The 72,089-nt window shown below is 38.2% G+C and overlaps 1 protein-coding gene, 1 long non-coding RNA gene and 1 pseudogene across 3 annotated transcripts in view; 1 reads left to right on the top strand and 2 right to left on the bottom strand.

Moving 5' to 3' along the window:
- LOC116259357 (uncharacterized) overlaps positions 1–7,222 on the bottom strand; it is a 9,921-nt gene extending 2,699 nt beyond the window's left edge. The window contains exons 1-3 of one of the 2 annotated variants that reach the window (XR_004173904.2): positions 7,160–7,222; positions 6,026–6,108; positions 5,595–5,721 (exon numbers count right to left, since the gene is read on the bottom strand). This is a non-coding gene — a long non-coding RNA (uncharacterized LOC116259357). Of the gene's footprint in view, positions 1–5,594; positions 5,722–6,025; positions 6,109–6,395 lie in introns of both variants that reach the window. The other variant, XR_004173905.2, reaches the window with a different exon arrangement.
- A 12,803-nt stretch (positions 7,223–20,025) lies between these two features.
- Positions 20,026–21,595, bottom strand: LOC116259643 (tRNA-splicing endonuclease subunit Sen2-1-like; annotated as a pseudogene).
- A 28,397-nt stretch (positions 21,596–49,992) lies between these two features.
- On the top strand, positions 49,993–51,253 carry LOC126410325 (uncharacterized). The gene is made up of 2 exons (XM_050079302.1): positions 49,993–50,608; positions 51,132–51,253. Exons 1-2 carry the CDS (start codon positions 50,009–50,011, stop codon positions 51,144–51,146), a joined length of 615 nt encoding a protein of 204 aa, XP_049935259.1. The 5' UTR covers positions 49,993–50,008; the 3' UTR covers positions 51,147–51,253.
- The last annotated feature ends 20,836 nt before the right edge of the window (positions 51,254–72,089 follow it).

The following is a 72,089-nucleotide window of genomic DNA, read 5'->3' as shown; positions in this document are numbered from 1 at the left end:
CATTCATCATGTTGGATCAAATGATTCTAACTAAACAATCATGGCCACCTCATGCTGAAACACACCACAGAATGCATAATATCACGGAATGCATAATATCTAGTAATGTATTATGAAAAGCTAGGGATTTTCTTTATCTGTCTAGCATCAACACATTTATATATACACACAGTGAGTGAATAATGACTTTAGTTATCCAGAGTTACAAAGTTATTTAATTATGTATGTTCATCTGATGTGGATGGATTATTGAAAGAAAAACAAGAAAAAAAAATCTGAACTAATATTAGATGACAAAAAGACCATCACCATTTTTTCCTTGTTTTGTTCTTACCCCTCCATCATGTTAAATACTATGACCCTGATTAGATGGTCGGGTGACTCCTAAAAACCAAAGTCACAATTAGATTTTCCTAATATATATATATATATATATATATATATATATATAACTGAAAGTTTGTCTGGTATCTGCAAATTCACTTTCCAATTAATCTACAGGCAGATCTACGACTTTGCTTTCCATTTCATAAAAATTCCTCAATTAATCTATAGGCAGATCTGCGACTTTGCAGCATCAGCTAGAAAAACAGATAGCTACTAGATCTACTAGAATGATAACAAAAAGCTAATAGTGAACTTCATTATATATAGTAGTGACAGAGCCGAACTAGTGATTTTTTTTTTTCGTTGCTTATAAGATCCTAACATGCAATTTTGTTCCAATTCGCACCCTTAAAATCTTTTTCATTCAACAACCACTTCAATGCCGCCAACTTCATTGGGTGGTCCCGTAAATTTTCTTTAGCTTTCACCCATACCTCACTAAAGCAAAGAACAGACTCAGGTTTCAATTTATAATAACCTAATTAACAATAGATATTCTAAACTTGTCGTTCAATTTTTTTTTTACAATAAGTATTACCTTGTTGTGTTAAAAAGTACAAAAACTAGTATTGCCTTTAAAAACCTAGATTTGCTTTATATGTTTTTTGTCTTCACATTCTAGCTATGCGCTGTCCACATAACTGCTGTGTCGGTGTACAAAAGAAAATTTGTTTTTTTTAAATTTTATTTTCACTAGAAGGGCAAAATTAATGTTTTAAAATTTCATATAAAAGTTGATTTTTTTTTTAAATGTCATGTTAAGAAAAGTCTGGACATGGTCAAGTCCAATGAAGTACATTTCAGAAACATTGGAAGAATATTAATAGGGAAACGTTCTAGAATATAAAACATAAAAATAATTTAGTATGTAAAATGAAATTTATGACAAAATTGGGCAAAAAAAAGGATATTAATTCCATGCAAAAATTTGGGTGAAATAGACGCATCTTTTCAAAAATGTATGGAAAGATGAAATTAAGTGAGGAGGGACGAAGATTAGACTCATTTACCTTGTGACAGTTGAAGGGACGAAGATTAGACTCATTTACCTTGTGACAGTTGAAGGATAATTAGATGAGTCACGCACGTTCCAACGACAATCATCAAAGAGAGCTGCATAAGGACTACATAAATCTTCATAATATGGTTTCGACTGTCCTCATTGGTTCCAAGTCCCAGAATAGGAAGAGATATTGGGAGAACATACGTCGAAAGCAAAAATGAAAGTGTCAGCATGCAAAGCACCAAAATCAAAGGGAAGACGAGCCAATCTGCTGGTAGCTTCTCCACGAAGCAAATCTGTATAAGGGAAAGAATACCAGAGAACTGTATGGGCATATAAATTTTTGCTGCAAACCTAAGTGTCTCGCGAGTGATCTCTATGTTGATTGCTGTGCCTTGATGTAAAATGCCAGGCATAATTTCTTGCCGCTGCGGTGTTGTGGAGGGTAAAGGCATAGGTGTTTCGCTATTAAGTCGCGATATAATTGTCATGGTGGCTTGAAACCATAATCCTTTTAGAAGAAAAGCAATTCTAAACATTTTACTGTGGTTGGGTGGGGCAAAAGAAGGTTGGAAGCTTCAATCAATTGGGCGTGACGTGAAGAGGAGGCTGAGTACGGCAATTAGTCAAAATCGTTGTCTTGAGGAACACATACAAACAAAGGGGGAGAGAAAGAGAGATGGAAGTACGGGGGAGGGGGTCGGGGAGAGAGAGATCGAAGTACGGGGGAGGTGGGGGAAGAGAGAAATAGAAGTACGGGGGAGCCTCTCTTGAGAGAGGCAGGTGAGACAGCCACACCCCAGTCATGTAGAGAGGCAGCAGGACAGGTGAGGTCACCCCCAGAGAGGCAGCAGGACAGGTGAGAGTCTCTGACATACGCCTTGCGTCTGCTTAGTGACGACCATCGTATTTCATATATTTCAGGTTTCACTTCTACCCTTTTAGGGAACGGGTCTTGCATTTTCTAACCTTAATGCTACAACGCACGGTCTCCTCTATTTACAGTTCTTTTTATGAAAAAGAAAGACTCAACCTAATAGTTATTTTTCGGTATATCTGCACTCTAGCAACCCTTTTGCAATTAGGCAATCCTTTTACTTGGAGCATTTACCTTACAAAAGTAAAATGAGGGTTACACTATGATACTGTTTTGCTTCGTTTTTGTCATCAATAATCCATCAGTCTTTTAAAATCATGGATTACAGGAGGAGTGTTAGCCATTTGACAAATCATAACTCATGATTATCTTCCAATAAATCATCAGCGAACCGTGTATTATCACCATAATTTTTTTTTCAAAAGATTGTATTTTATTTTTAAACCCTAAGCCAAATCCTAAACCCAAAACAAGTTCGCGATTAAGGGTGGGTATCTGGCCGGGCCGGCCCGGCCCGGCCTGGCCCATTTAAATTAAAAAAATATTTTTAATTATAAAATAATATTTTTTCAATATAAATATATTTATTAAGAATAAAAACATATTATCAAAACAAAAAAATTGAAAAAATATATATATATTTTTTTACTTACCGGGCCTAACGGGCCGGGCCGACCCGGGCATGGCTGTAGGGCCCGGGCCCGACCCGATGCCCAACCTTATTCGCGACTATTCAATCCAAAATGAATTCTTGTCTGTGCCCAAACACGAAATTTAAATCCAAAATCCAATTATCGAATCCAAATTAGACCCAAAACCAAAATCTAGATCCAAATTAAGCATTTGAAACTTAAAATCTAAGACTGAGATCAAAACCACAAAATTTGATGTTATGAGCGTCGCACATGCATGCGTGAACTTTCCTTTTGTTTTATGTTTTTCATGCGAAGAGGTGCTTTTAAACCTAAACCACCCATTATATCCGTATCTAAAACTAGTCTGAAGTCACTCAAAACGGAGTCGTCCCCCATTTGTAACAAAAAGCATTTCTTTTACACTTATGTTTTTTTATATGAACAACAGCTTTTTATTTGTTTATTTGTTTATCCATTTTATCTTACTTTACTTTATTTCATTATATTTCAAATTATATTTGTTTCGTATTTAAAAAAATTATTAAAAAAATAATCACGCATTGCGACTGCGCTGCTATTAAACTATCTATACTCAATCTGTTGGGATTGTTGGGATGGTCTAAAGATGTATCTCCCATTGGCCTATCTAGTTCTGCCTCTTTTGTGGGGACGCTCAACATGTTCCACTACGAGGAGTTAGTAAATAATGAAGCAGCTACTTGACTGGCTGGATGGGAAGGTCATTTGCTGTCTAGCTTGGAGAGAATATGTTTAGGCAAGCATGTGATAAACCAACTAACTAGTCATTGGATGATTGCATTTAGGTTGCCTAGTGAACATTAAACCTATGAAGATACACAAATTAGCCATTCCATTGAAATTTGTAAAGACAAAAGATAACGTTATTAGCGATCCAAGTGGTTTGGAAACTATTTTTATCAAAATAATGGGATTCTATGCAGATACAATCATGCCCCTAGACGTTGTATTCACCTGCTAAACTATAACTTTTTCTTTTAGACAAGGAGTATTCTATTACTTCCAAGTATACTAAGGCTTGATGCATGACTTTAGGAGAACATTGGATCCCAAGTTCCTAAGTATATTAAGGGCTTGTTTGACAAATGAAACTGTCTATAACCATTTCATGCATTTGTGTGAGAAATTGAGGTAGATCCATCAAACACTTTTCAAGTTGTTCCATGAATTTGCCAATTTCTGGGTCATATTTATGGAACATTTACATAGTGTTGGGTTTGTCAAATAGACCCTTCCCATAATAGGTTGTTACCATCCAGTAATTCTTTTTCAAGTAGAATAATGAAACACTATGTTACATAGTTTCATGAATCTGAATATGTTTTGGGGGCAGTTTCAGTGAACATTGCAATTCATAACTGGTGCCAAACAGCCTCTGAATTATACATAGATGGAAAACAATTGATCTCCCATGGATTTGATTGGTACCAAAATCAGGGAAAGGAAAACAATATAAATCATGAGCTCACGTGATGCGAAAGTACGCACCACCAAAACCAAGAGGTGGATGCTTAACTTGGAAAGCTAACTACGAGCGAACCACCGTAGATGCCCATGCCTACCCTTGTAGTATGCTATGCATCGTATCGGACTCTTGACGATATATCAATTTGGAGCAGATGCAGCTTTATATTCATTTTTAATTTTGCACTCTAATTGATTTTTAAATATATTAAATTATTCTCCTATTTTAAAGTATGAAATAATCACATGTTGCATATTGACTAACAAACCGTGAGGGTCGTCATGTTTTTATTTATGTAATAATTTTAATAAAGGTAGAAAGCCATATCTCCCGGAAGTTTATCTAATAATTATTTGTACTGTAGGATAGTTTTGACGAGGACAGTACTCATTATATTCCGAGAAAATTGTGGCGGTGAGATTTTTCCTGAGGGTGGATATCACAATATCAGTCTTCCAGTGCTTCTAAATATTCAGTCATACGATAATATTGCCACTAGCTTTTTCTAAAAAATAGATCCAAAATAATTTCCTTGAAACCAAAAAATATTTTACGAACAGAAGATAATCAAATAGAAGCGGATCTGGTGGGACTTTTAAATCTTCCAATGGGTTGAGTGATTTTCTTAAAGCTAATGCTCCTATGAAATTAACTCCCTATTCAAAATTATTTAAAATGAGTCCATGGGAGTGCAAAAAACTAGGAAGAACAATTGGGAACAAGCTAGTAAAAAGTATTGTGCGCAGAACTAATAATAGACCTCTGCCCTTCTATAAAACAATAAACTTTCAGGTATAGGAGGAGGATCTGACTGCTAAGGTGAGTGAAGCCCACCAACGGAAGAGAGCAGGTTAAGTGCAAGTTGGTTTAGAATGATACACCTAATGGTCGAGAACTTGATCATACATTCAACACTCCTTTCTTGTTGACAAGCCAGAAAATATAACAATGACTGTACATGCAGGTAAAATTTTTGAGAATAAATTCCCACTTTGTCTTTAGACTTTTTCCTTTTCATGTATACTTTTCTTTGTTAAATGTAATCGACAATGTTTATCATTATTTTTAATTAGTTTTCATCTGCCGCAGGCCAAGCTTTAGCTTATAGAACAAACTATTTGCGCGGTTGTAGAATTGGATTTCAATGGTAAGAAGATAAGCAAGTATTGAACTCTTCTAATTAATTACCTGTGCCACAAGATCGTTATGGTCAAGTACCGGTTGCTTTGGCCTGCTGATGGCAACTAAGACGCCTCCCTTCCATCCGTAAGCTGGATCTCCAAACTTTCTGCTGCTTTATTTTTTCCTTCTCCCTCTGCAAAACCAGACCAACATTATCACACATTTGTAAACTAAGATTTAAAAGAAATCTGCTATATCGGGCTTTTCAGTCCATGAAACTGAAAAACTTGGGGCCTGATTGGGATAGATCTTACTTTTTGGTGCCCAACTTCTGTCCTAAGAGCAAATCCATGAGAAATAAGTCCCAAGGTCGGTGGATTTATCATACCGATTATTCCAATTTGGAGATGCGGGAAAGGTTGAGTTTCAAAAAAGTGTTCCATGCATATTAAAAACGTTGAACTATATACAGATTGGACACTTCAATTGAAACTTACCCGAGTCTCACACTTAACCTTCAGATCTCTGAGATGAACCAGACCTAGTCAACTGCATGACTCTTCTTTCCCTTCTGACAATTCTGATAAGGTACGGACTCCTTTGTTAAAAACTGTTAAAAACATGAAAACTAGAATGGAAGAGCAAAGAAACACTCAAGCATATAAGTGGTTAGGCATTTTGATGCCTACTTCCACGAGAGTAAGGGAGCTCTCACTTTATTTTCTGTGATGATTTTGAGAGAAGGTATGAGTACAGGCCAGACCATTTTAAGTAAGAAGATCACACAAGAATCCCACGCGATAAACAAGGTAAAAAAATGTTGATTATGAAATAAGGAAACTATGATAAGGGCAGCTGTAGATCGACCTTTCCAACAGAGAAAAGGAGGCTATCCCTGTGATTTTGCTAACATCCTCCATTGATGAACGATTCGACCCTCCTCCGCTTGAGAGTTTCTCAACTCTAATCTCCAAGCCATGGGGCTGAAGCTCTATCCTGTTGGCAATTTATGAAGCGATGCCTTTCCAATCATGTCGATGAATTGAAGTAGGGAGCAAATTAACCAGACATGGTTAAGGCAGACAGTGAGTGACAATGGCAGAGCCATATCTGGCCAAAAAAAGTATTTTAGACTTCCTTCACTCTTCCAATAACCTCCTTGCGCTTGCTCTTTATCCTTCACTTGACCTCTCTCTTCAAAAGCCGTTCTTTCCGTCCAGCAACGAGAGGAAATGCTACCTGGAGCCATTCGGGATTTAAGTGCACAAAATTCACCTGCCTACACCCCCCGCTTCCGTCTTTTGCATTCTTTTGTGTTGTTTCTTCTCGTGAAATCTGTGGCTTGTTCGACCCACTCTAAGCATTTGCAATCGATGGTAGAGATTGCAACAGATTGGGAAAGCTCCTAGACTGTAGAAGCTTGACAAAGTTTCATGAGAGGTTGCGATTGGTTAGGGAGAGGGGATACCTTGGTCGACAACGGAGAGAGGGACAGACAACCAGAGAGAAGAGAGAGCATACCTGGCCATGGAGTTAGTCGCCGAGTAGGTGAAAGCACGATGGAAAACACCTACTTTAACCTGTCTTAGCAAAAGGAAAAAGACAAAAAAAGCAAGGGTCGACGAACCAACCTCCCTTCTCCTCGTTCCACTCTTCCGTCCCCCCGACATATCAAATACCACGATCTCTCCCCCTCTCTCTCTTCCTGTTAGTTTTGATGGAGAAGGTCGTCGGAATCCGGCGGTAAACGTGAAAAAGAAGATCACGGCAGCCAGTTGTCAACCCAAAAAGTCATGATATTTTAAGGTTTAAAATGACGATGTGGTGCACTGATTTAATGGCTAAACGTGGATAGATGGGAACCCAAGCATTTTAAAAGAGCAAAATCACATCCAGACACGTCTTTGATGCCAAAAAATCATTTTTTTATTGTTTTCATAGTATTCTGCTGTATTCATGAAAACCGAATGATTTCTACGAGATATTCTTATGATTCTTGGGGGATTATGTGCTTTCACTAGGTTTTTTAGGTTCTCATCATTCAATCAAACCAAAAACTGGCTGAAATCGTCTACTTTTTGCAGGAAAAATAAATCTAAACCCTTGAAACTACCGGCGGCGTCAGTGGATTTTCAAGGAATTTGGACACCCAATATCTCTTATGTGTTTTGGCAGATTTGTAGGTTTTTTTGGTCGATCTTGCATAGTGCTATTACATCAATAGTTCTCCTTAAATATTTTGCACGAAAGTCCAGTTTAATGGTATCGATTAAGGGGCAAAAATCGGTTCCTTGATGACCAACTGTTATTAAAAGAAAGTGAACACACCAGCATCCAGGGCGGTCGACCACGCATTTTAAAGAAATGCCCCCAAAGGATCCCATTCTTATCCTCTTCTACTCAACCACTTCCACTCTCCCTCAGAATCAATCCTACTCCCGGCATTGACACTTCGATGGGTGGGTCTAGCCATTTGTCTGGTGAGAACACCAAAGCAATAAGATTTAAAATAATGCCAACCACATTTGAGTATGACCGAACTCCCCAATTCATCAAAAGACAAAATGGGGCTCTAGTATGTAACAGGCAATTGAAAACTAGTAAATAGAATTTACAGGTGCGTGTGCTCACATATCAGTGCCGACTGACTATCGAGCATCTGCATTGCATCTCGATGCAAAATGAGCAACCAATTGTTACGATTGAAATGTGGAAACCGGCATATGTGGACTATAGGCATTGCTCGAGGTACCGTGGACTGGAGCCGATTGTCGATCAAAGTGTCTTTTTTTCTGTATTTCTTTAATTTTAAGGGTGGTTTGGCAGGGAAACACACTGTGTGTGAGAGTCTCATCAATCTGTTTTAAAAATAAAACAAGTTTAAGTAACACTAAAACTACAACAGTTTTATAAAATTTTAAAGCAGATTTATGAAGTACTCACAAAATATATTTGGTATCAAATTACACTAAAAGTGGCAGTTGTAACCTTCCGCTGCCAATTACCGACGATCACCAAGGGCCCGTTTGATGGGCTGGAAATGCACTATTCAAGAAGAAAAACAATTCAAATTCTTAAAAGTTTTCCTTTCAATCAAACAAAAAAAAAATTCTTTTGCCCGTTGGATGGATTTTAGAAAAAAATATTCCAGAAATATGTTTCCACCCTCGAGAGGAAGAAAGATGGGGAAAGAGGGGACGCCATCGCAGCAGCTGCCTCTCGAAAGGGAGAGGGCTCTTCACGTCGGGCTCCCCTCGTCTTCCTCTTCTCATCTCCGTCCTTCACCTCAGGCTGCTGCTGCCTCCGCCGCTGCCTCACGGTGCCGCTGCCTTGTCTTCCTCTTCTCATCTTCGTCCTCCGCCACTGGCTCACGGTGCTGCATCGCCTCCCTCCTGCCGCATCGCCTCCGTTCGTCGCCTCCCTCCTGCCTCCCTCATCGTCTTTCGACCACTGTGAGCTTTTTATTCTTTCGCTGCCTTTTTCTTCTCCAATCCCTCACCTATTTGTTTTCTGCGATCAAGATTAGGAGTTTTGCTTGCAGAATTCAGGGCGACAGATTCCCATAGCCCCTCCACTTTGAAGGAATAAGTTGGGTCTTTGTTATTAATAAAAGGGAGAATGAAAACCTGGAGCATTAATGATTGAATTCCTTTGTATTAAAGTTTGGTGAAAGGAGATAATTAGAAAGAGAGGAAAACGAAAGAAGAGAAGAGAGTGAGTTTATTGATTGTCCACTATAAAATTTATTGCCTCTTTTACATTAGCGATAAGCATAGAAACCTCAAACCTTGCCTAAGATCAAGGATTAGCTAATCTTGCCTAAGATCAAGGGTTAGATCTAGATAAAATTGATTTGCCTTATCAAGATAAGGCATGTCTTTTCAACACTCCCCTTCAAGTTGACGCTCCTGGATTGCCAAGTGTCAACTTGCTCCTTAAGTTGTGGAATGCTTCTCATTCCAAGGGCTTGGTAAACATGTCCGCAACTTGTCTAGTTGTGGGAAAAAATTGAGTTTGGATGTCTCCATTCTGAATCTTATCTCTTACTACATGACAATCAATTTCGATGTGTTTTGTTCTTTCATAGAATATTGAATTGGCTACAATATGCATTGCAGCTTGGTTGTCACAGAATAACGTCATAGGCTCTTTGTGGATGATCCCGAGATCTTTGAGTAATGCCTTCAGCCAAATAAGCTCACATGTGACGAGAGCCATAGACCTGTATTCTGCTTCTGCAGATGATCTAGAGACTATTGTTTGTTTTTTGGTTTTCCAAGTGATAGGACTATTCCTATTCATGGTGCAGTATCCACTTGTAGATCTTCGTGTCATTGGACATGAAGCCCAATCTGAATCACAATATGCTTTGAGCTGAATTGGCCTCTTTGATGACATCATAATTCCATATCCAGCAGTTCCCTTTAGATATTTCAATAAATGGTTCATGGCTTCTTTATGTGGCACTCGTGGTTGACTCATAAATTGGCTCAAAATGTGAACTGTGTGAACAATGTGTGGCCTTGTTATGGCCAGATATATTAGTTTTCCAATCACCTTTCTATAATGATTTGGATCTTTGAGGATGCCTTCCTTTTTGTTGTCAAGCTTTATGTGTTATTCGATAGGTGTCTCACATGGTTTTGCTCTCATGTGCCTTGTCTCATGAAGTATGTTGAGAAGATATTTCTTTTGAGATAAGAAGATACCATTTTTTAAAGTAGCTAATTCTATGCCAAGAATATATCGGAGTCTGCCTAAATCCTTCAACTTGAATCTTTTATTCATCATGTACTTTAGAGAATTGATTGAATTCAAATCATCTCCTGCAATGATGATGTCATCCACATACACTATTACAAATCGTCCTCTAGTGTTGATCTTGGAAAATAATGAGTAATCTGCTTTGGATTGAATATAACCCATGTCTTTGAGGAAGCTGGCAAGTTTGGAAAACCAATTTCGAGAAGACTACTTAAGCCCATATATAGATTTGTTTAGGCGACATGTCATTCCTTCCTCCCCTTGCGGCTAGAACCAGGAGGTAACTACATATAAACTTCTTCCTCCAGATCACCATGTAAGAATGTGTTATTAACATCTACTTGGAAAAGGTACCACTTTTGAATAGCCGCAATAGTCAGAAGACATCGAATAGTAGAGACCTTGGCGACAGGAGCAAAAGTCTCATTGTAATCAACTCCTTCTGTTTAAGTGTACCCCTTTGCAACTAATCAGACCTTGTATCATTCGACAAGGCCATCTGAATACCCATTTGCAGCCTATGGGAACTTTGCCAGAAGGAAGTTTTGTGACAGTCCAGGTATGGTTGGCTTCTAATGCATCAATTTCAGCCTTCATATCATCACGTCATCTAGGGTCCTGCATGGCTTAAGCAAAAGATGAAGGTTCACATTGCTCAAAGAGGGAAGACATGAAACACTTGTAGTTGAAATTGAAGTTAGCGACATCAAGACATTGTGCAATCGGGTAACGAGTACCTTTTGTGTGGTTTGTCCCCTCACTCTTCAACAAATGGCTGAAACTCGGCAAGATTGAGAAGCATTTGTAGTCCTTAAGATGAGTCGGTATATGTTTAGATCGCGTAGATCTCCGAAGCTAGTCTGAATCACCATGAATAGGCTCGATTGACTGAGGAACAGGATCAAGGTTGGTCTCATCATTTAGAGTGGACGGGATATGGTGCAGAAGTTCGCTTGGGTTTGAAAGAAACTCATGCTCACCTGAGACATAATTATTGAATGGTAAAGGAAGAACCAATTTGTTCATTGTCCCTAGTGTGTATTTCATTTTCATATGAAAAATTATTTTCACAAAATCTGATGTCTCCAAACAACGACCCACTTTCAAGATCATAAACCTTGTAAGCTGATTGACCACATGGATATCCAAGGAATATGCATCGCCTCCCCCTTAAATCAAACTTATGATTTTTATGAATATTGTAGGCATAACATAGACATCCAAAAACGCGCATATGTTTGTAATTTGGTGTGCGTTTGTTTAAAACTTCATATGGAGTTTTATTCTTTAATGCACTTTATGGTAATTTATTGATAATGTAAGCAGCAGTGGTGACACATTCTCCCGAAAATTTTATGGGTAATTTAGCTTGAAAAATAATGCTCATGCCATGTTTAGGAGGTCTCTATGCTTGCGTTCGACCACACCATTTTGTTGTGGTGTTCAACACAACTATGTTGACGATCAATTCCTTTTTCATGGAGAAAGTTATTCATTTCTTGTGAAAAAAATTCAGTCCCATTGTCACTTCTAAGAATTTTAATCCTTGTTTGAAATTGATTTTCAATAAGTGCGACAAAATTTTTAATGACTCCAAAAACTTCAGATTTATATCTCATAAGATTAATCCATATAGATCTGGAAAAGTCATCAACTATGGTCAGAAAATAAAGGTGTTTGATAACTTCCCCACACATCACAATGAATTAAGTCAAAAGGAGCATATGTTGAAATAGTACTGTTGGGAAAAGGAAGTCTAGTGTTTCTAGCAACAATACAAACATCACATGCATCAACAAATTTAGAAATGTCAATGAGACTCAAACGAGATAAAATCAAAAGTTTGGAATCAGAAGCATAACCGAGACGAAGATGCCATGAAACAGATTTGGTGGTAGCTAGGTTTATGTGGAGATTTGTCTCATCTAGGACATACAATCCGTTTTGTAATCTACCCGTTCCAATCATAATCGTCAAGTGACGGTCCTGCAACACACAAGAGTTCTCATTAAATTTTGCTTCACATCTTGAATCACGACAAAGTTTAGGAATAGATATCAAGTTGAATGCAAAGGTATGAACATAAAGGACATTTTTTAGTGTTATGTTGGGGTGCAAATCTATGTCACCTATATGGGTGACGTTGGCTTTGCATCCATTTGCCAGACTGATTGGAGGGTGGCTGGTGGAGATGGGATCACGAAGGTTGGAGATAAGGTTAGTGATATGGTGGGTTGCACCAGTGTCAAGGATCCATGATTGTTTAGGAATAAGACATGAAGTGGATGAAGAGCATTTACCTGAGAGGTTGACTCTAGGTTCATTGGTACCTTGATTAGAGTTAACCATGAAGTCAAGAAATTTTTTGAATAGTTGCTCATTGGGTTGATGAGTGGATGTAGTTCCTAGGGCAGCGTTAGCCTTTGGCTTTGTCAATGCATTAGAAGAACCAGACCTATTAGGAAAGCCAACAAGAAAATAACACTTAGCTTTGATGTGTCCAATTTTGCCACAATGCTCGCACTTCATATGTGGTCTTCCTCTCTCTTTGGTCTGATTGTTTTTGTTTCTTTCATCCATCTATGGTAGAGGCTGCGTTGCAAGAATAGACCTTTTCTTGAACATGTACCATATTAACATCCCTTTGTTTCTCTTCCTGAATAAATAGAGAATAAGCTTTGGCTATAGTACGTAGCGGGTCCATCAACAAGAGTTGGCTTCTAATGGCAGCATAACTATCATTAAGGCCCATCAAGAACTGCATAAGTTGGTCTTGTTGGTGAAGATTCTCAATAGCGTTCATGGTACCACACGAACAATCAGGGATGTTAGCATACATAGCTAATTCATCCCATAATCCCTTCATTCTTGTGTAATGAGCAGCAATAGAGGACTGATTTTGTTTGCAGTTCATTATCTGAAATTGTATTTGGTAAATGCGTGGGCCATTGGCTTGAGAAAATAGAGCCTCAAGATCTCTCCAAATTTGGGCAGCAGTTTTGGCATGAATTACACTAGCCAAGAGATCTTTGTGGATGGAGTTTAAAATCTAAGACTGAACCAAGTTGTTGCATCTTTCCCATGTAATTTTGAGGGAGATGTGGCTGTCAGGCTTGGTAATGGATCTGTCGACGAACCCCAACTTGTTTTTGACAGAAAGGGCCATCGTCATGGCCTTTCTCTACATCATATATTTGTCTCCTATCAAGATATTAGAGACCAAAGGGGTACCTGGTCCATCAGAACATAATACGGGTTTCCTGTGCTAATATCGTCTTCATTGGGTTCTTTTAGAATGGTCTCTCTTCTTTCTGCCATCTTCCTCAAGGGCAGACGGTTGGAGTCTCCTACTTCAGCCGCAGCAGGTTGTTCTTGCAATTCTGCTGTCACCTCTCAGTTCTTCTTGAAATCTCTGGCGCAAATTTGAAGTCTCAGCACAGTGAAGCTATTCGCCCGACACCTTCAGACTTACTCCTTAATTCACACAGCAATATTACAGATGTTGTTAGTTATGCAATTCATCATTCAGATAACATTAAAGTGGAATGTTGGATTGCGTCACCGGATAATGTGGAAAAACCCTATCTTTGTGTTGAATTGGGGATGCAATTGGTGGATATGCGCTGGCGGGCAGTATTTTTCCATAAACAGTCTTTGTTTTGGTTCGTGCTTGACAGCTGCAGTGGCTGGTCTTAACAACGTCTCCAATTTTGCTGCTGTGGACAGACGTGGTCGTCGATCACCTCTTCTTTCCCGCGCTCGCATGCACTCCCCTTGGCGCGTGGCAGAAGATCGGGAGAAGGCTCTGCCGTTGAAGAAACTGGAAGCCCTTCTAGAGGATGGCTTCACCTCGCTGAATCCGCCAAAGTTCGCTAAATCTCAAGACGAAGTTCCCATTTCAAAACTCGACCGCCGCAATTGGGTTCGCATTCTGGTGGCGAAGGGCAGGAGGCGAAGAAGAATGAGGCTTTGGATCCACAGGGACAGGCTCGTCTGCTAACGGGAAGGACAAGGAGATAGTGAAGGATAAGGGAAAAGGGGAACGATGACAACGAGGAGGAGGACGACGGTGGATATCCGTGAGTTTTACATCAAAGATAGAAAGCAATGCCTGGGAAGAAAGATGAACGAGCTCCAGTTGCACAAGGCCAGACTTCTTGACGCCGCTTCTTGGATGAACACTGCTCTGATACCATATTAAAGTATGGTGAAAGGAGATAATCAGAGAGAGGAAAACAAGAGAAGAAAAGAGAGTGAGTTCATTGATTGTCCACTATACAATTTATAGACTCTTTGACATTAGCGATAAGCATAGAAACCTCAAACCTTGCCTAAGATCAAGGATTAGCTAATCTTACCTAAGATCAAGGGTTAGCTCTAGATAAAATTGATTTGCCTTATCAAGATAAGGCACGACTTTTCAACACTTTGAGTGAATACAAAAGCGTGAAGATCCCCTTGAAGGAATAAATTGGGGATTTTATAGCTTGGTTCCAACGGATTCGCCTTCTGAATGCTGGGGTTTTAATTGTGTGGTTGGTCTCGATTGCATACTAGACATAATCAAGGCCCTCAGGATGGGGTCCTGTTTATCTGCGGAGGGGAGCAGCACTCGTTCCCCATATTCACCAACTGCTTCTAGTTCAAAGAGTAGGAAAAGAGGTGTGAAGAAGAAGAATGGGACGAAGAACCCTGCCTTCGATCCCAAGAGAGAGGACCAGCTGCAGAAGATACCAGGGAAAGGAGGATAATGTCAGTCATTTGAACTGTCATGTGTAGGAAACTCTATTGTCTTTTTCTTTCTTCCACGACATTTTTGTTGCTTGAGCCGTGGTTAACGTCTGAATTATGAAACCATATTTTGGGTTTATTTGTTGCTATCTCTTAAGTAGCTAGCTTACTATTTGTCTCATCTTCAACTTTGGGTTCTTCCTTGATGATGGTCTTAATTGCTTCAAGGAGCATAAAATTGATTGCTTTTTGATATCCTTACCTGAAATTTATGAATTACTGTGACTGAAAGCTTTGGAAGGTAAGATCATTCATTTTTTTAATTCTTCTGACTGGAGTTACATTGCTGATTAATCCTCGGTATGTTGTATAGGTTTTCTGTCTGAATTAAGAAAGTACCTGCATGTACAATCAAGTAGAATAGGAGCTGCATAAACTTAAAGCGTGGTGCATTTTTGGAATTCAATAGGATGATCGGTGCAATTATTGTTTTGTTGTGCTGGGTACAGTTAGTTTTGCTGTCCTTGCAATTTCTTATTGCCAGAATACAGTTTCTGTTCTAATAACACATTAATTCATTATGGTGGCAGTTATTTTCTTGGTTTGTATGGATAAATCTTTTCTGCATGGTCATGCAATTTCTTTAGGTGCAGTCCTGTGCTGCGTTCTCTCTCTTGGTAGTACAATTTATCTGTCCAACTTTTTCACTTTAAATTGTAGACTGATCCTGTTTGATTTCTTCTACAATCAACAATATTAGAATCTCGTTCTAATTGTCTAATATTCTATTTTTTTTTCTTTTCAGAATTTTGGTTCAAGAACGGATACTATTTTCTGTGGGGTTTTTGATGGTCATGGTCCGTTTGGTGATCTTGTTGCCAGAAGAGTGAGGGACATCCATCCACTCAAGCTGAGTGCACATTGGGACTTCAATAGGGACAATTATGATGGTCTGCCTGACATCAGCGCAGCAGGTAGCGTAACACCTGAGGAAGGCTCAACAACATGCACGGATGAGGAACCAAGGTCATCCATGGAGCTGGATGAGAAGGAAAAGCAGCCAGGAAACTTTTTGTTGCTTAAAGACTCATTTCTCAAGGCCTTCAAACTTCAAAGTGATGGATAAAGAGTTGAAACTGCACCATCATATAGTTGGTTATGTATCTATTTGGTGTGGTTATTTATCTAATTTTTGTAAATCTAAAAAAAATGTTTTTATCAAACTAAGAATTAACTTTTTGAAAATATATTTCTTTTTCATCAAACATAAAAATATATTTCTGGAAACATATTTCTATGAGTGATATATTTCCAATTTCACATTTCCAGACCATCAAACGGCCCCCAAAAAAAATTAGGGGGCAGTAAGGAGCGGCTGATCATGACAGCAACCCCATACAAATTACAATTAATGTCTACAGTTGGCCTTGGCTGGCCAGTTTAGTTGCGCCTCTCCAAATCCTTTTTTAACACCCAACTCCCAACTAATACCCAACTCACGATTCATGTGTATCTCTGCGGTCCTTCTATGAATGACAAATTTATCTATTTTTTAATTCTGACTTGCGAGATTAGTTTTTGACCTTAAATTTATTAATTAAGCGAAAATATGACCGCCGTGAACGTGAACACACTTGAGTGGACAAAATAAACAAATAAATTTATAGAGGTGAACAATTGATTATTCCTTGATTTGGTCAATGCAGTCCATTGTTATTTCTCATTGAGATTTTTTGTAGGTCGAGCATGAAAGGCTTTTTTCGTCATTTCAAACCCCAAGTACCCACTTTCTGCCCTACTATGATCAAGCCAAGTTGATTGTAAGTTCGGTTCCCAAGATGTGTTCAAATGTCCATTCCTATGTCACCTGAGTGCGGGGTGCGGGTGCTGGTGCTGGTGTCGGCGCGACACATTTCAAAAAATTTAGGTACGACGGTGCGGCGAGAGTATTTTATTATTATTAATATTATTATTAAATTCTAATAATAACAATAATATGTATATAATGCATATGACAAAAAATTGTCTATAAACCATAAAATTATTAAATAACAAGATCAAAATTGCAATTTGTCGATATCAAAATTGCAATTTATCAAATGAAGGTCACCTTGCAGGGCAGACTGCAATCGACTACTTCGCCAGCTCCACCGACCACCAAATGCGACGTATAGAAGAGGGATTCAGATTAAGAAGGGATGATGGTTGAGGAAGAGGGAAGAAGAAGAAGAAGGGATGAAGAGGGATGAATGTCGAGGAAGAGGGAAGAAGAAGAAGAATGAACAAAGAGGGATGAAGCTTGAAGGTTGAGGAAGAGGCAAGAAGAAGAAGGAGAAGGGAGGAAGAGGGATGAAGCTGAAGGTCGAGGAAGAGGGAGGAAGAAAAGAGAAGAAGAAGAAGAAGAAGAAGGGAGGAAGAGGAAAAGGTCGAAGAAGAGGGAAGAGTTAAAAACTAAAAATAAAACCTAAAAATTGGACCAAATTAGACTTTCTCGCCTTTGACCGCACCCGACTAGAGTCAAACGCAAGTCGAGTGCGAGTCTGAAAAATATGATTTTAGTCGGGTGTGGCTGACCGCACCCGACTCTTGTTTGACCAATTGGGTGCGCCACCGGGGCACACCCGCACCCGCATCCTGTCGATGCGGTGTCGATGCGAGTGCTTGGCCAAAACTGGTGCACCGAAGTTACATAGGTCTATTACTACAAATGTACTTTTAAAAAGACAAAGGACAATATGGGGGAAAAGAACGCTTGCTATGTCACCGGGTCCGTCTTGATGACCGGCGTACTGGTACCGGTACGGCGGTACGGGGTGGTATATTTGGATTTGGTTTTAGGTTAAAATCATATTAGAAAAATAAAAGTAAAACCAAACGTGACGCCCGGCCGACGCTCGGTTCTCCTTCTTCGCCTCTCACTTCTGTTTCTTCCTCTTGATTACGAAAGGCAACGGACGACCGGTGGACGGCAACTGGCGACGGATGACCGGTCGGCGGTGATGAAAAATGAGTAGGCCTGCCTCTGTTTCTTCATATCCCTCTAGTGTACAGCCCTACGGTGAAGGAAGTAGGAGGGTGGATGGGAAGACGAGGAAACAGAGGCCTTCTCTATACAGCGTTCAAATTTCGTGCACAGAGAGAGAGACTATGTAGGAGGAGGGTGGATGATGTTGTTGACATGACGGCATGAGTCGATTTCATGTCCTCCGATCAGAAAAGGAGGAAACATAAAGCAACTCGATTTGTGACAAACCACTCTTTATTTATGAGATTGTACGTTTATGTTTCCTCAAAATTTATAATTTTTTATTTAAAAAATTAGCGTTATTGCATAAAAAAAAAACCAGAAAACGTGTACCAGTTTTTTGATACCCGTACTAGCACCTGCTCCGGTGGCATAGGTTTCCTCGAAGCAACTACAAAATGGCGTGTTCATGAACACACGTCACGGAGTACTTCTTTTCGTGGTATTATATAATCCAGAGTGATGCATGTGTTTCCTTGGACAAAGTGACAGTAATGCCCTTAAAAAGATAAAACACAAATTAACGACAGTAAAATGGAAAAACAAGACCATTAAAAGTCATTCTCTGCTTTTAATTTCCTTGTAAGCAACAGCGCAACCTGGTGGCGACTAAGGATGTCAATAAATATGATTAGATATAATATGTGACCTAACCATTTTAACAAAATTACATATGAAAAGAATTTGATATTTGATTTACAAATCAATTGGATTCAGTCTTTAAATATAATATCTGATCTGATTCCAATTTATATTTAACTTAATACGTGATCAGATCTAAATTTGGATCAGGCCAACCTTGGTTTGCAGGGGTGGAACCAAGGTAAGGCCGCATGGACCCTAGCTCCACCTTAAAAAAAATTTCTTTTAAAAATTTACATGTAAATTTTAAAAAATTTCATTTGTTCTATATAAAAATTTTGAAAAGATAGACTTGCCATATACAATATAAAACAGTAAATGGAGGATGTTCATGTAACTGCAGATTTAGTATCCCTGTGATTGCGCATTGGAGAAGCTGGCTGTTGAACGTAAGCTGGCGTCTCATCTATAACGATTGAAGGATAATTCTTAGCACAATTATCCTTAACACCCATTATATTTTGGATTCCACTTTTACCCTTTAAAAGAAATGATCTTGCATTTTCTGCCCCTAACGCATGGTATGGTCTTACTTTAGGGCTCATTTGACTGTCAGGTGAAATTTAACGTGGTAAATTTACTATGATAAATTTTTCTGGAAAAATTTACAGGATGAAATTTCTACTTCTTCGTATCTGAGGCCCTGTTTGATGCACATATAGAATTTAACGTGGTAAATTTAACTCTTTGATGCACAAGAAGAATTTAACGTGGTAAATTTAACCATGTTTGATACATAAGAAGAATTTAACGTGATAAATTTAACCTTGTTTGATGCACAGGAAGAATTTAACGTGGTAAATGTTTTTTTCTTCTCGTCTCCAATGATTTTACTGCAACCACTAAGGCAGCTGCAGAGCTCCATTTGATCCAACCCAACAAAGATTCTTTAAAACATAAATTAAGATTTCATTTCCTTGTCTTCACATCGCAGAACAGTGAAGATCTTTCTTGAAGAGGGGGGGGGGGGGGTACATTCTTCCCAAGTATTGATGAAAAGAGGGTTAGCGTATGGAGTACAAAATCAATGACGAAATGATATTTCTGACTACGTATTGAATGAAATTGTTCTGTAACACATCTTAGAGATAACAAAACAAATTATGCTGAACTGAATTGACCACCATGTTGTGGAATCAACTAACCATATTCTCTAAGGACTGCAGAAGGAAGAGAGGGCTGATTTTGTACAGTTGATTGTATTTTTAATTGTCAATTTGTCATAGTTGGAGAACAAATGGGAATTGTGTTTTACTTAACCTAAAATCACAAAATTTTCATAAGTGTCGCCAAGACACTGAAAAGAACCTTCTTTTTTGGATATGTCAGCAAATTTCAAAATAAACAGACATGAAAATGCAGTACAAACTGGTGATAAACCAAATTTGAAATGAATTCCACGGTATGATTTTCAATTAGATGAAACTCATTGGAACTATTCACACCAGATCTGCTAAGCACCAACAGTGACTTAGCAACACTGCCACAAAGTCTAAGCATACAATGCCAGTCAGACCACACTCTCATCCTAGCTTTGCCGAATTCATCGTCACCATCCCAGACAACCAGAGACGCATACTCAGAATGAACAAGAGCAGGGTGGTGACGATATACAACAAAGTCAACACCATATTGTGACCCCGGGCGCACGACCCACGACCCAGTTCTTCATCCTGAGATGTGAATATGCCTTGTACATCATTGAAAACATGCTCTGCCTATCTTTCATACATTTTCCAAGACTTTTAGGATTTTTAGGACTTCCATCTTCTCCGACAACTGTAAGACAGTTGAGTGCATTACTCAGATAGAAAGCCTCTTCTAGTTCCAACTGAAACCACTGCCTGCCTTTTGCAACTGTTGCCACTGGACGGCCAAGCATGCCTGGTTCAGCAGTTCTGCCTGTTCTGGTTCGGCTTCACAAAGAACAACTTCATTGCTCAGTGACCACAGCTTTTGGATTCTGTCAAGCAGCTTTGCAACTTTGAAACAATTTTGGACATGGGATCAGCAAGGGCAAGTTGTGCCGAACCTTTTCCTTTCCATCTTGGTCTCATGGTCAACAACCTGCACTTACCCCAAATTCACATTGTAACAAGCCACGAACTAGTTTCATGAAGTATCTTAATAGATATGGAATATATCTCAACAAGCTAAGTGTCGTTTATAGATTCCATAGTGGGTTCAAGCTTCAGCTAATCCTGTTGCACAGCTAAGCAAAGATCAAGTCGATCATGAGAAGGACTGTACTGAGTTTTCTTGTGTGGGAAAAACAGAAAGTGAAGAGAGAAAAGTCTGGATAGACCGCAAATTTCTCAAAATTAAATATTTGAGATCCTCCCAGTGATTGCTTAATCTCCAAGCATAAATTGGCCCCTGAAGATTCCAATATGAGGCATCAAAAGGTACATTGTTACACCCTCGAGAGAGATGTTTGTTTTTTGGTAGAAACTAGTGTCATCTTGGTGATTGCCCACCAAATTCATCGCCGAATTGTTGCAAGGGAAGAGACGCACCATTTGATAAGCTTTTGTCAGCTTCTCACGATTTTCCTTTGCTATCTGTCTAACTCGTACTATTTATATCAACATGATATTTACTACTGCAAATACCGAAATCGAAACTCCAAAATCAACAAGGATAACTGCATGCAGATCGATTACTTCCAAAACCCCCAAATCAGAACTCCAAAATGCAAATCCCCAAATCCGCAATGAAGAAGAGCAAATCAAACGCCTAAATCAAAAGAAGAACAAAAGAAGAGGAAGGGAGAAAGCGAACCGGCGGAGGAGCGGAGCGGCGACGCCTCGGTGCGATGGTGAGAAGGTAGGAATGCAAGGGAGGAGGAGCTGCGAAGGGAAGTCGAGCGGGGTGAAATGAGGCTTCGAAACAACAAAGTCGAGCGGGTGAAATTTCACCCGCTCCCTTTTACGTTAAATGGGTGAAATTTCACCCCGTTGTTGTGTTTTCAGTCGGGCCGTCCGTACAAATTTCAACCTCTCCTTGTGATTTCACCCGACAATCAAACGGGCCCTTATAGTTAGTTTATAAAAGAAACACACACACAATCTAAATAGTTCTTTTTCTTAAATTGTATATCTGCACTCCTGCAGTCGTTTTAGTTCGAGCATTTACCTTTCAAAAGTAAAAAGCCGGCCATTCTGTGAGATACCCAATAATTAGTTGGGTGGAAAATCGGGGGATTGGAGTTCAATTGCTCAATTTTTCACTAAGATCGGGGCAATTCCTAAATAATAGCCTGACTTTTATGATCCACGAAGGGAGCAAATATGTAAGTGATTGGACAAAGACAGATTCAATCTGAATCGGCCTATTCATCACACTGACCGTGATAACACTGGTTGTTCTCAAATCACCTCAATATTGTTTACTTTTTCAATATATGTTGTGCTTTTAAATAATACCTAAGACACGACTCCTTTTTATGTATGCGTACCTGTAATTGTCCATGTAATCTTCACTTTCATGTTTATTTATTGATTTATATTTTTATGTTATTATTTTATCTAATACTTTTTGGTTGAATATATACATGTTTTAAGTGCATATTTTAATTGCTTTGGAATGGGGATCTTAGATAAAAAAAACGGGCAAGCATGTTTTTGGATTAAGAAAAAGTAAACAAGAACTTAAACTTAAAAGGAAGCGCGTAGAAATTTCCTCAAAAATAGTTACTGCATCATGTTCGAGTTCGACGAATAATGAATCAGCAAAGAAATGATGAAAAATCAATGCCCACGCATGATCTACTCAATCCTTATTCTTTGGTAATAAAATGGATCTCCCAGCCGATTAGTCGCCAATATGGTTTGCAGAAATTGTCATCAAACATCGAAAACTAAGTTTCGTATATGCGTGGTTAGATCCTATGCGGTTGATTTTCTCCTCGGTATGGCTTCTTCATCAAAGAAGATTATTGTTTCTCAGAGCCCTCTGACCAGATAGAGAAGCTATCTGAAAATAGTCTATGGATTCATAAAGGAAACGAAATGGGTTCTCTCTCCTCAATAACAGCGCTAGGTTTCCCCAATGGCCTCGCAATCCAGCTGCAGGAACGGGCACGGATGGTCTTTCGTTTTTGAAATGCCGTTGGATTTGGATTGTCTGCATGTTGTGGGGAGACCTCTGTCTTAGTCTTGTGGCTATCTTGTACACCTCACTTTCGTTCTTTGTTCTTAATTAGCCCCTCTCCCCCATATATGTTTGCTGCCGCAGGAATCACAGGTGAATTCTCCCTTTGGGCCTTAAAATTTAACCGTCTATTTTTTATACTCATGGGGTCTATTTTTGATACTTGGGGTTATTTGGCAGTAACGTAACCGTAACTATGTGGGTAGTGAACTATGTGGCACTCAGGTTAATGTTCCATGAACATCTCACATATTGTCCTTGCTGCCAAATGCGAGGACCTGATTTATATATATGCTGCTGGTTATATGGAAACTTCCGTGCAAATGAAATGATTATATCTTATTTATTATGGAGGAATTAAGAACGTAATGGGTTTTTTTCCTTATTGAAAAGTATTTACTTGGGAAAGTTAAAGAAGGAGTTATAAATTTGGATAAACTAATTCGGTAACATTGAGAATACTCGCCATGTAAACTATAAAAAAATTGAAAAACCATTTGACATTTAAACAACATATTTAGATTAATTACCACCATAACTTTATTATTTGTTCTAGGTTTGTATTTCTTCATGATATTTTTTAATTTTAAAGTTATAAAAAGAAAAAGATTATTCTAGAACACTTTGAGTGCCTAAAAGAGGATTGAATAGGTCATCCCTCACTTATTCCATCAATAGCTTGAAAAGTGTGTTAAAAACATGCTTCATAGCGGAAGAAACAACATATACTAAAGAACAAGAACAAAGACTTAGCACCAAATATACTAAAAAACATATAAAATCAGGTTTGCAAGCAGTTCATGCCTATTAGTAAATAACATTTTAAATATCCATGCACTGCCATTAAAAAGTTAGAGGAGATTTTTGTGAAATTTTTATGGAGTGAATCGATAGATCTTGTAAGGGTCATTTTGTAGCTTGGAAGGTGTTGTTTCTCCCCACTAAAGAGGGAGAAGGACAGCTGAGAAAATGTCATGAAATTTAATAATGTTTGTGTATGTTCTCTTAGATATGGTGATCACAAACAATAACTCTTGGGCTTGCTTTTGCAGAGATAAATATTTGCATATATATAACATTTGCATATGTAAATTGAAAATATAGGTTGTCCCCACCCTATGGAGAGATATTGTGAGGGTACAAAGAAGAATGAATGAAAATGTTTGTTGGAAGGTTAAGGATGGTTCTTCAACCAAGTTTTGGCCTTATCATTGGAATGATGGATACTTAGTAGAATATAGTTTTATGACTATGGCCAAATAGGGATGTCAACGGATCGGACTGAAATCAGATATACTTTTAATCATATACATTTTTTCGGATATTCATATGTTCGGGTTCCAATTCGGATTCAAATACAAATTTAAAAAAAAAAGTCACATCCGAATCCGCATTTTGATACAAATTTTGACCATTTTCAAAATGTAAGAGCATTAGATATAGGATATTTGTCTAAAAATAGATGTGACCAGAATCTGTATCTGAATCCGATCATATGTCATTTCTCAAATCTGAATTCAATCTCATTTTTTAATTGGATATTAAATTTGTTTCCATATCCAACTTTTTTGGATCGTTTTGGTCAGATATCCTATTCTGGATAAATTGACATCCCTAAGACCAAATTGTAGTGGTCTTTGTTTGAATGCCAAAAAGGCACTACTCCATTACTAGGTGAGGTCAGAGAGTTGGTATTTGGTTGTCTTGTTGGTGACAGTTTAAATGTCATGCTTTCAATGGGAGAGGGTATGCTTCTAATTAGCTAACGGTCACCAGATTTATGCCAGATGCTAAATATGTGGGAAAATAACAAAATCAAAGGTTCAATGAGATGGTGAGAAAAGATTTGGATTTCTAGCTCTATTTCAAAAGCATGTTGGTTCTTCAATGTTTGGAGTTCTGCTAGACTCATAATTGAAGTTAGTTATGGGGTGGCCTTAAGGCTGATAAATTTGAATGGGTTCTTTGTAAAGCGGTTGATGGGAGAAGGACGAGGACTTGCGATGGAGGAAGAAATCAATGATGAAGTGGTTGAATAAAGGTGACAAAAATACATCATTCTTCCATACGTAAAGAACAATTATAAAAAGCAGTCCACGGATGTTTAGATATAGGCGGTATTGCATTGTAGGGCCCCGAACAAGTGCATACAACTTGTAAATATTATTTTAAAGAGTTATTTTGAGACAACCATTGGAGTAATTATGTACTAAATATTTTGAGAATTAGGCCCCTAGTTGTGCAAGAAGAAAACATCAATTTTCATAAACTACAAAATATAGAGGGAGTAAAAATGGCAAGTTTCAGTATGAAGAGTAACAAAGCACTTGGTCTAGTTGAATTTCTAGCTTAATTCTACAAAAAGTGTTGGCATATAGTGGGAAAAATATCAGTGAAGTTGTTTTAAACCACTTTGTAAGAGTAGCAAGTTGGTGAAAATGGTGAACTACACATATCTTATTCTTATTCTAGAGATGCAATGTGGAATAAACATAAAAGATTTCTGCCTTATTTCTTTGCATAATTGTATATAAAGTGATTGTCGTAGGATGACATAGGTCATGGCAATAGCTATAAGCTTGGACCATGGAGTTTTCATCCTTGACAAGGTCATTCAAGAATAGATTTTCCTGTTTCATAAATTAGTTACTGCTTCGAGAATAGTTCTAGTCAATTGATTTACTAAAATTAGACATCACTAAAGCTTATAATAAAGTGAAATGGATATTTTGAAACTTGTTCTAAATCATTCGAAATTTTACAATGATTTAACAGAGAAAACAGTATGTATATCATAGGCTATATTTGCAGGGGTGATATATAGATGGTAGAGATAGAAAGTTTTTTAGAGATAAAGTAGGAGAAGGGGGACACAATGTCCCCAGTGCTTTTTATTCTCTTCATTGAAATTTTCTCTATGAGATTGAGGCAGGAAAGTGAGAAAACATCTATATGGATGCCGAACTTTGTGGGATTAGACTATTAGACCTGGGTCTTTATTAGGCTGATAACATGATAATTTGTTGGAGGGGAGAGTTAGAGTCAATTGTCCATATTTAAGATTTGTATCTATAGGAATTTATGGAGAAACCAGGGCTTTGGTTTAACCCTAAAAAATCTATTTTTATTTCTTTTCATGTGTAGAAACACATATTGAAAATATATTCAATTTGTTGGGATGTCCGAAGATGTGTCTCCCATTGTCCTATCTAGTCTTGCCTCTTTTGTGGGGACGCTCAACATGTTCCAATATGAGGAATTGCTAAATAATGCAGCAGATACTTGATTGGTTGGTTGGGAAGGTCATTTATTGTCTAGTTTGGAGAGAATATGCTTAGGCAAGCACGTGATAAACCAAGTAACTAGTCATTGGATGATGGCATTCAGGTTGCCTAGTGAACATTACACCTATGAAGATAGACAAATTAGCCATTTCATGAAATTTGTATGGACAAAAGATCATGTTATTAGCCATGCAAGTGGTTTGAAACCTATTTTGTCAAATTAATGGGATTCTATTCAGATACAATCATGCCCCTAGATGTTGTATTCAATACGGGTCCCACTTGTCTCTGAGGTGGCCAATTTTCATATTTCCCTAAAAATCAAATTTTATATAAGATTTTCCTGAGAAATTCAATTAGTTTTTTCAAAAACATAAATTGTAATATACAATTTTTTTTAAAAAAAATTGCCCCATGATCCCCTCAAATATGTCAAAAAAACAAACGTTTCCTAACAGGAAATTTAAATTCTAGTATGTAGCCAGCCACCTAAACAGAGACGGTGGTGGCGGTACATTATAAATAAGAAGGTAGGGAACCATTTATGTGAGAGTTTAATAAGACCGTGGTGGCACGGCCGGTTGGCAATTCATGTGAGAGTTGATGAGCAATTGAATTAGGGAACAAACCCAATTAATGGAATAGAGCAACCATAATATGCATACGGAAATTAAGCTTAAGGTTTTACCTAGAAAATTGAGCTCCATACGTGCTCGGTGACCATCTGGCCTCAGATTTCTGGAGGTGGAAGGCGAAGCTGCTCTCACTGCGGAGACATGCAGGCTGAGTGCAATACGGTCCTTAACTATTTCTAGCTCACACCTTCAATGACACCATCAACATCACCCCCTTCCCACTTAGCTCAGTAGATACAGTTGACCTTAAGTTTTCAGGCTTCATCTTTAGCCCTTCCCTTTAGCAGCTTGTGCGGCCACTGCTGCACCACGAGGCAAATTTACAACCAAACTTTAGGGCAGATGCATGCCCGTACAGTCACTGATATATTTTCTGGCTAGTCAACAAGAAAGGAGTGTTGATCGTCAAAGTGAGTGTGAAATGATGAAAAGCTCCCCACCATTTTATTAATAAAGAATGAAAATAATTGAACAAACCAGCAACCGTATAGTCAGATTTAACTTTGGTTTTGTACGCTACTCACACTCAGCAGCCGTGTAGTCTCTTGTCTAATAATTAATTAATGTTCTGGCAAGCTACCAAAGTGCCGTTGAAATCCACCTGCTATACTATATTTTAATAAAGGTAGAGAACCACATCTCCCAACGGGGTTGCATCGAAAGTTTATATAAGTCATTTGTATTGTAGGCTAGTTTTGACGAGGACAGTACTCATTATATTCAAGAAAATTGTGGGGGTGAGTTTTTTTTTTTCATGAGGGTTGATATCACAATATCAGTCATCCAATATTGTGCTTCTAAATATTCCGCAGTACGATAATATTGTCACTAGTTTTTTCTAAAAAATAGATCCAAATAATTTTCTTGAAACCAAAAAATATTTTACGAACAGGAAATAGTCAAACAGAAGCTGATCTGGTCGGACTTCTAAATATTCCAATGGGTTAATTGATTTTCTTATAGCTAATGCTCTTATGAAATTAACTTCCTATTAAAATTATTTAAAATGAGTCCACGGGAGTGCAAAAAATTAGGAGGAATGGCATGGCCAGTGATCGACTCACGCAAAGTGCGACAACTCAGGATGAGGGAACTGTGATATTCTGCGCCGACGGTAGAACAATTAGGAGCAAGCTAGTAAAAAGTATTGTGCGCAGAACTAATAATAAACCTCTCCACTTCTACAAAATATTAAACTTTCAAGTTGTTCTGCATTCTACACAGGACTAGTAATACACCTCTGCAATTCTCTTAAACGTTCGATCTTTCACTTAAATGTTGAAACTTTCAACTTGTTCTCCCTTTAGTAAGGCCACATGGTCGCTTTTGATGAAAGTCGTTGGAAAGATTATTTCTGTTTTTCCTCATAAATTATAATTGCAAGTCATGTGTACCCGTCAGGTTCTGTCGTGTTTGGGTGGTTGATATAACTACAACAAAGAAAAAAAAGTATTGATAGAACTACAACAAAAAAAAAGTGAGGAAAGGAAAAAAATTGTCTTTAAAAAGAAAATAGAAAGATATTGGCCTGCTTCACACCATTTGGGTAGGTAAGAGCCGAAGTTTTGGTCATTCCTTTGACCCTTTGAATCCAAAGTTGCATCAGCATAGATGGTCAGATCTTGGCCTGCTTCAACCTGTATGTAGTACCCATTCTTCTTATGGTACAAGAGTATAACCTCCTACAGATTTTGAGCTAAGTCCAGCCATCTGAGTTATGCCTCCAAGCAAAAATGAAAAGAATATGGGAAATAAGTCTTTGCACAAAATTTGAAGATGCCTTCACTCAATCATGTATTCTTTGTGACAAGTCAAACACATGAATTCTATCAATCACAAAGTTAGATTCTTACCTAATGACCCACATGTAAATTCATTTTTTATGAAGTTGAACTCACGATTGACCATAAAATGGGAAATGCTTGCTGCCAATCCGGAATTTATTATATTTTTAAACAGTGAATCATGTAGATTTATTTCCATACGAAGTTTGACCAAAGCATGGGAAAGAATGGAGTGTTGTTTAGAATATCGAAGGTGATCGGGTTTACATCACTATATTCCCAAAAACAGGCAGAAGAAAACAATGACATAGTAGCGGAGGTACGTGTAGACTGCCCACGCCAGCGCATCAAAGCTCCCTTTAAGCTTTCCTTGAACTTGGTCATTCAAGTCGAATATTATGCGTTATCCACGCCAAACTTGAGTCGAGCCCCACTACACTACAAGTCTCGGCCCCACGACAAGTCTCGAGCCCCACAACAGAACAGCAGCCGTAGTCAGCCAATGAGGTGGAAAATATTTTGTTTTCCCACCCAACCATTCACCAAATTAGAAAAGGGGAAGGGGACGAAATGGCATCCTGTCTCTCTCTGCCGTCTCCTTCCCTTCCTCCATCATTGATGAGCGTATCACCAAATTTTGAAATCTCTAAATTGTCCATTTTTTTTTTAAATTGACTGAAATGTCCCTACATTAGATTGGTATATATGGGTGCTTCACGCCCTCTTCACGCCCTCCATACTAGCGACGCTTCGCTCTTTTGTCCGACGCCCTCACTTCTCCTTCGTCTTCCTTGCTTCTGGCAGCCAACGACAACGTTTTGTCCGAGGCCCTCACTTCTCCTTCTTCTTCATTAGCTGCTTCTGCTGCCTAGAGTCCGCCTGACTTCGGCATTGGGTTGCTGACGGGGTCGCCGGAATTTGGCCTGGCAGCTTTCGCGTTTCCGGCAGCAGACCCCAAGGTGAGCCTCTGACTGCGTCTTTTTTGGCTTTCGCTTCTTTTTACGATGTCCGTGCGCCGTCTACTGCTACCCCCTCCACCTACATATACCCCTCCATCTACATCTTGGCTTCCCCCCACCTCATGTTTCCTCCCACTTCTCCTTCTTCTTCATTGGCTTCTCCTGCCTAGAGTCCGCCTCGACTCCGGCATTGCGTTGCTGAATCGGGGTCGCCGGTTCGCGTTTCCGGCAGCAGACCCCAAGGTGAGCCTCAGACTGCGTTTTTTTTGGGTTTCGCTTCTTTTTACGATTGTCCGTGTGCAGATCTCGGTTCTTTATGGGAGGGGTTCTTCGTTGACAGCGCCTGAACGTTTTTGGGGGTTTCATTTTAGTGTCGGCGTGCGATTGCTTTGGCAACGTAGGCACGGGGATTAGAAAGGAAAGGAGCGGACCCAGGCTCTTGAGTTCTTTGAGTCTTGATTATGCGGATGATTTCTTCCGCAGTCGCGCTACCGTGGCTTCTTTCGTTTTCTTGATTTCATCCCACGAATCTAAAAAAAGCCCTGTGCAAAGGACTATGTGGATGGTGGTTATTGAGCCAGAATCATGTCACAGTGGTATATCGATGGTGGTTATTGAGCCAGAATCATGTCACAGTGTACGCCACTTTTAGTGACGTACCCGTACAGGTACGGTGGTACGTCAGTAGTGGTACGTGGTACGTTTGGATCTAGATTCGGGTTGGATCCAGATCCAAACTGCATTATAACTAAAAAAAGTCAAAAAAATTACTTATTCTTCATTTTTTTTTTGTTTTTTTTATACTTTAACATAAGAAGTCTCATTAACAAGATAAAACATTGATAATTTATTCATTATGAGCCTCTTTTTATTGGCATTTTTGTTACAACTTGTGGTTTAATTATATATAATAATTATTTTTTTGAATTAATTATATATAATAGTCGCTGTACCCGTACCAAGATTTTAAAAAATGTCGTACTCGTACCCCCGTACCCATATCCGTACCCATACCGGTACCATTGTGACATCTTATCTAAATAAGCGTGTCCGCATATTGGATACAGGTAAGTGGTTTAGATGGTTTAGATGAATCATTTCCATTCTTCGGTTATTTATGGAAAGACAAAAATAAAATGACCATAATTTTGGGCATTCACTTAATCTTGTTAGGTCTAAGTGCTTTTCTTGTTAGGTCTAAGTGCTTTTCTCTTAGTGTTCAAGGCTCTTTATTTTGGGGCGTATATGATACCTGGCCCCTGGCGCTTTCCTCCTAGTGTTCAAGGCTCTTTATTTTGGGAACGTATATGATACTTGGGCCCCTGGCACTTTTCTCCTAGTGTTCAAGGCTCTTTATTTTGGGGGCGTATATGATACCTGAGCTCCTCACGGTGGAGATGTAAGAAGAATTACCAACTTGACCCTTAGTCTAAATATTATATTTGGTTATTTACTAAAGTTTCCCTTTGGGGGAGAAGGATGGATTGTTAGTGTGGACGATTTAGAAGATATAATTGGAGGACATGTATGGTTAGGTTCCATTTGTATGGACTAAACCAAAGTATCCGTCTAAAATTGAGGGAACAAAATGCTAGGTGATGGCGATGTTATAATGACGGGGGATGGATAGATTACATAAGCAGAGCTAATTAGTTCAACGGTGCATCTCCCAACGACAAATAAAAGAGTTTCCAACTTCGCAGGGAGGCTAGTTGTCCACTTATCGTTGATTCTATTTTCCTTGAATGTTTAAAAAGTTCAAGTTTTTATATTTTCCAGTTTAAAAGCAACACTAACTAAACCGGTTCGGACACTATCCAATTCTGATTGCTAATATTTTGAAACAAGATACTGCCTGATGCTGTCTTCGACGATCTTATACAACCCCTTATCTACAAGATTATGTAAAAATATATTTCTAAAATCTCAATTGTTCGGCTTTGCTTGGTTAAATCTGAAAGAATAGGCGTACGATCTGTTGATATGAATTAGCGCTGAAATCACTTATGACTTTGACAAATAACAAGAATTTATAACATCTCAGTCTAAACAGAAGTGTGCCACATTTAAAGCTTACTTACGTTTGAATTTATAATTAAAAATTTCATTTTTACGTGCAATCCAGGCAGTTTAATGACATCATTTTTTCCCGCAATTGAGTGAGTTATTTTTTAAAATTTCGTCCCATGAATCAATACTTGCAAAGAATGAAACAATCTAGTAATTTATGGTAACATTTTTATCTCGTGACAAAGAAAAAGATGTAGTTTTTGATCTGGACAGTCACTTTTTTGTTAAAAAATAGTTACCGACTCAATGGCTATACGTGTAACTTTCATTACATAATCTACACTTCCGACTCGCCAACAACTGGAGCCCAGACATGGGCCACTCTCATGCTAACACCTGTGCGGGGATATCGTGAGAACTGTCGAAATTTTCCACATTCCATATCTTGTTTTTCATGAGTCAGACAAGTTCAGTTTTGGCAGACATAAGTTTAGTTGGTGAACGAGGAAAAGTACTCGTGTTAGTGTGCCCCTTAGTACAATAGATAGTCAGTTATTTTTCTAAAATTGAAAAAAAAATCCAATTATCTTTTCTCTGTAAATAGGACTTTTATAAGCGGAAAAATGCGGGCCAATTAATTTTAAATTACTGACATAATTTTACACATGAATTGACTTTATACATAATTTTAGACCCTCATAAGATTTCAACAATTAGTGGTTTCTCGTCATGTTTATGCAGAGAAAGATTTTGACTAATTGCCATACTCCGCATCAGTTGCTGATATTTTCAAAACAGTAACTTCAGATTTTATTTCACTAAGAACATGTCCAATTAATTAAAAGCATCCAACCTTGCTTTGTAGGTTTCTGCAGTGCCAGACGACAGTAAAATGTCTATAATTGTTTCTCTTCTAAAAGGCTTATGGCATAAAGCCATTGTGATAGTTATGTCACATTTTGATGGTGCAACACCTATGCCTCCCTCCACAACAATGCAGCAGCAGGAAATTGTGCCTGGGCCTTTACATTCAAGCTCAGAAGTAAACATAGAGGTCACTCCCGGACATTTGATGCACAGTTCCTCTTCGACGATGAACCAGAGGGAGGAGGGTTTCCCACTTAAGTTTGTGGTAAAGATCTGTATGCCCATACAGTTCTCTGGTATTTTTAGTCTTCTGCAGATTTGCTTCGTGGAGAAGCTACCGACAGATTGGCTTGTCTTCCCTTTGATTTTGGTGCTTTGCTTGCTCACACTTTCGTTCTTTCTCTCTATGCATGTGCTCTCAATATTTGCCCCTCTTTTGGGGCTTGGAACTAATGAGGGTTGTCGAAACCAAATTATGAAGATTTCTATAGTCCTTATGCAACTCTCTTTGATGATTGTTGTCGGAACATGCGTGGCTCATCTCATCATCCTTCAACTACCACAAGGTATAGATGAGTCTAATCTCCATCTCCTCCTTTCTTAATTTCATCTCTCTATACATTTTTGAAAAGATGTGTCTATTGCACCCAATTTTTGGATGGAATTATTATTCATTTTTTTTTCACAAATTTTTCATCAAATTCTCTTCATAAAATTTTCGAAAGATCCTTCTATTTCACCCAAGTTTCTGGGTGGAATTAGTAGCCTTTTTTTCCCAATCGTGTTATAAAATTCAATCTACAGAATAAATTTCGAACAACTTTCATTTAATATATAGTTATTTTCCCAATAACTTGGATTTTGGTAGATTGAATCACTTATATATATATATATATATATACACACACACACATACGGTTGTAGGAAGACCACTAATATTCTTTTTCGTGAAATTTCAGGTCACTAGTGGGTAATTGAACGGTTTTACTTTACCAGGGGATTCGGTTGGTGGCAACACTGTGTTGCGAAATAACACATAACTACCCTTTTTCATGCATGGATGCGGACCAGTAGCAGACAGCAAAGAATAAACGTAAAGTTGGTGTAAGTAATCCTCTAAAGGTTCCATGAGGAAAAATAGATCACTAATAGCAAATTTGTACTATGATGTATGAAATTGATTAAGAGTAATGCCACTTCTATCATAAATAGAGTTATGGCACAAAATTTGATGAAAAAATGGGCAAGTTTTCAATCCTTTCTGCAAAAATAGATCTTGTTTCTCTACTATTATTTAATGTGTATCCATGGTAGCAAACAAATGCAATTACATCTCATACAAATCGAATGAAAAAAAAAACATTTAAACAATAATAAGTAATAATACATAAATGAATTATATCATCTATCAATACAAAGAATTTTGATTCATGAACTATGGGCTTACCATTGAATCAAAATTCCAAAATTGCTATTGTATCATTAATACGGAATTTTGATTTCAAAACTTTAGAATTTCTCATTTTCTTCAGGGCACAATGTCATGATGGTTTTAATTCATCAATTTGATGATTTTAGTTTATCGTTTATCGAATACATTATCTTCAAATTTGGAACAAAAACTTCAGACTGTCAAACACAAAGGAGAACTAGATCTGAATTTTCATTCCCAAATTTTAATTTTAGAATTAAAACTCAAGGCTATCAAATGCCCCTTTATACTCGGTTTCGAAACTAAAGTCGGAGGGGAAAGGGAGTGAGTGTGGTTTAGGGCCATTTTCAAAATTAAATGTATACTTCTTTAGGGTCGCTTCCACAATTAGATGTACAAGCAGAGAGGGGAGAGGGGGAAGGGGGATGAGGAGGGAGATTGTCGGGCGACTAAAAATAGACAATTTGTGGGGAAAATTTTTTTTTTTTTTCTTTAGAATGATTTTGAGTTTTTTCTCCTTTACTTTTTTCAGAGTTTAAATCAAAGAGTTACAGGGAGCAGCGAAGAACTTAGAACGTAAAAAGACAGCAACAACAACTGATTCCATCACCTATTTTTGACAAGCAATTTGATTATGATCAGAAAAGGCCTCTAAAATGCGATCCAACTCACACAGAGACAGCCCCTTCTTATAATAAAAGGGCAGGCATCATTTTGAAACGCACTTCTTATTTTCTGCGTAGAAATTGGAAAATCTTCAACAATCATCTGGGAGCTCCTGTTTTGAAATTATTGTTAGTTACGCATCAGATCTGATGTTAGCTAATCATCATGGACAATCTTGTTTGATTCGTCAACAAAAATGGGTTTCAGTTTTTATAGAAGACCTGAGGGGTTGGCACTCCTGGTTGGGTCGACGGCTGGTAGGCAGCTGCACGTTAAAAACTCAGATATATTTGCTTCTTTATGTAAATCAAGACCTTAGAGGTGGAGGAATGGTCTTACAGAGCTTTACATCTCAGGTAAGAGAAATCACATCCCCACATCGTATAGTGGACGCAAGTCCCATTTCTCTCATTCAGTGAAGCTTCCTTCCTCTTTTTTTCTAAATTCTTATTATGAAGAGATTTTAATATTTGAGTACTAAGTCTAAATCTTTCTTGAAATCAGTGGCACCTACAGGATGACTAAATATTTTTCAAATCTCATTCTTAGAGGCATCTTACACCATCATTGTAAGCACCATACAGGCATACACCATTCTATAAACCATTGCTGATGCCCTATGATCCATTTATTACCATATTTTTGAACAGATCCGACGGATGGAATGGAACAACCGGAATATCGAGTACCTGGAATATTGAGCTCCGGTCCGGCCCTGGTCCTTATTTAACTATCCGGCTTCTGATTTAAGGAGCTGGAAGACGAAGCTGCTCTCCCTGCGCATGGCCTCCTGCCTCTCTTCGAGTGACAAGCGATGACTGCCGAGCGAGGGTGATGACTGCAGACTCTTCCCATGCGAGCGGCGCAGTTACTTTCTGGCTCACACCATCTTCTTCCACTAAGGCCGCTGCATCATCCCCCCTTCCACTCAGAGGAAGAGCCTCGAGTAGTAACAGTTGGCCTTGAGTTTGCATTGTAAAGCTAAGAAATGGCAGGAATGGCCCACCCGCTACAACCACAAAGGTCTCAATTGGTAGGATGTCAGGCTTATCACCATTTTGATCCTAATTATAACCATACGCCACAATATGCATAGTTAAATGTTACTTTGTATAAAAAAAAAAAAAAATTGTGCCAACCAGAATTCCCTTAGTCGGTAAAAAGAGGAACTCCTGAAATGGTGAAAAAGTTAAACCTGATAGTCATTTATTTCGGTATGAAGAGGGGGCGAGGCCCCTTCTTTTTTCCACATTCTCCATTTTGTCAAGAGTATAAAAGCTAAAGTTGAAGCAATATATGTAGCCGTCATCTAAAGGTGATGGGCGGTAGCACCTGCTCGGCGGCCCCTGCCAGGTGGTCGCACCCACTAAGGCACCCGTTTGGAAGGATCCCACCGCCTTTGGGGGTGAATTTGAACCATTCATCGAGTGTCCCGGGATTTCAAAAGAAATGCAGCTCTGCCCTTGACAAATAAGTCTCCTCGATTCGAGGTCTAGGGTAACAACGGGGTTCTCTTGAGAACTCTAAATTGGCATATTCGTCTTCTGTAGGAATCAGAGTCGCCAATTTCTTAGGTTGTAAGGACTTAGAGCCCAAGGATCAGCCCTATTGGATCCAGCCTTAATTGAATTCGATCTCATCAGATTTCATGTAATTCGTTTTGGCCCCTACTTTTAGCCGTCAAATTTGAATCTAACATAAGACCCAATATGCATATGTAATCAGGTCGTTACCCTTTTCAGATCTTAGCTAGTTGGATATCAGACTCGGATTTAGTTTGGTTATACAACTGCAGGCCAAGTCCAGATCATATATTCTTTATATTTTTTGCTTGTAATCCATCTTGAGATAGATAGAGTACACACGACTTTATGGGGAGAATGTTCTGAAGATAGAAAAGAATGAAGGCAACAGACATAATGTGGGTGAGATAATGAGAAAGAAAACATAAGTGAGAAAACTATTCTCAAAATGAGCGTAACGGTACTTTAGCTGGTAGAATCGATTTCTTGTATCATTATCTTAAAAAATATCACATATTTTTCCCTCAGTTTCAAAGTACGGTCTATATTTTTGACAATGTTAGAACTACAGGACAAAAGATCTTGTGCGGGAGTTTCTCTGTTCGGACGAACAGGAAAATCTTCCACAAATGCACAGGAAACGATTGAGATGGACGCACAAACGCGACAAAAATATTGATAATGACAGGAAAAGGGTAGTTATGCATTATTTCGTTATCGTATCCACTCCACTGGCAAAGCACAAAATTCTTGATTGCCGACTAGTGACCTAAAATTTCATGAATAAGAAAATTAGTGGTCTCCCTACATTCCTATATATACAAGGGAAAAATCGAAGTGGAAAAGACTATATATATACACACCGTGGCGGAGCCAGGATTTCGTTTAGGAACGGGCCAAAAAATCCAACCTCAAATTTGGGTAAGGCCAAAATGAATCTAAATAAAAAAAATACATTGAACAACTAAAATTTTATATATAAAAACAAGGGACGTGTAAAAGAAATGAGAGCATCAATGGGATTGTGGGAGGGAGCTTTATCCATACTTTATCGTTTTCTTTAATTTTTGTGAATTTAACTTCAGGTAAGTTGGTTAGGGGTTTTGCACTAACCTGTAAGGCTGCCTATGTTTTTTTTTTTTTTTTTTTCCTCTGAGGGTTTTGCCCCAATCTCATGCTTATGAGGGCGGTGTTTGGTTTGTACTCTATAATAGTGAAAACTGCTATGTGTGGCAGCTAAACCTGGGCATCGGGCATGCCTGATGGGTACCTAATACGTAGCCCGATCAGGCCTGAGTTCGGCCTTGAACAAACCAGTTCAGGTTCCGATTCGACTCGATAATTTTTAATATTATTTTTTATTTTAATAATAATATAATTTTTTACTATTAAAAATATATTTTATATTAAAATATCATTTTGTATTTTAAAAAATTACTTTAACAGTGTATGGCAATTAGTCAAAATCGTTTTCTGCGGACACACACATAAGCAAAAGGGGGAGGAGAGAGAAGGAAGAAGAAGGGGATAGAGAAAGCCAGCAACTAGGGCTATACACGAGCCGAGTCGAGTCCGAGCTTGCCTAGCTCGAGCTCAACTCGGCTCAAAAAGCTCAAGCTCGAACTCGAGTCGAGCTCCCTAATACAAGCTTGAGCTCGACTCACTTAGCTCATGTAACTCGTTTATGTCTTAACCATTTTAGGAGTTAACTTGTTTAACATTAACTCGTTTAAGCCATTTAATTCGTTTAACTTGTTTAGGCGTAATTTAACTCGTTTAACATAATTTATAGCAATAAGTGTAGATTACCCTTAATTTTATGAACATAGAATTAAGAATTGGTAATTAAAAATTGTGGTCAAAAGCATTGAATCATGAACCAGAAAGAGAGAGAGAGAAAAAAAATAGGAAATCAGTTTGAGAAGTTTCGGCTCCCATACATTCAGTTATTTTTGCATGCATAGACTCTTATCTACAAGGAAAAACAAATGCAACAGCATTGGTCAAGGATTGGAAGAAATTGACAGCATACAAAATTATACCCAGCATTTTTTTGCATAAGTTCTCAAATTTTCAACTAAACTGGAAGTCTGGAATTTACTTTGTCTTAATTAAGTAGAGATCAGCCCAGACAAAAGACACTTGACCAGAACTTCCAACAACAGCCCAGACAAAAATGAGCATAATATTGAATATTCAAGCTGACTTTGTTTATGTGCTCCCATATTTCTCTAGAACATTGAAAAGGCAACATTAGGTGCTTAGAAAAATAAAATGCACAAAAAAAAAGTAATAACTTGGTCTAAAAGATAATAAAGTAACAAATAGAAAAGTATAATCTGCATAATACAAAAAATTTTGTGCACAAAGCAATGCCTTTACTCCACATTTATGAATTTTTAAACCAACTGTCAAATAAAGGCCTGGAGTAAACCTCAAACATAATTTAAAGTGAACAGAGCTAATTTTGCAATTAGATACATTAATTTTGCTTAATGAACATGATGCTAACATACTATATCCCATGGTTGGAAATTGGGGGCAGCCAATAAGTCATAACGGGAAGACCTCAATTTCTGTAGCTGGAAATACTATCTCTAAAAGAAAGAAAATATGCACTTTTCAAATGCCTTTGCAATGTTTTACTCCAAAACAACCAGTCTACACTAGCCTCTAACCAAGTCCTTAATGCTTAACTTAACTACAGCTTCAAACAGGAGACTTGTTTAAGAAAAGAGCATTTTATCAACAAGGTCCACATTCTACAGTTACCAGTATTGTGAATCCCATGTGGTACCCATAATTTTTAAGAGGACTGGCATGCTATGCTGCATATGGATTTGGGAGGAGATTAAAAAGATCAGAAGTTTATCTGTTGCAACCCCATTCAACAAGATAAACCACCAAAGTTATGCTATTAGCGTCTGTATCTTGACAAGGAAACAAGGTCCCTTCCTTCACCTACAGTAGAAACTAGGAACTTACCTTGTTCCACAAGCCTACAGATCATGCTGTTTCCGGAACATCAATCAATATGCCGACTCTAACGGGAAAGAAATTATTTGTAAACGACCCTTGAGAAAATAAAGGCATACATACGTGGGAAGAAGAAGTGGCAGGCCGTGCGGTGGTGAGCCTGTGAGAATGGGGTCATGACATGAAGAGGGTACCTAAGAGAGAGAGAAAGACAATCAGACAAAAGAGAGCGCATGAAAGAGAGGGAAATGTTACATACATGGTGCAGTGATACCAATGGCAATTCAGAATCGAAAAGATGGATGATGGCGTGTCGGTGTGCTGGTGGCTACATGTCGGATGACGGACGATGGAACCGTGGAGCTGCCGGGCGGTGGAGGCACGGAGCTATCATGCTGGTGTACAGCACAGTGGCGGACCGGCAGTGACTGGTGAGGATGGTCGAGGTTGACGGAAGAGACAGAGATAGACAAAATTCAAACAATCAAAACTTGAAAAGGGAAAACCAAACACCAACCATTCAATGTAAAATATTTTACTCTAAACTGGTGAACCGGTTTCAATAAGTTAGTGTATCGGCTTCCAACATTTAACGGGTACTATAATAACAAGTCGAGTAGAGTATAAATGAGATATGGTTGTAAACTCAAACTCAATCTATAAACAAGTCAAGCTCAAGTTAAGTCTATTTAACTCGAATGGAGCCAAGGTGGACTTGTTGTGCAGCCCTGGCCCATACGCAGCAACTATCAAAACTTGACGACGCGGCTGATGAGGTCGGGTGCAACCGTGTTACGTAGTGCCCACATCTTCTCGTTGAAAAGGAAGTCCGTGGTCCATCTAGTCTTCTTGTTCTTCAAGATTGCGTACGGTGTCTGAGAGACACGCGGCGACTGCCGGCCGCCCTGGACCACAAGCGGTCCCCGCGCTACAGCACGCCTGACGGGAAATCCAAAGAGCAGCCTCCACGTGGTGAGTCTGTGGATCCCGCTGGCGGGGACTTTATGTTTTTTTTTTCCTTCCTTCCTCGGTTTAACGAAGAGACCTTTGCTTGTTCTCACGGTGGGGCCCGTCGAGCGCTGGGCCCGCTAGTGGAGAAGGAGGGGAATTATGGGTTGTAGCTGGCGCGCGGCCGCACGGCACGAAGTATCCGCTGGTGCAGATTTGTAGTTATTTTATTTTTTATTTTTATTTTTATCTTACTGAAGAACAAGATAGAGTTTTGTCATTTAAAATTTTCTTGTCACTTTTTGTCCCTAACGCACGGTCTGGCCTTACTTTATAATAAATTGATAAAAAAAAAGCACAACTTATTTTTCTTAAGTAATAGATCTACTCTACGGCAATCGTTTTGCTTCCAGCATTTACCGTTCAACAGTAAGAAGCCAGCCAGACTGTGATACTGAAAAAATAAAACAGTGCGCCAGTGCAAGATTATCCAAAAATTAGTTGGGTGCAAAATCCTGAGATTGGAGTTGAATCGCTCAATTTTTCACCAACATTGCGGTAATTCCTAAAAAATAGCCTAATTTTTACGATCCTCCAAGGGGCCAAGCATGTAAGTGCTTGGACAAGAGACAAATTCATCTACTGACCTTGCTGATTGGTCTCAAATCACCTCTATATTGTTTACTTTTTCAACATATTTTGTGCTTTTAAATCATACCTATGACACTACATGTTTTTTTTTTTTATGTATGCGTACATTTAATTGTCCAGGTAAATTTCAGTTTATTTATTGATTTATATTTTTGACACTTTGTGCACAGCGGTTATACCTTGTGGAAGCATTTACATTATCTTGGAGAGTGTGTGTTTCTCGTTTGCATGCCACATTTGGTGGTCTTGTCTGTAATCTCCACTCCTTGTGGGGGAGGACATCAAAGGGCCGGCCTTCCCTTACTCCAAAAAAGCTAACATGTACCTTATCGGAAGAAAAGAAGATATTTCAAACAGGCTGAAGCCACTTTTCTTTAATTATTAGTTGTATGGTTTAGAAATGCTTCAAAAGTACACCCATGGGTGTGCATCAACTTTTTACAGTTTTGAAAAATAACTTCCACAAAAATCAAACTGATGACAGAACTCCATTAGATAAAAAATTTTAAAACTCCATTAGATAAAAAATTTTACTCATGTTTGTTTGAAGCAGGATCATCTTAAGGAAGCATTTTTAAACTTTATTTCTTCATTAGAAAAAAAAAAAACAAACAAAATTGTTCCAAGAAATGGTTGGACTATTTTTTCTTGAAATTTTTTCACTGTTCGTGATGCAATTTTGTACATGCTATCAAACGCAGTGTAAAAGACTAAAATTAGGGTAAAAAAAAGCATCTTCCAAAAAATGCTCTCCCTTTCAAATTAGGTAGATTTGAAAGTCTTAAGTGGAGTCAGATCTACCACAAAAGTCAAAAGGTTACCTGCAACTGCAAAAGACTGGCACTTCTCATTTTATTAATAACATACTCACCTTGTCCTTAAGCAAAATCATTTAACATGAAGTTGTAGCAGTTAACATTTTGGGGACAAGGCTTGGACGAAATTAGTATAAATGCGATGTCAAACTTCTGTCTATACATATTCTTATTTGCCAAGTCTACAACTTTAATTTAAGGGTTTTTGTTGTAGCTAAAGGACGTGGTACTAATTAAGTTACTAAATTAAAAGGAAATTTTGATCCGAAGAGCACCTACTGATCATTGTGTCATTCTGGACCTCATCGTTCGTGCACTATTTTTCCCCTAAACGGCCTCCTCGCCTAACGGGTACTTTTTTTCTACAATAACCTATTGGTCTTAAAGGATTCACACAGTGGCTCATCCAGAGTATTACCTTTGAAAATATAATGCTAGAAAACCCTATCTTGACAAACATAAACATGTTAGAAAATATAATACCCAAAGGGATTACAAAAACAAGTTAATATGCTTTACTTGCGGCAGTCCAGAACATTTAGCGAGGGACTGTTTAAAACGAAAAAATCTATACAATAAGGTCTCTATTCTTGTAGACTGTGTAAATGAAGATGGATTAGCTTTAGATGAATATATTAGCGATACCGAAAGCATCTATAGTATTATTTCTATAGATAAATTATTTCATAGTCACACGAATATCATAGAAGCTTAGCCTTACAACTTTGACAACTTTGGGCAGAACAAATGGATGGATCCTTACAAATATGATGAAGAGATATGTAAATATAAAATAACTGAAATTAAGCAAATAATTATGCCTTTGCCTTTGGTGTTAAAAAAAAGAACTTCTGTTAGGGAAGCACAACCTTATTAATTAGCTGAGCTGATGAGATAAGGTGAAAATGATACCATATGTGTATGCGAATAATAGTTTTTTCAATATCAATGATGAGGGAAACATCTTTTGATCTTCAGCTTATTAAACTTAAAATTGGATAATTCCCATGTCCTTAAATAAAGTTACTAACTTGGCAAAAATAAAGTTATGGCCGATGGTTTTAACTAAGTACAAAAGTCTTAGTTGCTAAAGTTAATTAGGTGAATTTTTTAATGCTGACGGGTCTCTGTGCGCGTGTGCATGTGGATGACAGAAAATAATAAGCTGCCAAAAAGCGGCCCGACTTGATGTTCTAGAACCATCAGAAATTAACACACGCACACGCGGGAAACTGGGAACTGGGAAGGCAGAGTCATGACGTGGACTTTCGTAGCCTTTACTGAAAATGTCTTAAGGAATATACTCTCATGCATTGACAAGCGACGACCTGGGGATTGGACTAAAGCGGCGGAGCTGCCAACAAAAAGCATTCCATCTCTCACAACCACAAGTCAGGGAGATCAAAGGCTAGCAAAAATTTTTGGCTATGGGGCACTAATTCATAGTATGTGAAAAAATTCTCAAATTAAAATATATGTTATTTTAAAATACATAAAAGTTGGTAAGCATTTTCAACGACTTGAGAGCTTCCTTCCAAAAAAAACTAACTTTTCTATTACTTTAAACTTAAAATTTTATTTTTTTAACTACTAAATTTCATGGTAACTAGTACATTGGATCTAATTTCAGCACTTAGTATATGAAAGTAACTTTCATATCTCATTCTTCTTCATCAAATCATAGACAAATTTTCTGTTGCAAGGAATCAAGACTAAGCCTATTATAGACAACTTTTCTGTTACATTGGATCAAATTTTCTTCATATGAGGGACAAATTTGAGCTTTCCCGTTCTGCCCACACTGGTATACATCCAACGTTTGTCTCTTTGCCTGATCATCTTGAAGGCTATTTCAAACCAACTTTGTAATTCTTCATTAGTTAAAGAAATCTTCATTAAGCATTTTCTTGTACAGCTTTAATATCGCTGCGACGAACTGCTGCACTTGCTTTGTCAAGTGTAAGGTCTCAGCTTGGCTAAAGGCTAAAGCTCATCCCCTGGTCTCCACACGAACAAAAGCAAAAACAAAAACGAAAACAACAAAAACCATGTAGTGTTCAACTTCAATCACATTTCAGAAAACAAAAATGAAAGCAAAAACAAACAAAAAATGCCAGTAATATGAAATTTAAATAGCACACAAACGAGAGAGAACAAGTAAGTGGAGAAACTCTGCTTCTGGCACCATCCACCTCAGAGAGATAGAGAGCACATTTTCAGTTGAGGGGAATTAGCAGATTTAGGGCTAATGAGATGCAGACAAAATAGAAAATAAATCAAACAAATAGACATTAAACGCCCAAAACCAAACACCCAAAATCGCTGCAGGGCTGAAGATGTGGAGGGGAGAATTGAGAAGCGGAAGAGCCAACCTGCGTTGGACGGGGGAAGGTCGAAAGGAGGAGCAGAGTCAGCAGACCTGCTGTTGCAGGAGCTCTGTCCTGCGGCTGCAGAGGGGAGAAGATCCAAGCAAACTTGCTGATAGCCTGATGTTGGAGCTGCGGAGAACTGCTGTGGCAGCGAAACGAAAGAGCGTGTAAGGTGCACAGATTGGGACCAGATCCATTTTTGGTGTGGGCAACACGGCGTCAACACGAGCATGAGACAGACTGAGGCTCCATTTCATTGTGGAGCTTTCTTGCGCTGGCGTGGGCAGGCGCCCACGCTTGCCCCACGCTGGCTCCGCTACTGCTAGCTATCGATATCTTCTTATGCGGGTGAATGTGCACTTAATTTAGAGATTCAATATTTTACTAAGTCCTTAGATGCCTTAAATAAGTTTAACGGCATTATCTTACTTTTAAAATAAATTTAAATAGTCTAAATATGTTAATATGCACATAATAGAAATGGTGATTTTCTTATACTTTACTAAAACTAAATGTAAATAGTCTTTGTAATAAGACGAATTCTTATTTCTTAATTAACATTTTCATATTAAGGCTCATATATGAAACGAAAGATGGTATTGAAATGTATCGTTTGATAAATTGCAGACTTAAAAGAGGAAATGATGCATGATAATTTAGTGATGTTTATTTTTTAAGAAAGCGCATGACATGCAATTTGTTTTACTTATTCCTTTTCCATATGCTGAAGTTTGAAAAAGTGAGGCAATATATGAAAAAAAAAATAAGAGTTTCTGGTCATTTTTTTAAAATTAAAAATAATCTCTACCCGTCCACTAGATAATTTAAAGGGATTCCATTGATCCAAGTGCTTCTTTTTGTAATTGAACAAAATATGGCCTAAGCTTCCACTAGATTACTTTTACCCTAAACTTATCAACTATTGCTTTAGTCTAAACGTGACAATTCATGAAGGAAACGATGACGATTTCGTTATCTTTTTTTAAACAAAAAGTAAAAGTGAAAATACTGTTCAGCTTAAGAAGACAACGTTGAAAATAAAAAACAAAAAGGTTAGATTTTGTATATGCTTTTAAATTAAAAATCAGATTGGGATTATGAATTTGGATTTTGGATTCAATGATGGTTACATTTTTCTTCATGCGAATTAAAATATGAATTTAAAACTGAATATGTAGATATGGAATATGGTAAAGTATTGATATCCCTACCGCACAGCCACTGCCCACAAGTCACTGGACAAGCAGATTCTGCCCATCGGCGCACTTCCAACACATAAAGTTCACTCCCACATGAAGTTTTTCTGAATTTTAGTATAAAAGAACAAATAATTTAAACATGTTCCAGAAGTTGTTCACTGGCGTTTAAAGCGCGTCAGTGCTTTAAACAACGTGGCCCTTCTCTTGAAGGGTTCACAAACTACATATTTTCTGTAGCATTATTTGATATCTTATGGCTGAGAAAAAGGATCAATTGTGCAAATGCATATTTTATCATAATAAAATTTCCTCTTTTTTCTCACACTTGTCAATTCTCCGAATGACTCTTTCTTTTGCTTTGTTCGAGTCTTCCAATAAATAGGTGTCAAAGACATTGACATGTTGTCATGTCCTACTTCTTTCATTTCTTTTATCCATGTTTTGATTTTAAGAATCAATTACAAAACCTTCTGTGGTAATAAGAATGAGCCAAAAAATTCACTTATTCAAGCTTTGAGTACAATGATTTTCTAATATTTTTTAAAATCGGTTGGGTGAAAGCTAAATTTTAGCAGAAGACTGAATTTTAACAAATTACAAAAATAGCAGTCTTGCGACTTCTTACATGCAAGAGTGAAATACAAGATGACCAACCCAATGTTTATTTGCCTTGGATCCACATTCATAACAAAAAAAGTAAACATAAGCAAGTTTTTTTCACTATATTTCTCCAAAAGGCTAATAAAAATGATTAGGTGTATTAACTCCCAAATATCAATATATATCATTAGTCGTTGATGATATATTTTTCTGATATTTACAATATGTTCCTTAGCATTTTTGAAATTTTATATTTTTAAGGGGCATCAATCTGTAAATATATCAGTATGAAGATAAAAAATTGTTTTGTCGTTTGATGCTCACGTTTGATGGTGAAAATTTATATTTTTAAGGGGCATGAATATGTAAATATATCAGTATGAACATAAAAAATTGTTTTGTAGTGCTGACGTTTGTAGGCAGACGAATGAGACAGGCTTATAATTGGCTTGTGGGAGTCATCCAGCATGATTAATTTATTTATTGTTTTCCCATAACTTTTCGTATCTAGAAAATGAGCATAATATTGTAGTTTGGTTTGAGTTTTGCCTGGACTTTTCATGGGAGCCGCAAGAAAGCCTTCTCAATTCTTTTGGAAAGACCACTAGCATTCTTTGTTGGAGTTTTCCCATAAATGGGTGTTTAAGATATAGACATGTTGTCATGTTTTACTTCTTTCATTTTTGTTATCAAAAGCTCCGTGGTAATAAGAATGAGCAAAAAAAATTTACTTATTTAAGCTTTGAGTAGACTGATTTTCTAATAGTTTTTTTAATATCGGTTGGATGAAAACTGAATTTTAGCACAAAACTCAATTTTAACAGTAAAAAGTAAATTACAAAAATAATAGTCTTGCGATTAAAAATAAGATGACCAACCTAATGTTGCTTCAAGGGGCATAGCGTAGCTGGTCGAGCTAGGAGCATGTATTAAGGTAGGTCTTTAGTTCGATTCTCGTGGGTGTTAGGTTCATGTATCTTAAGGTGGTACGGCGCAGAATCTAAGTTGAAGGGTGCATCGTTGCTATTGCTGACACCGACGCAGCTCATGATCTTAAAGACGAGAGAATGAGGAGCCTTCATGTCTTTTCGAGCGATAGGATTAATACCTCTCGTTTTAATGTTTATTTGGCTTGGATTTTTTCACAATATTCATCCAAAAGCGTAATAAAAATGATCATATGTGCAGGACTCCCAAATGTCAATATATATCATTAGTCGATGAAGATACAACTTTTTTCTGATATTTACATTATAATCCTTGTTACCTCTTCTGTTTTTTAACAGGCACTGTGGGCGGCGGCCGGGGCACGAGGAAGAAGAAACTAAAGAGGTGGTGAAGATTAAGTTGGTAATACAGTAAATGTGAGAGGAAGGTTGGGGCCCTTCCTCCTTTCGATACAGCTGGATCCTAGAACGTGACGCCTGGGGTCCACGCTGTTGCAGCAGATCCGACGGCCGCCATCGGTCGATGCGAATATCGCGTGAAGAAAAAGGGGGCATGCGCCGGTGCATTTCTTCGCCTTACGCGTGGCGTTTTTGTCGTTTTCCACTCTCTCCATTCTCTCCCGTCCTGTCAAAACGGCCTTTCCCCTACATGTTTGACAGTTTTACCAGTGTGGACGGTAAAATTGGTCCATCAAGTCAGCCAGGCAGTCCCACAGACCTGAACACCACCGACCTCTATTTGGAGGGGCTCCCAATTGGACCTAATAATCGTTAATGCGTCAAAATATGCAAAGTGAAAAGATTTATCATGAACAAAAAGAGGCCGAAACAAAGGAGGATCAGATGATGGGCATGTGAAGGAGGGGCCCTGTAGAGGTAGGATGATATGTGCCAGTACCCATTATTTTTCACTTTCAATTGCTGATTATGACCAAGTTAAATGTTGATAACCTAATAAAGTATACAAACAACTTGGCGCTGCCATAAGGTTCTTGGGGTCTGTAAAAATTATTTAGCAGCAAGTTTATTTTATGAAATTGTTTACTTTTTGAAAGAGATTGATCAAATGGTCATAAAATAAAGTATGCCAGTAGAAAAAAAATTGAAGGAAAGAAATAAAGTCATATGATGACAAATTAAGGGTAATTTTGGCAAGCGTGAATACTATGTTGTTATGTATGGGATGGCGAGGGCTCCTTTGTGATCTCAGAGCAGCCACGCCACGGATAAAAAGGAAGAGTGAGTGCAACTGCACTCTTCTCTAGCCGCCGAGTCAAATCCGCCGGCACCATTATTTTACCTCCAACGGGAAAAGTGTCCCAGATTCATAGCTCTCAGGAACTGCCAAAACTGTCACCACCCTTTCTTTTGTCCCTAGCTTTCCTCCTCATTCACACAGCTTTCCTCCTCATTCACGCAGCCTCAAGAAGCGTGGCCAGTCCCAGCTTTTCCCTAAGTATCTTTTTTCAAAATTACGTTGATTCACTTGCGAAAGGAAGAGACTTGTCGAAATTCTACAGAAAAGGAGAGATGAATCATGCGGCTGGGGCTCAGGCTGCGAATGCTCTCAAGGGTAAATCAATCTCTCTGTTTCTTCTCTCTTCTTTCTCTTTCCTTTCTCTTCTCCAATATGAATTAATATTGATCGGTGTTCTTATTGTGATTGCAGGCGCTATGAAAATGAAGGCTGCAAGTTTGGCAGCAGCTGCATCTGTGATCCAAGCTCCTGCAAGTGAATATCTTCAGGGGATCACACGATGACATGTACGTGGTTGTTGTGTTCAGCTGTAAAATGACGTTCCATATGTTACGCTATGTAATGTGATTTGTGCGATAAAATATACGAGTGTCATGTGAGTCCAGGGACTGGCGGCCACCCATATGACCTAGTGTGCTGTTTCGGCGCATCTTCTAAATGCTATTCTGTGCTTCGTTTATCTCATGTATGCCTAAGGGTGGATTAATGACATACTAGTTTTACCTATTTAATTTTTTCACATGTTTTGTCTTCGCAGCTGATCATAACTATTGTCCAAATACAGTGTGCTTTTTTTTACATTCTTTTGCCTCAAACATAGTTGGACGGCCTGGGGCATCTAAAAGGACAGGTCTCTAATCCAGATTTATACATTTGGATCTAAAGCGATCATATCCATTCAAATGTAACCATCTTCACTGATATGCTATTTCTTTATAAACACTCCTATTGTGCTGTGCGAGATTGGCTAGTGTGCTGAAAGTGAGCGGTTAATTTTCTGACTTCAGTCGGAAAAGGAGTAAGTCGGATCTTAAGTATGCTTTCTGATGTGAGAATGACTTCTTGTGTTGAAAGTACGCGCTACGCGCAGTAATTGAATCTGCTTGTCAGGTGAGAACTTCAATCAAAAACTACCGAAGGTGTTGTTGTCCCATGAAATCGTAAGCTAAAGACTATCACACAATAGAAACTTCCTAGCAGTTTTTACCAAGGATATTTTCACCTCAAAAGGTTACTGAACTGTAACCTCTGTCTCTCTCTCTCTCTCACACACACACCTTGCCACTTTTTTTTTGTTTGTAATCTTCTATAGATAGCATGTCTCCTGGTCTCCCTCTTGACCGGCCATGATTGTCTGGTACACCTAGTTGGCTGTCATTATTGCTTAATCTCTCTTCCCTAAGCACGTGGTCCTTCCTTTCTAAATCTTTTAATCTATTTTAGTTTAACATTGAATTTGAATCCAAATCCAACTTTTAAATCGAATTCAAACCGTATTATAAACATCGAGTATAGCTAAGATGTTTATTTAAAGCTATATTAAGTCTGATCTGAATCCAAATCTGGTCGATGTTTGCTTAAATTAGAATTCGAATCCGAATCTGAATCTTTTAATTGGATATCTAATCTTTTTCCATATCCTTCTTTTTGTGGGGTTCAGTCGATTATCAAATCTAAATTGAATTGATTCACATGCATTAGCTACATTCGCCCCTTGGCCTATATTTTAAAGTGAGAAACTACTTCCTGCATCGGAATTGAAAGGTATGATCAGCTTGCCTAAGTGATTTATCTTGGGTTTGTCTTAATCCCATCGTGCTACGGTATCGTAAACCTGTCCTCTTACCATCTGCACAGATTCGTTGAGCCTATTATGAAGACGATTGTCATGTCCATAACATCACATCATACATGCGGGTCTCAGGGAACCGTCCGGTAGAAACCTTCACTTTAAAATTTCCAAATATTATATATTGTTGAAAAATTAAGAAGCAGAAGAAGTTGTTCATTTTTCATAACCTATATTACCATGAAGGCCGATTCTCCCAACGTCACTTTGACGTCATTGAAAGTGAATTACTGACAAATTACTTTTTCTGTCCATTGTCCAATGGCTGGCAAATCCGTTCAAATGCGTCTGCTCCGTCTCCCTTGTACATCTCTCTCTCTTTCTCTTCTGAGTGTCTTCTCCTTTCAACCTCTTAACACTCGCTCATCATTCTTCTGAGTGTCTTCTCTTTAGAATGCCTAGATCTGCTGCTTCTCCCGAAAACTTGTGGGCGATCATGCTCTTCTGGTTTCTGAGGATACGGAGCATCCATCGAACAGCAATATCGACCCCTCACGACATCGAGTCCGGGGCTTCACGTCAACCCGATGACTCAGGAACACCCACACAGCATCAACAATCCTCTTCATCGATGAACCAAGGGGAAGAGGGTCAGCCGTTTAGGCTGGCTGCAAAAATCTTTATACCTGTACAGATCGCCGGTATTGTAGCTTTGATACCAATTTGCTTCGTCGACAAGCTGCCGGCGGACTGGCTAGCCTTTCCCTTGATTCTAGTCCTTTTCTTATTGACACTTTCGTTCCTTCTCTCTACATATTTGCTATTCAAATCTACTCTTATGGGGCGTGGAACTAACGAGGCCAGTCAAAACCATGTTATCAAGATTTCTGTAGTCCTTATGGTGCTTGCTTTGGTAATTTCGGTCGGAACCTGCGTGGCTCACCTCGTCATCATTCACCGTCCGAACGTGCATGGGTCATCTCATTATCATGGGGCTATGAAGTGCCATGTGCATGACTCATCTCATCATCGTCCAGCTACGAATTGCCATGAGGTTATATATGAGTCTAAACTTCCTTTCTTCCTCCCTTAATTTCTCAACATAAATTTTTCAAAAGATGCTTCTATTTCACCCAAGTTTTTGAGTGGAATTAGTAGCTTTATTTTCCCCAATCGTGTCATAAAATTCAATCTACAGAACAAATTTCGTTTAGCATATAGTTCTTTTCCCAAAAGCTTGAATTTATATATATATATATATAGTTCCTCAAAAGTGACAAGTTACTTTTTAAGACATCAAAATAAGATCATTCTTGATTTATTGTATTCTTTATTGCTCTCCAAAGGTGGGGGAGCACATGGGCATGGAAAGATAGGGCCATCCTTTTACTCTCTTTTTACCATTTTTGAATAATTCTTTTATTTGACTTGGGAGGGAGAATCCTTCTCTCCAACCCCTATATATATATATATATATATATATATATATATATATATATATATATATATATATATATATATATATATATATAGACGGATATAGGAAGATCATTAATATTTTTTTGGTGAAATTTCAGGTCACTAGAGGATAATTGGTTCTATACAACACTCTGTAGCATGGGCGAAGTCAAGATTTTTTTTCAAGGATGGGCCAAATAGTACAACCTTTGCATCTGGGTGGAGTCAAATTGAACTCGAATCTAAATAGGTCCAACTAAAACTTTTCAATTTTTTCAATGTAATTTTTTTTTAAGTCGCCGAGGTAGAGCCATGTTCTAGGCCGCCCTCTCCCTTTAGCCCTGCTGTGCAGCTATTGTGAAATAAATGACAGATAACTACCCTTTTTATGTGATTTGCTCTCATGCATTTATTTTAATCAGTCCCTGTGCATTGCATTTGTGGAGGCTTTTGTTGTTTGTTGCAAACAAAATATCATGTACAGATGTGCCAGTTTGGACAAAGATTATAATTAGAAAAATTGTTCTTTTGTACTTCTCTGATTATCCTGCTCAACGACACCCACCCCAACATCCATGTATTATGATTCAATAATACATTTTGGGTTAAGTATAAATGTGACATTCAGAGTGTTGCCTAGGGCATTTATTACAGAGGGGCACCGCCTGTCGGACGATGTTGCAGAGACAAAAATGGCATGGCATAGAGAGCTAAGAAGGAAAACGTCGGAAGAGGTAGAGGGAGGAGAAGAGAGAAACAGAAGTGACTGCCACTTGGAGGATCGGACGGTCTAGATGAACAGTTCATGGAACAGCATCAATTTAGAGTTTCCTCTCTCTCTCTCTCTCTCTAATATATATATATATATATATAACTTTAGCTTTTCTTTTCTTAGTCGTCCAACCATTTATGTTAAACTTATGAATTAATACTCGATAACAAAAATACCCACTTTTTCTCTTTTTGTATTTTTCTTAACCCTTCATTATATTAGATCAGAAAGTCCTTGTAGTTGGTTGAGTGACTTTGAAAAGATAAAATCACCACCCAATATATACCCAATCACCTTTCGGTGTTAATTTCTCCTTGCATGGAGATAGATATAATTTCATTGGCAGCTAAAATCAACTTTGCATCTTCCGTGTTTCAAAGAACCAGTTTCTGCTCCCTCCCCCTGGCGGCTCCCTCCCCCCCTCTAGTTTCAAATGGTATTGGTTCTCTTTTTTTTTTTTTTTTTTGTTAAGATCAATTAATCTTATGGTGGTGATGATGATAAATTAACAATTATAAAAAGTGAGACAAACTGATTGAACTATTATTTATTTATTTATTTATGTCAACAAGACAACAACAAGATTGTTTACAAATATATTGGTAGAAACCAAACATTTGGGTTATTTTTTGCTAAAATTAAATAAAATATAAGCATCTTAATATATTTATATAAACTATTTTGATATAATACATGCTTCCATTCAAGTTTGTTTTTATGAAAAATGTTGATTTTTTATTATCAAAATGTTGATGCTTCCCATTTGGAAAAACCACTCACAAGAGAGAGAACAAATTTGTCTTCCGTGCTCAAATGACTAAAATGCCCTAGGTATTGTGAGAGTCCGGCCGACACTTTTCCTCCCTTGTCGTCGGCAACGATTTTGCCCTTCTAGTGAAAATAAAATTTTAAAAACAAGTTTTCAGAGCTATCATCTGATTTTTTTTTTTTTTTAAGTGAGAGCCTGACTATAAATCCAACTCTGCCGACAGCATTTTTAATTAGTCATTTGATTATGAACTGGAGGTCTGGAACTGCCTCCAGAATGTATGTTCAAGATGGAAAAAAGTGAAATTTTTTGTTTAAATATGATCTCGTTATATATATGATGGCAGGTAATGCTTGCTATATGCACTCTGCCCCAACTCTTGGAGTACTGGTCCTTTTGCAGGAACAAGCTGCATATTATTGTTTCAATCATTTGACGGATGGCTTTGCATTTGCTTGTAAAACACTTAATTTTTAGATAAGGAGTTCTAAAAGACGAAGGCCAACTTGCCAAAGAAGATCGCAGACTCTGGAAAATTTTCTGTCGTTTGACATAGTAAACCCTAAGATGGCATTCATATAATTCTCGATTCGTTTTGTATATCCCAAGGCAAGTTGACGGACGTTGGTGAAGTGATCTTCCTCATGGGACATTTACAGAACTCCTTACATAGTGATTCACTTCATGAATTTTAAAAGAATAACATACTCACCATGTCCTTGAGCAAAATCATTTAACATAAAGACGTAGCCGTAAAAGGCAAATTTTGCAGTTGCACTCTATGGCAGCCATAGTGTCCGCAATTATTGTGCTATTTCGCCGCCAAGCATGCCTTTGCTGAAGTCCTTTGGAGATTAGGATCACACACAGAGAGAGAGAGAGAGAGAGAGATGATTGATTTGAACATTACTTAAATAAGTTGCATTAACATACACACACACATAAAAGTTGAATTGTGACCAACCACTAAAACCTCTAGACCCTTTCAGTATACATTCAAGAGGTATCCCAAGCTTTCGGTTGCCCAAAGAGCAAAATGTCCATGAGAATCGAACCTACACACACAGAGATATATGACTCTCCCTTGCTCTTGCAACATCGAATGCATCCAAGGAAAACGAATTCTGCTAATGAGATTACAACATCTCATGACTTATATGTCGTGAAGAGAATTTGGTCAAAACACCTGGTTGATCACTTTGGCGGGTCATGCCTCATCATCTCTTGTAGGAAAAGCCTTGCAGTGAGTTCACTGGCTGCGTCTTCCCTTACCTTTCTTGATTATTGATCGTCAATTCAATATGCTTTCTCAGCTTTTGTCAATAACTTTCGACTTCCTTCAAAGTGACGAGTAATTAATTGGTATCTTATCCTGCTGCCGCTATCTGTCCCTCGACTTTCATAGTTCAGCATCGGTGAGTTACTTGCCGATTCTGAAAATGTGAAAATGGTGCCGCATGCAGCCAAGCCAACTACCCTTCATTTTGGTTTTTCTTCTTCTTCTTTTTAAGTGACCTAAATTTAAGTGGACTACAGTTTCGAATGCTCGGGCAACTACGAAGTGCTGCGCGAGTCGTTTTTGCCTTCTCATGATGCATGGATTCGAACTCTTTTTTCCATGGCTTATCATTTTTAAGTTGTCAATTGCCAATCTTGTCGAATACAGGCTGATATGAACTTGTTATTACTTTATTATATTTAAAAAAACTATTATTCAAATAGATAAGGTATCTTATTCACCTTACTCATCAGCTCAACTAATTAATAAGGTTGTGCTTCGTTAACATAAGATTTTTTGCACAAAATTAAATTAGTCGTAAGTATTTTTTCTATCACATTTCCAAATGATCACTATGTGCTCTTCGGATCAAAATTTCCTTTTAGTTTAGTAACTTAATTAGTACCACGTCATTTAGCTATAGCATCATATGAGGAACCCTTAAGGTAGCGTTTGATAGGCTGGAATTTTACTGTAGCACAGGAAATATAATTCAAATTTTTAATTTTTTTTTTCAGTTTCATCAAACATGAATTTTTTTTTTTTTACCATTGAAGCTCAAAACGGAATAATATTTTCAGAAATATTATTCCAGCTGAGAGTCGGAATAATATTTCTGGTTTTTTTTTTTTTTTTACCGTTGGGGAGGAAGAAGGGATGGGGAGGAAGGAGGAAGGAGGAAGAAGGAAGAGGGGAAGGAGGTAAGAGGAAGAAAGGGAAGGAGGCTGAGGCGGAAGGAGGGAGGAGGAAAGGGGAAGGAGGAAGGACGGAGGAGGAAAGGGGAAGGAGGCGGAAGAAGGGAAGAGGGAAGGGGAAGGGGAAGGAGGCGGAAGAAGGGAAGGAGGGAGGAGGGAAGGGGAAGAAGGGAAGGAGGCTTAGGCGGAAGAAACGACGGAGGAAGAAGGGAAGGAGGGAGGAGGAAAGGGGGAGGAGGAAAGGGGAAGGAGGCACGGAAGAAGGGAAGGAAAGGGAAGGAGGGAGAAGGAAGTAGGTGGAGGCGGAGGAGGAAGAAGGGAAGGAGGGAGGAGGAAGAACGGAAGGAGGGAGGAGGAAGAAAGGGAAGGAAACAGAGGGCTTTTCCATTTCCAATTCTTCCTCCCTCCCCATTAAACGTAGAAACTTATTTCTAAAAAAATAATTCTAAACTAACAAACACAACTTAGTTTTATTTCTTAAAAACCAATTCCAGAAATATGTTTCTGGAAACATATTTCCAAAAACATATTTCTTGGTCATCAAACACCACCTAAACTAAAGTTGTAGACTGAAGTTTGGCGTCACATTTATTCTTAATTTCGTCCAAGCCTTATCCTCAAAATGTTAACTGCCTCGACTTCATGTTAAACGATTTTGCTTAAGGACATGGTGAGTATGTAATTCTTTTAAAATTCACGAATGTAAATTACTACTTAAGCAGTCCTGTAAATGTCCCATGAGAAAGATCACTTCACCAACGTCCGTAAACTTGTCTTGGGAGATGCAAAACGAATAGACAATTATATTAATGCCATCTTACTTCTTAGGGTTCAGTATGTCAAACGACAGAATATCTTCTTTCGGAAGTTGGCCTTCGCTTTTTACAACATACAGAACCTACAAATCTTGCAACAACAACAAGAAAACTTGAAAACAGTTGTTCCTTGGTACACACACATTGGTAGGCGGACCGTTCGTGCCGTCAAAGATTCCTTCGTCTACTAAAATACATGACAATAAACAGTCAATGATTCCTTCGTCTACTAAAAAACATGACAATAAAAGGAGGAAGATGAACAGTTGTGAAGTGCCACCCTTTTTCCGTTGTCCAGGTAACCTTTTGACTTAATTAGTACCTAATTTAAAAGCGAGAGCACTTTTTTGAAAGATGAATTTTTACCCTACTTTTATTCTTTTACGATGCGTTTGATGGCATGTACAAAATTGCATCACCAACGGTGAAAAAGTCTCAAGAAAAACTAGTCCAGCTCTGTCGTGGAACGGTTTTGTTTTTCTCCAATGAAGAAATAAAAGTTTAAAAATGCTTCAATTAAGGCCTTTTTGATGCATAGAAAGAATTTAATGTACTAAATTTACCATGGTAAATTTTTCTAAAAAGATTAACAAGATAGAAATTTTTTCCTCTTTCAATCAGAGGGCCTGTTTGATGCACAAAAAGAATTTAACGTGGTAAATTTAACTCTGTTTGATGCACAGAGTAGAAATTCACATGAAAACAAATTGGAAGATATCTTTCAAAACAACAAAATGTTGCGTACATGCATCAAACTGAAAAAGATATTGTTGGACAAGAGGCAACCCAGCCTGTTGGATAAAAATTTTCTTACTTCAGATTGTCAAACTGAAAAAGATATTGCTCGACAAGAGGCAACACATCCAGATCAAAACCCATCTTCACTATGCAAGCGTGCACACTACCAAATTTTACGCAACCCAGACCAGCACAAGCCTTCTAGACCGTAGCAAAACTATAATTATTCGGTTGAACATCCCCAACCAACATTACTAAAAATAGCTCAATTGCTTCTGCACATATGCAGCAATCCTCAAGTTCCAATTACTTCGTTCAGGAATTCTGCCAAACATGTCGAAGATGTCTTCGAGACCACCACATTTGTTGTACATGCTGATTAGTGTGTTCCTTAGGAACAAATCCAGATTCACTGTGTTTCTCATGAGGCAGGAGTGGATCAACCTGCCTTCCTGGAGAGCATTGATGCTAATGCATCTCCTCAAGATTCGAAGGCACGTTCCGTAATTGGGCCTGATCCCTTGCTTAGCAAGCTGGTCCAATACTTTCGTCATTTTTTTCATATCACCCTTCTTGCACAGCCAATGTAGATCATCGATGGTGGTCTTCCTGGCCTTGAATATGAAACTCTTCTTCAACATCTCCATCCAAATGTCATGATGCATCATAATCCCTAGACCAGATGAATGGAAAAACTGAAAAGGAGAATGGCGGGGAAGAGAGGGAGCAAGAGAAAATGGAAGAGGGGAAATCCGGTGGTCAGGAGATGGCGATGGAGTTGGTAAGAAACATTTGGGTGTAGGAAATGGAGATAGAATGAGCAGAGGAAACAGACAGAGAGTGGGACAGAGGCGACGAAGGGGAAAGAGGCAGCGAGAGAGGAGGGGAAGGAGAGAGCAAGAGAAGATAGGCAATGAGAGTGGAGGGGAAGGAGAGAGCAAGAGAGGCCCTGAGAGAGGAGAGGAATGAGAGACCGAGAGAGGAGAGACATCTGGTAACGGTGAGAGCGATGAGGCATCTGGTGCGACGGTGAGAAGGCAGGAGAGAGGAGGAGCTGCAGAGGGAAGTCGAGCGGGTGAAATTTCACCTGCTCCCTTTTACGGAAAACAGGTGAACTTCCACCCTGTTTGATTCGTTTTTAGTCGGGTGGGTGAAATTTCACCCGCCCGTACATTTTTCACTTTATCCATTTTATCCAGGCTATCAAACGGGGAGCGAGAGGATCAATCCTACCGCCCGAAGCGAAGCCCGAAGGCCCCCCATTCCCGTTGCGTCCAAGATCCTGAGCTGCGTCAGTGTCAGTGATAGAACAGGACACCCTTCAACTTGGATGTCGTACCCTACTGCCATACATAAGAGCATAGTACCCACAGAAATCGAACTAGAGACCTGCCTTATACAAGCCTTTAGCTCGACAAGCTACGTTATGTGCTGATCCTGTTTCAAACAAACAGAGTAAAATTTTTTATCTAATGGCAGTTTGTAAAAGTTCCGTTAATTTGATTTTTGTGAAAGTTATTTTCCTAAACTGTAAAAGGTTGATGCACCATACTTTAGTTGGTGGATGTACTTCTTTCATCACATTTTTGAAAGGAAAAAAGTGTGAACAAGTTTTAGATGACAAAAATATCATCACATTTTTCACTTTTTTTTTTCACGTCCATCATGTTAAATCCTTTGATCCTGACTAAATAGTTGGGCTATTCTAAAAAGCCAAAATCACACTTAAATTTTTCAATGTATATATATATATATATATATATATATATATAGATATATATAAGTTTATCATGTATCTGCAAATGGCAGATAGCTACTAGGATGATAACAAAAAGCTAGTAGTGAACTCTATTCCATTATATATAGCAGTGATAGAGCCGAACTAGTAATTCAGTTGCCTATCAGAGCGAAACTTGCAGTTTTCTTCCAATTCTCACCCTGAATTAAAATCTTTTTCATTCAACAACCACTTCAATGCCCCGCCAACTTTCATTGGGTGGTCCCCTAAATTTTATTTAGCTTTCACCCTTACCTCACTAAAACAAAGAACAGACTCAGGCTTCGAGTTATAATAACCTAATTAACAATAGATATTCTACACTTGTCAACCAATTTGTCTTACAATAAGTAGTACATTTTCTGTTAAAAGTACAAAAAACTAGTATTGCCTTTAAAAACCTAGATTTGCTTTATATGCTTTTTCTGTCTTCCCATTCTAGCTACGCGCTGTCCACCTAACTGCTGCGTCGGTACAAAATAAAATTTGTTTTTTAAATCCTATTTTTGCAAAGTTATTGTTTTTAAATTCAATATAAAGTAGATTATTTTTAAAAGTCACTCTAAGAAAAGTCTCGACATGGTTAAATCCAATAATGTAAGAGTAAGAAACCCAAGTTATTAGGAAAGAACTATGTGTTAAATGAAAGTTGTCTGAAATTTAGTCCGTAGATTGAATTTTGTGACAAGATTAGGGGAAAAAAGGGTAGATGACAGTCTTAATCAGTAGAAAATGGTAGTCTTAATGAGATGACACGTGATCACATTAGCGTTAATTATGATTGATTTTGGCTGCTGGAACTTGTTGAAGGAATTACGTGATACTTTTTTTGACCCCGATTGAGGTTATTTTAAAACTTTGATTGAGGAGTCAACTTGCTCAGCTGTTGATTTTGGTAGGTAGCATGGCGGCGTAATGTGAGCCCCACGACAAAGGCAAGCGGTGTTCTGTTACCTCAATCAACTAGCGGGACATTCCTGGTCTCACCATCAGACCAAAGACGACCGTAGTTTTTGGCGTGAAATCAAAGTCCAACTCCACTTTGCAGGGGGAAGGAGTTACCCTTTTTGCGTGTGTGCTTGAAATTGAGAGTAATAGGGTTGACAAGTTATTCCAGATTCGTCGTGTTAATGTCCATGTACAAGCAAACATAAGATGAAAGAATCAAAATCAAACTTAGTGGATAAGGGATGGTTGATCAAAGAAGATCAGAAGGAAGCTTCTTGTCAAAACATTTGGCGCTTGGCGTGTTGGTGTTGATCATGGAGGTCTAAACCGCGAGGTGTAGAAGTCCATGGTAATTTGCAATAGAAGTGGGAGGAAGCAAGGCATCGTATTTCCCAGTTCTGGTAGGTGTCAATGTCCATCCATGAATATCAGGATCTTGCAATTAATTCTAAAAATCAGCCAATCTTCCTAGTCGCTGTTTCAAGTCACGGATTTTTCTTAAAAGAAGAAGAAGAAGTCGTAGGCATTGAAATGTTCCTGGCCATGCAATGGTGGGACAGAAATTTCTGGCTAACTTCCAAATGAACGCCATCTCGTGGGGAAAGTAGGACCCAGAAATTGCACCTTTAATATCAACACTATTAAATGAATGCCTGTGTAGAGCTAAAAACTGGTTCACTTGGCATCATAATGGCACCTTTAATATCAACACTATTCTTCAATGCTATCAGGACAGCATCCTCCAAGAATCCAAATGAGGGTGTGAAAATAACACATCACCCAACTCTGTTGGGTTACCCATCACTTGAAGAAAGAGAGAGAGAGAGAGACAGAGAGAAAACATTGTAGTGGTCCACTATAGCTGTGTCAGAACATATAGACTGTCCATGAGGATGTTGGTTTTTTTTTTTTCAAATTATTGTGGTACAAATAGGAGGTGAGGAGAGAAGTAATGGGGGCTCCTTGTGATGCATGTGAGAGTTGTGCAGCAGGAAATGAAAGATGTCTCTCTTCATGTGGACCCAAAAAGCGACTGAAAGCCAAATGGGAGTAGAAAATGGCATCCATCTGGTTGCCATCCACATGGGATGTTTCGTGTGTGCGACATCAAGATGTGCTTGAGGGGAAAAGGAAACAACTAGCAATAAGCTTAAGGATCATACCCAAAGTGTTTTCTCCAGATCACTAACCAACGAGCGATTGCATATGGCAGTTGTCGGTACAAGCTTCACAAAGTTAATTAGTCTACTTTTATGTTAATGATTTGAGATATTTGATTGTTGATGTATATAGGTACCCCTAAAAGCATTAAAGTAATTGAATTAGTAGCCTTCCAACCAAAATTTCTATTTCCACTAGTCGTCGATAAGAAGAAAGTAAGTATTCAACTCCTTAATTTATTACCCGTGCTGGGAGCTCTTTTGATGGTCTTTTAGTTGCTTTAGCTTGCCGATGATTCGTATGCTTCCTGTATTTATTTTGTATTCCGGATCTTCGACTTTTTGTGAGAGGCTTCCATGTCAAGTCATAGAAAAATATGTCCTATCACGACATGATAGTGATTTACTTTCATATTTGCTATATTTCATACTGGAGCCCTCACCTTATAGGATTAGAGACTTATTTGACTTGTTGTCATGCTTCAAAGGGTGAGCCTTCTGTTGTTTTATTTTTCAGGTTTTGAAAGACCCAGGATAGTAGATCGATCGGATGGTTGAACTCACATCCTACTGGAGAGGTTTTGAGTCTTTTGTAATGTCGGCACGTTTTGTTTGAGGTTTTTTTGATGTTTTGTTTTAAGTTAGGCATCAATGTTGTGATTTTGGAGCATTTTTGACATATGTATAGGTTAATTGAAATTCTTATATAATGAAAAGTTTCCTCATTGTTGTGAATTGCATGACTCATCTCATTTTGAATTGTTGTGTCGTCGTACCTCAACTTTTTATGTATTGACAAAGAAAAAAAATTTATTTGAGGGTCAAAGGGGTTGATGTGTGATAATTTTGGTGTCTTCTTTTAATTTTTCCTTCTTACCTAGACATGTTAATTTGCAAAATTAAACAAATTAACATGAATCATCTGTCTATGATATATGAAATCAAAAGCATGTACAAAATCAAAATCATGGATCAGATAGAAATGAATGGTCAGACTAGAAAACAGGAGATATGAGAACCATGAATCAGATGAAAATTTACAAAACTTAGCACTCATCTGTAGTGAGGAAATCTAGGCAGTGATCATTAGTCCAAGCTACAGCAACAATCCGCACCGTCATTGCTGCCGGGCCATCCTGGCCGGCAGAGGGTAGGGTCGTATCACTGAGTCAGAATGTATCGAGAATTGAGCGTTCGTTTTCTGACATTGAGAGAGAGAGAAAGGGAGACAGATTCAACCCCGTACCTAACTGTCCTACCTGCTTGCACAGCTTGAGTGTGGGAGTGTTTACAAATTGTTTGAGATTTTATTATCCTCTCATCTCATCAGAGGGGACTCTAAGGCGGCCGGCCCGATGAGGCCCGTCGAGCCGGTGAGCCTGGACCATTTAAAATAAAAAGATAATTTTTTAAATATAAATATATTTATTAATAATAAATATATATTATTAAAAATAAAAAATTTAAAAAAAATAAATTTTTTAATCCGAGTCCGGCGGGGCTGACCCGGGCCCGGCCGGACGCCGAGGCCTAGAAGACTTTTTTAAATATTAGAAGCACCTACTCTAGACAATTGGTCTAGAAAAACAAATATGTTGAAATTATCTCAGGATTTCAGATACTGAATCCCCTCAACCTTCTTCAACTTGGAGGTCTCAAGTCCGTCAGGAAGGAAAACGGAATAGAAACTGCAACTGCGACTTTGATTTTTTCAGAGAGAGAGAGAGAAAGAGAGAGAAAAACATTTATATCCCCAGCTCAATTGTTGGGTTTTCTATTTTTTGCACATGGAGACTGGATTTGAAGAGGAAAAATAGTAAATATTGTCGGTACCAAAAGTATTGATATTTTTTTTTTTTTTGGAAAAATGGAAGACTAATCGTATTTGAAGAAAGTAAATGGCCTGGAAAATTTTTGAAATAGAAACAAAAATTAGACAAGCCTCAATTGAAAAACTGAATTTATAATAGCACTAGCAATAAAGAAATCTGTCGAGAAACTCTTTTTTTTTTTCATAAATTGCTTCATCTTTAGCTTTTATACCCTTGACAAAATGGAGAATCTAGAAAAAATAAGGGCCTCGTCCCCTCTTGATACTGAAATAAATGACATCGGGTTCAACTTTTTAACCATTTCAGGGATCCTCCTTTTACCGAGTAGGGGAATTCTAGTTGCCAAATGATGCACTATTTTTATACGCGTTGGTTTGGAGGAAATCAAGAGAGTAGCATATTGTGGCGTATGCTTATAAATAAACGGCGTTATAAAAAACGGTGTTATATTGAAAAAAACGGCGTTATATTGTCACAAAAAACGACGTTATATTGAAAAAAAAAGCGTATTATACGCTAAAAAACGCTTCAGCCGAAAAAAACTGGAATAAAACGCGTCTTTTTAAAAAAAACGGCAAATTTTAAAAAACGCGTCTCGCGTTTTCCTTTTAACGGTCCAAGAATGAAAATAGCACAGTTGTAATATTATTTAAAACATTTGTTTTTTTTCAAACTTGTTCGACCTTTCAGTGGCAAAAGAGTATTTTCACATAGCAAAAGAGGGCAAACTTAAAATCGACGAGTTTTCTTCGTGAGTCTTCGATGTTCTGAGTTCTTCTTCCGTCGTTCTTCGTGAGTCTTCTCTTCGACCGTTCGAGACAGAGAGGCGTTCGAGATTATTCTGAAGAATCTGAACTCTAAAGAGCAGGGCATTCGACATTCGGCTGGTTTCGTCTGGTCTGATCGTCTTCTTCTCGTTTTCATCCGGCTGAAAAGAAGGGCATTCGAGATTCGACTTCCTTTGTCTCCATCTCGTTTTCATTCGGTTGAAGTGTCTTTTTCATTCGAACGGTGACTGGTTCTCTTTCCATGTTCGATTTAACTGTTTTGGTTTGTTTTTTTTCTCTTTTTAAGACTTTAAGTTATTTCCACTCCATTTTTCTTGTTGCCGTATTCATCAATGCATGTTGCTTATCTAGTCATTTTGTTAGTTATGCATCTGTTAGACTGTTAGTTTTTATTATTTAATTTTAATTTGTTGCTTATCTAGTCATTTTTTACTGTTTTTTTAATTTCTCATTTACTTTTTTTATATAATTATTAGGATTTTTTATTTATTTTTTAAAAATTTGCCTGTCTTTTTCTCGTTTTATTTTTGAGATATATAATTTTATCGTATTATACTTGTTTTTTTTTTGTTCGCTGTATAACATCCATACCCGTTTAATGGTGATAAGTCTGACTGAGACGTTTTTGGTTGTAGCGGATGGGCCATTCCTGCCTGCTCCATCAAGTTCGTTGCCATTTCTTAGCAAACTGAAGGCAGCAAACTCAAGGGCAGCTGCTGCTATTCGAGGCTCGTCGTCTGAGTGGGAGGGAGGGTGATGCAGCCGCCTTAGTTCAAGAAGATGGTGTGACCCAGAAAGTAACTGCACCGCTTGCCCTCGCTCGGCAGTCATCGCTTGTCACTCGCAAAGAGGCAGGTGGCCATGCGCAGGGAGAGCAGCTTCGTCTTCCAACTCCTTAAATCAAAGCCGGATAGAAAAATAAGGAGCAAGGCCTGACCGGAGCTCAATATTCCAGGTACTCTTCATACTTTACCCTAGATATTCCGGTTGTTCTATTCCATCCATCGAATCTGTTAAAAAACATGGTAATAAATGGATCATAGGGCATCAACAACGGTTTATAGAATGGTGTATGCCTGTATGGTGCTCACAATGATGGTGTAAGATGCTTCTAAGAATGAGATTTGAAAAATATTTAGTATTTTAGTCATGAGAAAGATTTAGATTCAGTAGTCAAATATTAAGATCTCTTCATAAAAAAAGAAAAAAGAAAAAAGAAGAAGGAAGCTTCGCTGAATGAGAGAAAAGGGACTTGCGTCCACCATACAATGTGGAGATCTCATTTCTCTAAACGGAGATGTAAAGCTCTGTAAGTCCATTCTCCTCCACCCCTAAGGTCTTGATTTACATAAGAAGCAAATATATCTGAATTTTTAACGTGCAGCTGCCTACCAGCCGTCGACCCAACCAGGAGTGCCATTTTGATTATTGAATCTAAGAATAACATCCATAATGACATTTTGTTTCCTAAAATAAAACATAATTTATTTAGATTATGTAGCTTATGAATATATGTTTCATGAACATAATGTTCTTTTTCATGTAAGCCCTCCAAGTCTATCTAATAGTAGAGCTAGAAATTCACGATGATCAATTAGGATTACATGAAAGTTAAGTCTTTGTATAGTTGATACGTTGAAGTTTGATCCATTACCTGTGTTGCCAATTTCATTGTTCTTTTTTGGGGAAATGAGATTATTTCACTTCTATATCCCTTATTTAGAGAAAAAATTGAAGGTTTTAAAAATTTCTTTTATTTGAAACAAATTATGGTTTGTCTGCAATTGCCTCCCCAACAAGAAGATACATATCTTGCAACTTCCTATTATTATTATTATTATTATTATTATGGTATTGAATTTTCTGGAATTTCTTACGCTGAAAATCCTTAGCCGATAAGTGGACGAAGTCCCTTTCCTCTCACTCAAATAAGCTTCCATCCTTACAATTTTTTCATGAAAACTATGATTTTTAATATTTGTCTAGTAAGTCATCTTTCAAGTCAGCAGCTCATGTTACTGGATGATTAAATATTCAAAAAGACCATTTAAGAACGCTAAACCATCATTGCAGACATCATAGACTATTCGTATACTATAACCGTTGCCAATGCTCCTGCAACACAGTGCATTTTTAATTTTTAAATATTTCTGATGCAAGACTGCTGGGAGTTGGGCTCCCCTCCCATTTTATTAAAAAACAAAAAATGAAAGAATGATTGAACGATTAGCAGGACGAAACGTTCCACCATAGCCTACAATTCAGGCTAGTGGCAAGAAAAAAAATTTCATCCTACATCAAAATTGGTGGATCAATACTGTTTTAGCAAGTTTATCACGTCCCTTGCTAGATTTCAGTCATGGAAGATTATTCTGTACTGCTTAATTGCTCATTCATTCCACCCTAACGGCTCCCTTTAGCCTTCTCTTCCAGAATGATGGTCTACCCACAAAGCATTTTCCCCAAAATCTTGCCAATTCCTGTCGAAGATCAAACTAACACCATTTCCCGAATCTTCTAATTCTGACCCCAATCAGAAGCTGATAACCTTTATTCGACTTTGCCTAATATACTAGTTTTTGAAAGCCATAGGCATAAGACCAGAACTTTACAGATTTCTCATTCCCGAGTTGTCATCCCTATAACTCACTTCTTCCCATCCCCACATGAAACCCCTCCAAGCCCAAGAACTTCTAGAACTCGTCTTTTAAGTCCACAAGTTGTGTTTCCTTAGATATTTTGATTTAAGAAAAATAACCCAATTAGAGCTAGGTTCGATAAGCTTTAAGAAGCATGCATATCATGTTTGCTTTATTCACTAAGAGAAGATCAAGCAGCTCTATTCCTCCTTCATCTGGTAGAGAGTGCAATGTTCTTTTTTTTTTTAGAGACAAATTATCAGAACGGACCCAATGTCCCCACTGCTTTTTATTCTCTTCATTGAAATTTTCTCTATGAGATTGAGGCAGGAAAGTGAGAAAAAAATCTACGTTGAAGCTGAACTTTGTGGGACTAGACTATTATACATGGGTCTTTATTATGCTGATAACATGACAATTTGTTGGAGGGGAGATTTAGAGCCAATTGTCCATATTAGAGATTAGTCCCTGTAGGAATTTATGGAGAAGGCAGGGCTTTGGTTTAACCCTAAGAAATCTATTGTTATTTCTTTTCATGTGTAGAAACACATATTGAAAGTATACTGAATTTGCTGGGATGGTCGAAAATGTATCTCCCATTGTCCTATCTAGTTTTGCCTCTTTCGTGGGGATGCTTAACATGTTCCACTATGAGGAATCGCTAAATAATGGAACAGATACTTGACTGGCTGGATGGGAAGGTCATTTGTTGTCTAGCTTGGGGAGAATATGCTTAGGCAAGCTTGTGATAAACAAAGTAACGAGTCAATGGATGATTACATTCAGGTTGCCCAGTGAACATTTCACCTATGAAGATAAGACAAATTAGTTATTTCATGAAATTTGTATGGACAAAAGGTAATGTTATTTGCCATGCAAGTGGTTTGGAAACTATTTTATCAAATTAATGGGATTCTATGCTGATACAATCATGCCTCTCGTTGTTGTATTCAATATGGGTCCCACTTGTCTCTGAGGTGGCCAATTTTCATATTTCTCCAAAAATCAAATTTGGTATAAGATTTCCTTGAGAAATTCAATTAGTTTTTTCAAAAGCATAAATTTTAATATACAATTTAAAAAAAAAAAAAAAAAAAACGCCCCATGTGGAAAAGATAAACCTTTCCTAGCATGAAGTTTAAGTTCTAGTTGTGTAGCCAGCCACCTAATGAGAGACGGTGGTGGGAGTACATGATAGCCAAGAAGGTTGGGCACGGCCAGTCCAGTTGGCAATTCATGTGAGAGTTGATGAACAATTGAATTAGGGAACAAACCCAATTAATGGAATAGAGCTACCATAATATTTATATGGAAATTAAGCTTAAGGTTTTACCTAGAAAATTGAGCTCCATACGTGCTTGGTGACCATCTGGCCTCAGATTTCTGGAGGTAGAAGGAGAAGCTGCTCTCCCTACGGAGACATGCAGGCTGAGTGCAATACGGTCCTCGACTATTTCCAGCTCACACCATCTTCTTCAATGACGGCGTCAACATCACCCTCCTCCCCACTCAGCTCAGTAGATACAGTTGGCCTTAAGTTTGCAGGCTTCATATTTAGCCCTTCCCTTTAGCAGCTTCTGCGGCCACTGCTGCACCACAAGGCAAATTTACTACCAAATTTTAGGGCAGATGCATGCCTGTACGGTCATTGATATATTTTCTGGCTAGTCAACAAGAAAGGAGTGTTGAAGTCGACTATTAGGTGTATTATTGTAAACCAACTTGGCTAATTTTTTTTCCATTTCATTCTTTTACATGATCAAGCAAACATAATATTTGAAAAGTTCCTTCTCTTTTTTTTTTTTATATAAATAAGCTTTTATAGTAATTGCGTTTCTTTTTGTTTTCTTTTCATTATGAAGAGCCAGCTGTTGGGTTATTTCACGGTTGGTTTTGAAAGTTTCTTCTCCTTCATTACATGGAAATCTTGCGGCGATCCTCTGCTCACCAACCTGGTTATATGCATAGGCTCCCGTGAATGCCAAGCACCCCTAAAAGTGGGTTAGGGAGCCAATGCAAGTGAGCCAAAAAGCCACTTGTCCTTTTCTTAAAGGTTGTGCACCATGCACGCCGTGCACTTAACCTGCTCTCTTCCGTTGGTAGGCTTTACTCACCTTAGCAGTCGAATCATCCTCTTATACCTGAAGATCCATCTTCTTTAAGAAGAATTTTGTAGCCTAAAACATGAGAGGTGATTATACGCACCAAGGTGCACCGTGCAGCTCTAACGCATGACATGTGTTCTCTTGGCCCACAAGAACATATCATGTACATGTACATGCGCTTATGCAGAGTACACAAATGTACAAGCCTATGCATATATAACTAGCATTGCAACATCAGCATCATCAGTACCCCTGACTCATATAGGTCTGTTTACCAAACTTTTGCTTAAAAATTAACTATTCAACATTAAAAGGTACTTAATAAAGCCAAAAGTAGTAAAAATTTTCATACTGCCAAGTGCCAATATTGATGACAGTGTGAAATGTTTCAATGGTTCAAACATTTCCGTACTGATCAAGGCAGCATATTTTTAAGATAGTATGCGCACCCGTTGGAACCATTTTTTTCGACAGACCAACAGTTATTTGTAAGATTTCAGACGTCAAGGCTGGAGAAAGTTTAATCGGCCCATTTTGCACCAAATTTTTGCTTGTTCATAATAAAAAAAACCCCTTCGTTTTCCTCTTGATAATAAATTTGGCAACGGATCCAGATCACGTACCTGTCATGTTTTCTGGTTCCCAACTTACAAAGGGTCGAGTATCTAACCCGAAACATGTTAGGAATGAGGGCTTCTCTTTCTTTCACACCGTCAAGAGTGGATGAAGTAAAAGAACACAGATTTTAAACTCTATGTCTACGGCCGCACAAGCTTTTTCACTCATTCAGAATCAAGAATACAAGACACCCCTCTCAAATGGGGATTAGGGCAATACTGAAAAATGGTAAAATTACAATAATAACCTTAAGAAAATATAGGTAAACCTATTAAGTAGGCATTAAAAGTCACCCTAATAAAATATACTAAGACATGGTTTGGCAACAGCAATAGAATGTTTATATTACTGTTTCATGCATCTGCCCTAAAGGTTAGGGTAAATACATGGAACATTTTTTAAAATATCTTATGAACCTGCCTTAATTTGTAGGACACATTCTGACATACATGAAACAATAACAGCTTACTACCATGGACAGACAGTCCTTAAGAGAGTATTGGGTTTTGGAGTGTTTGGTTGACAAAATATGGTTTTGTAGGAAGAAGTAAAAATTTAACCCTCTCAAGCTATTCATGAAAATCCAAGTTTTGTGTTCGTCATGCCAAAAAAAAACACCAACTTTGCAAAACTAATTATGAAAACTTTCACAAAATGATAAAAGTGTCATCTAAAAACACCCCCTAACCCCACAAATTTCAAATCAGATTCTGAGTCATGCAATTATTGACCCAAACAGGTGCCCGGTACCTAGTTCATTGTGGATCATACACAGGGCCTTTGTCAGGTCTAATCCATTAAGACCCGTCTTAGCCCAACAGGGGCGGAGGGTAAGCCTGGGCACCGGGCCGGGCCATCGCCGCATACCCGGTACCCGGCCCGACCCGGGCCGGGGCTCAGGTGCAGTTATGAATTAAATGGGCTTCATCGAGCCCAGCCCGGCCCGGCCTGACATTTTGTCGGGCTGGGCCCAGGTAGCAGAACTGGCTACCCGGGGGCCCGATTGGCCCGTTAGGTCAAAATTCGACCTATTCTTGCCGTTTCAGAGAGCAGGTTCCCCTGCTGCCACCGAGTTGCAGAGACATCCAAATCTTTTAGTTTCCATCCATTACCTAATTACAGAAGAAAAAGAAAGAGAAATTAGGAGAATCGAAAGAAAAGGAAGATGCTGCTGATGAAGAACTAGTGACGGGCGATTCCTTGCTCCATGTCTTCCCCCTTTTCTTCATCATCTTCTTTGCGCACCACGCAGGAGCAGATCAGGACATAGCTCCTCGATGCAAAGCTTGACGTTGCTCTAGTCTGTTTCCACTGACATGCCCCATCAGAAGCATGTGCCAGGCATCCTTTCCACTAGTGCTTGTCCTCAATTCTTTTCTTCTTCTCAAGCGTCGCCGGTTTACTTTCCTATGATTTTCTGTTTTCTTGCAAACATCTTCCATGAGACCGTGACAATTGGAATGATGTTGTTGTCTGGAAAAGGTGTTCCAGTGGCTCGCTGGAAACACAACGGCGACTGGCAGCTGGTGGTCTTGCGGGAGAACCTGCTGTCCGGCAATTATGGCTACTCCAGCAAAGAAATGAAGAGGTTCAGGACAGATGACGGTCCAAGCGACGAGCCGGCCAGGCCAGGCCGGGTCGAAGGATGTCGGCCCGGTACCCGAACCGGCCCAGCCCTTTTTAAAGTGGGCCGGGTACCGGTTCCGATCAAAACCGGGCAGGTTTGAAGAGGACCGGGCTGGCCCGGCTAGATGCTCAGGCCTAGCCGAGGGAAGGAGGGGCCAGCTCTTGGCAGATTTCAAAAACTTTAAAAATTTATATGTAAATTTAAAAATTTTTAATTTAATATATATAAAAAAATTTATATTTACCCTTGTTAAAATTTTGAAATGACAGTTTATTCCCTACCACAAAAAATTGTTAGCTCCTTGAGTTGCCCTAACCTTCTTTTTTTTTCAATATTCCTCTTTGATATGATTTTTTCATATATCAAATCGGTCAAGTGGGTGAAATGGGCATGGTCAGTGAAAACAGGGTGCCCACACCCAAAAGATCCAGGTCTACGCCCAGCCTGCTTACAAACGAGCCAGTTGCTTGTGAGTCCATGTTCAGGCAGCTGAACCCCCCAACCCGTTGTCCACCCTTCAGTTGACCGTAGCAAGTGTCATAATTATTTTTTTTTATTCCAAGAAGCAAGTGTAGGCTCACGTTGTCCTTTTCTCACACTAACTCGTAAAAATTACTGGTTGCCTCTTTAGTTTTGATTTATTAATATAGAAGTTCCCCTTACAAGTTTAAATTCAAAAATTATCGGCGCCTTTTAATGAGTAGGCTCTGCTTCTGCCACTGTATATTCCAATAAAAAGTCGAGACTCGAGCTAAACATTTTGGCTGAGGAGGTCCTAAAAGACCTTTCAAAAAAGCATAAATGAAATGACATAGGAGATAACTCACATATAAATAAATAAAGAAAATTGTAAGATTGCATGGCACTTGCCCATATAAACTCACATGTGTCTCCACCATTGAATAAGACAGTATGTCACCTTCTATATTCTAAACTCCATTATTTCCCACGCTTTGGTCAAACTTCCTATAGAAATGAATCTACATGATTCACTATTTAAAAATATAATAAATTCGGGATTGGCATAAAGCATTTCCCATTTTATGGTCAATCGGGAGTTCAATTCATAAAAAATGAATTTACATGTGGGTCATTACGTAAGAATCAACTTTGGGATCGATAGAATTCATGTGTTTGACTTGTCACAAAGACCACCTCATTGAGTGAAGGCATCTTCAATTCTGTGCAAAGAATTCTTTCCAATATTCCTTTTTATTTTTGCTTCGAGAGTGAGAATTCATGTGGTCTTGAAGCACTTCTTCAGTTCAAAATCTTAAAATCTGTAGGAGGTCATACTCTTGTACCATAAAAAATGGTGGGTAAAGCCAAAGATCTCACCACCTTATATCGATGCAACTTCAGCTTGTAAGGGTAAAAGGAATGACAAAAACTTCGGTTCTTACTCAAATGGTGGGATAACCGTTAGATTCACCTAAAATCTTTCTATTTCCTTTTTCAAAGACATTTTTTTCCTTTCCTTGCTTGTTTTTTTTCTTTTTTTGTAGTTATATCAATCACCCAAGCACGACAGAACCGGACAGGTACACATGACTTGCAATTATAATTTATGAGGAAAAGCAGAAATAACCTTTCCAAAGACCTTCATCAAAAGCGTCCATCTGCCCTAACTAAATGCTGAACAAGTTGAAAGTTTCAACGTTTAAGTGAAAGTTCGAACGTTTAAGAGAATTGCAGAGGTGAATTAATAGTCCTGTGTAGAATGCAGAACAACTTGAAAGTTTATTGTTTTATAGAAGGGCAGAGGTCTATTATTAGTTCTGCGCACAATACTTTTTACTAGCTTGTTCCCAATTGTTCTTCCTAGTTTTTTGCACTCCCATGGACTCATTTTAAATAATTTTGAATAGGGAGTTAATTTCATAGGAGCATTAGCTTTAAGAAAATCACTCAACCCATTGGAAGATTTAAAAGTCCCACCAGATCCGCTTCTATTTGATTATCTTCTGTTCGTAAAATATTTTTTTGTTTCAAGGAAATTATTTTGGATCTATTTTTTAGAAAAAGCTAGTGGCAATATTATCGTATGACTTAATATTTACAGCACAGCATTGGAAGACTGATATTATGACATCCACCCTCATGAAAAATCTCACCACCACGATACAAATATCTATTAGATAAACTTCTGAAGCAACCTTTATTAAAATTACTACATAAATTTAGACAAGAGTACATTATGACTGGCTTTGAGGTCGGGTCGCGGGTAATCATAGTGCATTGACGAACCGGGTTTTTTTTTTTTTTTTCTCTTTTTTAGAACCACCTATTCCGAGAC

The sequence above is a fragment of the Nymphaea colorata genome, chromosome 8 (genome assembly GCF_008831285.2).
Source record: "Nymphaea colorata isolate Beijing-Zhang1983 chromosome 8, ASM883128v2, whole genome shotgun sequence".
Lineage (NCBI taxonomy): Eukaryota > Viridiplantae > Streptophyta > Magnoliopsida > Nymphaeales > Nymphaeaceae > Nymphaea > Nymphaea colorata.
This window is presented reverse-complemented; position numbering and strand designations above follow the sequence as displayed.

What these genes read in the sequence shown, in the direction of transcription:
- LOC126410325 (XM_050079302.1), top strand. Translation starts at nt 50,009, where the DNA reads ATGCCTAGATCTGCTGCTTCTCCCGAAAACTTGTGGGCGATCATGCTC.